Source organism: Coffea eugenioides, chromosome 6 (genome assembly GCF_003713205.1).
Source record: "Coffea eugenioides isolate CCC68of chromosome 6, Ceug_1.0, whole genome shotgun sequence".
NCBI classification, from domain to species: Eukaryota; Viridiplantae; Streptophyta; class Magnoliopsida; order Gentianales; family Rubiaceae; genus Coffea; species Coffea eugenioides.
The window spans coordinates 14,361,114-14,422,061 of record NC_040040.1 but is presented as its reverse complement, the minus strand read 5'-3'; the positions used below and the strand labels follow the sequence as shown (position 1 = coordinate 14,422,061).

Sequence of the window (60,948 nt, the reverse complement as noted above, 5' to 3'; positions counted from 1 at the left end):
ACATCACCACGCGGGCGCGTCATGACTGAAGGGCACCTATAAATCAGCAAAAACGAAAATTAACACCCAAAATCAGTCAAATTCAAGGAAAGCAGATTTAAACTATGACACGAAACCAATCAAGCAATTAAAAGAAACAATTGGGTTGCCTCCCAATGAGCGCCTTTCTTTAATGTCTTTGGCTAGACATGCTATGCTTGTTCACGGGGGATAAAATCTTGTGGCTCGTTTCAATGCTTCATCTTCAATATGATCCTGGTAACCCTCATAGATGGAGTAATCTTTGAGCACACGAGTTACGGGCTTCCATGGACTAGTAAATGGCGCTAAACAAGTCAACAATGATCTGCATTCTCCACTCACTCCTCCACCACACGCATTCATCGGTTCAAGATATTTTTCCATTGCCACTCTTAACTTATTCCTGTCATGAAATTTCAAATTTTCTGGTATAATAAAATCAATTTCAGTAACAGGAATTGAAGAAAATGAATTAGGAAAATATTGATTAAGGAGTGGAGAAGATGTCACCGCATTTGGAAATTGTTCACTGGATTCATTCACTTGAATAATTTGATGTTGGAGTCTCATGTCTTCCGCTTCAACTTCCTTTTCAACTGTATCTTTGGATCCTCCTTCTTGAGACTCTTGCAGTTCCATATCACTTGTCAGGATAATTGCACTCTCACCTTTCTTAGAGTCATTGATGGTCTGTGAGGGCAAGTCTGACATGAATGACGATTGTTGAGACTCTTGCAGCTGAAAACTCATTGGCCCCGTTGAATAATTATAATTGGAGTTTTCCCACCATCCTTGATCATACCCGTATGGATTAGGGTCATACCACGTTTGAGACCAGGGTGAAAAATCTCCGTAATTATTGAATGGGACACTCTGATTATCTTGATATTCGGGGCACATACCTGTTGAATGATCCCTGGCATAACAAATTTTACAAGTTGCAGCAGCCATTCTTTTTCTAATAGAGTTTACTGCCTCTGCATATGCAGACTCAGCAATAAAACTAGTCACATCGCATTTTCCGGAAAGAAAATCCAGTATTTCACCAAAATACGAAGTGTTAGAAGCCATAAAAAAAATAAGAGAAAAAAAAATGAATTAAAAATGAAAACAAGGTGAACTCAAAAAGAAACAAATTAATCTGACACCAGTCCCCGGCAACGGCGCCAAAAATTGACAGGTTGTCGAAGCCTGTGCAATAATAAATACCTGCTCAAACTAAAAGTGATTTCTGTAGATAGCGGTGAGCAGGATCGAATCCACAGGGACTGGGAGTAATTGTTTCTTTTCAAGTTCACAGTGACAAGGGGGGTGTTTTTATGCAGAAAGTGACAATCAAATAAATGCAAATAAAATCTAAGAAGCTACTAAAAATTAAATAACAAATTACCAAAATCAAATGAATGATAATTAAGGATCTAGCCAAGGAATAACTTCAGCAATGGTTCACCCAATTGATCATCGATAAGCAAAGGCAATTCCAATTATTTACTAATAAATAGGTTATAACTGCCAAACAAGCGATGACAGTCAACCCCTCCTTACTGTGTCGATGATTAAGGTACGCCCGTTAATCACTGCTCTAATTGAGAAATAATCCTAGGTACGCCCGTAGAATTTAATTCTCCAATTGCCTTACGTATGAGAGGAGCCCTATTCTAATCAAATAACGCACTACCAGGGTTATTTTAGATTAGCCCGCGTATTCCCCTGACACAAGTCTAATTATGCCAGTTGCCACTATTTTAGAGCAATTAAACAATTACGGATTTAATGCCCTAATTGACAATAGATTATCCAATCAACTAATTATCTGGATCCAAGACAATCAATTAATTAAATAACCATAAACATAGCAACCAAGAAATATGCGGATACCAATAAATGAAAGAAAAAGATAAAATTAAATCGATCTCACAAATTTTAGGCGACCCAGAGCCTTCGTTGTTCCTTGACTAGAGTGAGGGAATTAGTTCATAATTGATGAACAAAATCCACACAAAATTGAAACAAGAGTCGCGGCCATCAACTCCGAAATTGGGAAATGCAATTCACTCGAAGGAATAAAGCAAAGTAAAGTAACAATGGATGATTTAGTCTTCAGTGCTCCTGACTCACGTAGGAGGTAGCCACAAAAGATTCCAAGGAAAAGTCAAAAGCTCTCCACTACAAGACGAAGGAGACCAAACGGTCAAAGGAAAAGCTAAACTATAAAAATGGAAAAACTAAGAGGGAAGCCAGCTCCCTGCTGTGCGGCGGCTCTGTGCGGCGCCCTCCCTTGCGGAGAGGACTCCGGAGGAATAAGAAGCTCCCTTTCGGTTAGCCCTTCCAAAATAAAGGGCAGGAGATCTTTTTTTTCTTTGCCAACACTGCCCTTGGGCTAAGCTCTGTGACTTGGGCCCCTTTTCCCCACAAATTGGCACTTGTTATCGTATTTTCGTTCTACTCCCTGAAATACATGTAAACTACGAAAAGTGAGTAGAATCTAATAATTAATCCATATCAGGTCAGGTAATAGGAAAAATTAATAATAAAATAAATGACAAAATCGCACCCTATCAAGAGGATTTATTCAAATAAGAGAAACTAAAAACTATAAAGAGTACTTCCTCCCATGGAGAAAGATCAGATTTGGTCTCTCTCCCATAGGAAAGATGAAGAAGATCTTGACTGAAAGACTTCTACAGAAAAGGGTGAGAAAAGAGATGTCTCTATTGTTAACTACGTTGAGTCTTGAAAACAATCCATGTTATTCAATTTGTCGAGCCAGTTAAATTTCATTCCTCGGCTTTGAATTTAATTGCGGCAAAATATCATGAATGATGAAGTTTAGATGATTAGAGAAACTGAGTTAAAATACGCGCTTATAACATCAAAGGAAGCACATTATATATGCATTCGACTTGGTTCCACCGTTCTTCAATTAGGTACTGTGATACAAGATTTTGTTGTGCCAGGAATAAAAATTACATTCCACTCTCGAAAAATTCTATCTGCCTTTGAGAAAGCTTTGGCAGATTTTTTCCCAGTACTTCGTATCTGGATCCGCCATCAATAACTGTGTCTTCACATCTTCACCAAACCCTTTCTGTATAAATTTTGATAAGAAGAATTTTCATAAGAATGCTAAATACTTGTGTAACAAAATACAAAAAATGATGTTACACTGACTGAAAAATAAAAAACTTTGGGTGATCGATTTCTACCTCTATACAGTCATTAGACAGCAGACGATCGATTAAATTGTTGAGAATATCTTTGGTATACTCTGGATGCCCTTGGATTCCCAGAATGTGGTTCCCAAATGCAAACATCTCCACTCGAGTTTTATCGGAATATGCAATTACTTCAGCCCCAACAGGGACATCCCACACCTGTCAATTTCATGAAATGTGACAAAAAAACACGCACAAATCCACACACAGAGGCACCTACGGATAGAGAGAGAGAGAGAGAGAGAGAGAGAGAGAGAGAGAGACCTCATCTTGATGGCACTCAATGATTGAAAGGGTTGGTGGGATTTCATCTAACTCAAGGAAGTTACAAGGCAAGAATTCATTTAGGATTCTAATTTTTCGAACTCCAATATCCCATCCAGTGTAGGCTTTCCCAACTTTTCCTCCCAGTGCTCTGCACAAGACCTATAACACGAACGACAGAATGAGTTAAATCATACTCCAAACTCCAAAGCATGATACATGATACATATACACGAAGAATGATCTTGAAGTAATGAAAACATAACCATGAACGATTTTAGAATTACTTACTTGGTGGCCAAAGCATATACCAAGAACTTTCTTCTGCATGGCAGAAAGAGTTTGCAAGAGTAAGCAAAGCTTGAGAATCCAATGCTCATCGCCATAAGCATCATAAGGGCTTCCACTGACAACAAATGCTTCATAATTTTCAAGCTCATCCATTTCTGGAAAATGCCCCTCGACGACGCGAAATAAGTCCCATCTCTCCCCTTCATCCCCTAATGCATCAACAAAAACATTGAAATATCCTCCGTAAAGTTTCTTCACATAGTCTGAGTCCGTTGCTGCAAGTAGTAAAGCATACCTTTTTTCTCCCTCCATCTGCATTCTCATAACACTTTCAGTATAAAACTCAGAACTCTTCTGTTTGTGTATGTGTGCCTTTTTATGGCTTTGGTGTGAACTATGGGAAATCTGAAGCGGACAGTGATCCATTTAAAGGAAGGAGCAAGAATAAAGCATCGGGTTCCGACTAGTGTGCTACGTGAATTTTCACACAGTAAAATGATATGAAAAAAACATATAACAACGTTTTTGTAACAGTATATAACATGTGAAAGATGAGCAATAAGAAGAGTGCAGGTGTGGTGATGGGTGACACGGTTTCTTCTGAATCTATCTACTTATATTTTAAGCACGAGTTGGAGTCAAATATATGGGCAAAGTAAAATATTATGGATGATAAAAATGGTAACTGTTATGTTAATATTCTATCAATTTTGTTCGTTTCAAAAGTTAAGACAATTTTGTCAACATTTAATATGCAATCCTAGATAGCCAGCTGCCATACAATAACAAGAATATGCATACAACTTAGCCAACTTAATTTTTTTATTTATGTGGGATCTACAAGATTTTAATTAAAGATCTACAGTAGAGAGTATAGAGGCGAATCCTTGCTTAGTCAAAAGTTTTGTACTCTATTTCTAGATTACAAAAAGAAAAAAATAAAAGAAAGACAGAAAGATAGTAACATGAGAAGGTAAGTGCCCTTTCCATTATTCCTCTAAGGGCGAATATGGAATGGACAATGCACATATACTATAGCCACGTAGGAGGGTCACGTAGGCGGTGTTGTGCTAATTTTCTGAAAGAACTTTTTTGAAATAATATTCTCTAGAAATTGTTTTTTCAAGTGGATTTACCAAGAAAAATGTCTTGTACTCTAACTCTAGGCCGTCAATTTAATAAAAGCAGATACCAAAATTCACCATTAAAAAGTGGGATGAGTTTTTCAACGATTCTTCTAGACAACCGTAGGGGACAATTCAATGCCAACATCTCTCCATTTCAATTTTGTGCGGTGGAGAGTCAAGTTTGAGACAAAATTTGATAAAATGTTGAAATTGTGCTAGATTTTGCAGGTAAGTAGTACACGTTGGTTTATAGAGTAAATCTTATATACACTGAAAGTGTATACACTATCACCACTTGATTCATGACATGTGTGCAAAAGTTGAATTTCAAATTTAAATTTTACATAGTTATTATTCATCCAATGCTGATAGTGTATACACTGTCAGTGTATGAAAGATTAATCCTAGTTTTATATAGTATTTGTTATGTTAGCGGTTTATTTATATTTGTTTTTATTAATTATTACACTGTCTTGTATAACTCTACACAGGATAATTAATATTGAGACATCGGAAGGGAGCGCATAAAATTTGGGGCTAGCACCCTCACTGGATGGTGTTGCCAATTTTGTGGGTTTTTTTGGTGTTTTGGGTGGTGGGGGGGGGGGGATAAAAAAAAAAAAAAAGGACGAGATGAAACAGTTGTAGGGTTAGGTGGCTGATGTCTAGATCAAAGAATTTGGCCAACCTTTGGATAACAACCTTTGGCTGTTGTCTAGATCATTAGATGACAGTTCCAGGGAAAAAAAAGAAGAAGCATTTTTTCCATTTCGATTGAGCAATTGGCACCTTATGTAACATCAAATAAGAAACAAAAATGAATGTTTGATTCTGTGGTGATATTTTATTCTGATACGAGCCTTCGTGTTATCGGATCTCCCCTTATGCTTTGTGGGATTGAAGATGCAACTGATTCTAGCTCGTGGAAGGAGATCTTTCTCCAATTTTATTGGATACTATTGTTACTACTTACCAGGACAAATAACTCAGAGCGTCATTAATTCTTATTCAGTAATTATTTGTAGCAAATACACATGCGATCACGATTATCAATGATTTTCTGTTTGTATAATCGCATTTACTTATACGCAGAAACTTGGATATACCAAAGACCAGCTCCTTGAATTGTCACAATCCAATAATATGTGGTAGGGTGTTATTCACGGGACTGCAATCTCCAGTACAAGCAATAATTAATGGGGTGAAAAAGAAGAGTAAAATATGCAATATCAAATATATTTCTTGCCTGCAGCAATAATAGATGAAGTGAAACATGCATGATGCTCGGATTATGCATTAGTTTTTATAACTACAGAGTTCCATATGAATCACGTGAATATATGAAGAAAAATGTTCACCTTATACGTATGCAACAAATTATTTGTTTCATTTCGAGTAATTTAATTGAAAAAGACTGAACACTATTATATATATATATATATATATTTTGTAGTTTTCTCATAATTGTTGCCAAAAAAGAAGAAGTGGGGGTCCAAATAAATTAGTGATCAAGATTTGATAGCAACCGTTGCAAATAGACAGCAAATTTCTTTCCCCTCGGTATTTCCACATTCGGCTGAAACATTGGTCATTCACATGTCTCTGTCAAATAACCTTTTTAAGCAAACCCGTTTTGCTATTCACTATTGACCTTCTCAAGCTTTTGGTAAAATCATATATTTTTTTACTGCAAATTATGTGCCGTGACTCGTGACTGAATAAATTCTTGAATTGAACCCACATATTCTCTCTTTTTTTTTTGTTTAAGAACAACGTTATCCCTTGTAATTTTTTAGCAGTTATATACCTCAATGAGTTCATGTAAGTGGTTTGCACCATGTTTTGTGAGAAAAAGAAAGGCGCTAAATTACAACTATGAGGGTCAAAATGTTTTCAAATTCGTGATTCCGATATAGTTTTTTTTTTTTTTTTTTTTAGAGGAGAAGAGGGATGAGATTTAAGAAACAAGAGATGACAGAGTGATTTAAATTTAGAACCTCTAATTTATGAGGTCTACGGCCCTCCCACCTTATTCATTTAGACCAATGTCTCTTTGGCTTGTGATTCCTATATAGTTATCTATCAATAATATAGGAAATTAGCTTTTATGATAATCAATTCAAAAGTATTATCATTTTTATAGCTGGAGTGGCAAAATCATTTAAAGATATTAAAAATAATTAAGAAATAAGGAAAGAGGGTTAAGTTCTTGCACACATGTTTCACCTAGAAAAGAAACTTATTCTTTCACCACGCTAGTGCTTTTTTTGTAATTCTTTTTCTTTGCTTAATTATCGGCCTTTCATGGCCCTGAACTCATTGTAACTATTGATATCTTCTTTTCACAAACATGGAAAAAAAAAAAAAGTAAATAAGTGTTAGCACAAATGGTATGGGGTTACAATCTACTGTATATTCGACAACCATTACGGTTCAAGAATCAGCAGCAATGCTCGAATTATATAAACATTCCTTCTGTACATTTCTTTTTCATTGTGATGTAAAGATTCCATTGAAGCAGCTAGGCTTAATTGAGAACCATGAAATGTGTATACAGATAAGAACTAAGGGCACAGCTTCCCTCGAGCTGGTGGTGAGGCCGGTTATGTAGACTTTATCCCAAAATGGATAGATAATATAATGAGATCCTTGACAACAAAAGAGAATTTTATGACATAGCTATATTCTTTATCAGATTCTAAAAACAAGTATATTCTTAGGAGAATTATTCTCTAACTCAGATGTACTTGCCCGCATTCATTAGACAGGTTCAACAAGCAGCTCTGCGTCCGAATTCTTCATTTGGAATATATGATCATCTCGAAGAGTAGTGAGATTCATGAACCTCAAATGTCCAACCAGCATAAAATTTTAAGTGTTCAATTCCGTGATCTAAAAAGAGTTTCGAATCTAGATGAAAATTTTCTTGAAAGAATTAAAGTAGCTTATCGCATTGTTTTCTAGATGATGGCCGAGGGATTGCCTTCCACCAAAAAAAAAATTTTTTTTGGGGGATCAAAGTCAGACCATTTTGAAGGTCTATTCTAAGCTTATTATGTGAATTTTGGTGGGAAGGTAATCGCAGTGAGGGCCGACACCAAGATCTGCTGAAGGAGTATGCGAATAAAACATGATTTGACTCGTGTTAAATTGAAGGGTGGGTTGGAATTTATCATTGCAAATTAGAACACTAAATCCAGTTCCTGTCATCATTTTCATTCCTTGAATTGATTCATGTAAAGAGAGTTTGTAATGAATGTTGGCAGCTCTTCATTGGCACTTTGTCAATTGAGATACCATATGAAACTCTACGTTTCTTCAGCTGTTTTTGTTTGATGCCAAGTAGTGCATATTTGGCTGGCCTAGATTTACAAAGGACAGAAAATAGGATGATCAATAGGCAATTTTAAGGCCAGATAGCAAAAAAAAATTTTTTTGCCACCAAAATCCTATCCTATGCAGTTCACAAAGTCATGCTGATCTCTGCCAATTCCAATTTCATTGCGATTTTATTCAATTAATTGTAGGTTAATTTAGAATGTGCATACAGCAATTTTATATACATTTTGCTTTCATCTATCTTATGGTACATGTAAAGTGAACTCTAGCGCATTAATCAAATGGTTACATGTGTTAAAATTTCCACAAGCTTGGGTAAACGAGTTAATTTTATTTACTTTTATGAAATTGACATTGGTATCGTTTCTATTGGTGCACAAAGACAAATTACAAAAAAGATAAGACATTACTCATAAGAATTAGCTATGCTTCAAGAGGTCTTCTAACTTTGAAAATGACTACGTAAAATCAATAGAATTTATTTGTGAAGAATGGATAAACATAAAGTAAATAATATAGTAACCAAGTAACAAGAAAAGAGCAATCAACTAAAGTCCATTGAAGATTGACATGATATACTTTACATTAGCTATCAACTATCAATTTGGAGCAAAACTATGAAAATGATGGTAGAGAGACAATGCTCATTGCCACCTCATTGAGACCTCCGGCTGTATTTAATTGTCCGAGATGTTCAATTGGAACGGGACGTTCAATGTAGACCAAGGGCACAAACGGTCGTAAGTAACAACCGTTATAAATGATGTAATATTTTTTAAATAAAATGTAACTTTACGTGAATTATTTGTAAAATTTAATAACAGTAATACAATTATTACATATGAGACTCATATAAACAGTAGCAAAATATCACACCTCTGTTGTAAGGATGTACAGGGAGTTTACATAGAACTACAAAATGTTTAAAAAATGTTAGACTGTTTAGGAACGGTTGATCTGCCCCGCTCCGTTCAATGCACTTACGCAAATAATTAATCATAATTGTTGTTGAGAAATTCTATGGCGTCTGATTTTCGCTTCAATCTCCATGCTTTAACTGCGACTTCAAAATAACCCAAAGATATGTCAAGGTGACAAATCCAAAATTGGCTTCCACAAAAAAGGCTTCGATGGGCCTCCCCAGGATTTGAACCCTGATCCCTTTGGATAGGTTCACCAGAGGCCTCCACAGCTGCAAAGTTTGGTACGTCGCTTTGTTGCTTCCTCTTCAGTCAATCATAGCAAAAATCAAAATTAAGATGATCAACCAAAGGAAGCCACGTGGCTTTGCTGCATTCCTGATTAAATTAAGATGATCGTTGGACGTATGTTAGACATATATTATAAAAAAAATGATAAATGCAATTTTCAAACTGACATTGAGTAGAGTAATATGTTTAGCAAAATCTTTTAACCTTATTTCCGCAACCAAATATATATTTTCTTGAACTCAATTTTGATGTTGCAATATCCACAACAGCTTTTTTTTCTTTATTTTTTGTGTAAGTGGAAGGTCTCGAATCTGAGATTTCTTACTTACACTCCCTTTTTCCATATCATTCAACTCATTGCTCATCCCATACCCACAACACTTAACAAGTCATGAGGAGGATTATCAAAATTTTAAAATAGGTAGAATGCAGAAAGTACCAAAATAAAAGGGATTGTACAAAATTGACTATAATAGTCGGTTCATCACTCTCTAATTGAGATACTATCTAATTTAAGCTTACAGGTAATCGATCTTAAATAAAAGCTATTCCGAGGGGCTTGATAGGTCGAACTATATTGACAAACCATTGTCAAATTTTGGATCTTATAAAACATATTGGTATAATGTGCTTGAAAAAAATGACCACTTGATCATTAGCTGTTATGCATATGAACCTTAGAAACCATATTACATGATAGATTTTTACTAACGTGCTTCCATTAAAATTTGGTACAATAAGATAAATTGATGATGATTTGAAGAATATAGTATGAATCATGAAAGAAGTATTTGACCGTCTATGAACTATCAGCATAAAGAGAGTGATTTAACAATAAAATGTAGGAGAGAATACTGTCTAACCAAATGCTGATGAACCCAGAAACGCAACGAAAAATGTATGCATTTCTTCATTTAAATGGAAAAAGTTGAGGAATGTAGAGATATATGATCACCGTCAGCAATTAATGCCAACAATAAACTTTGAAGCAATTAAGTCAATTAATTAGTTTGAATTACTAGAAGCCGAACTTAGGAACATAAGGATCTAGCATTCCTTATCTTCCCAAAAGAAAAGCCTGCTCATTATGGTTGACAATTGTCACACAGTATTAAATGAATCATACTTTTTACAAATTATAAAATTTGAGTAAGAATAATGACATATTTTACGAATTATGTATAAAATTCTAATGTTGCAGTACCATTTATAGTTATCTAGACACCAAATCGTAGACCAGCCAGAATGCAGCAAGTGCAACATAAAACTGATAGCACAAACTGACAATAAGGATTGGTGCATTATTTTCTAATTGAGGTGCTGGCTAATTTTAAGTAAACTTGTGGGTAATCAATCTTTCCCAGAAGCAAGTCTAAGAGGTTTGAAAGATTACGATCATATTGACAAGCCTTCGTCAAGCTTGAGATCTTGTAAAACATATCGGTATAATGTGGTTGAAACAAGGACCTCTTGATCATTAGCCATTGTTTGCGTACTTAATTAATTGTTTAAACCTAAGAAATAAAATTATTTGATAGGTCAAATTTTGGTGCAATAAGATAAATTGACAATGATTTGAAGAATATGGTATGAACCACTAAAGTATTTCAAAATAATCTTAACATGCTAAATAATTACAGAGTCATTCATACAAGATCACCATATGCAAAGGAGTAATTTAAGAGTAAAAGGGCAAAAGATTTTGATCTCATATTGGCTCAAAGATGTAATACTTTTAGTTATTTATCGATTGGTAGATTAAAGAGAGAAATTCATCATGACAATTTTTAAGAGAAACCTGTCTAAGTCTAACAAAAAAATAGTGACCCTATAATTGTAACGAAAAATATATGCATATCTTCATTTCAATAGAAAACATTGAGGATCTAGAGAAATGTCATCACTGTCAAGAATTAATTGCAACAATAAATTTTGGAGCAATTAAGTCAATTAGTTAGTTTGAATTACGAAAGTTCAAAACTGGGAACTTAATTGCCTTCTCTAGCAGTCCTTATCTTCCCCAGAGAAAAGCCTGTTCATTGTGTCTGACAATGGCGTCATTTCTCATAGTGCACAAAGATAAATGAAAAAAGACAAGGTATTACTCGTCAAAATTATCTATGCTTGAAAAGGATGGCTGACTATGAAATTAACTTCATAACATCGAAATCAATATATAATTTATTCTGTGAAGCATGGATAAACATAGAGTGAATAAAAATGGTAACCAAGTATTAAGAAAAATACCCATCAACTGAAGTCCATGAAGATTAAGATGATATATTTTACATTAGCTATCCAATATTTGGATCAAAACTATGATCATGGTAGAGAGACAATTTCAATTGACACCTCATTGAAATCTTTGGCAGTATTTAATTGTACGACATACTCAATTGGAACGGGTATGAAGACGTGTTCAACGCACTTGAAGTAATAATCCAAACCGCTGTGAAGAAATGCTAAGGTGTCTGGCTTTCGCTTCAATTTCCATGCTTTAAGTGCGGCTTTACAGTAACCCAAAGTTATGTCAAATTGATCCACGCACAATTTGGCCACCTCCCGAAAGCGGCCAATAGAATTTAACGAAAAATCGAAAGCTGATTTTCGGAGGATAACATATGCATCAGTAGCGCAGATTATGGATTTGGCACCAAAATCTGGTTCTTGTGGGTTGCTCTTTAGGCAGTCATAGCACATATCATAATAAATGCCAATCTTTTTGCATACACCAACGATCGCCGAGTCATCGCCTTGGACTCCTAAGTTTCCCCACAAAAGCCAGGCAAACAAGCAAAATCGACCAAAGAAAGCCATTCCTGCTTAATATTTAGATAATCGTTAGACAAATGTTAGACATATATACAAAAGATGTATAAAAGAGAGTAATTTACCAGTACAAGGTAGAAGATAAAATTGTCGAACCAAACGGTGATGAACCAAGAATGCAATGAAAAGTGTATGGACTTCTTCATTTAAATAGAAAAAGTTGAGGATTCTAAAGAAATGTGATCACCGTCAGCAATTAATTTCAACAATAAATTTTGGACCAATTAATTCAATTAGTTAGTTTGAATTATGAGAATCCAAACTTGGGAACTTACGCGCGCCTTTTTTTTAAAATAAAAATCATAATTACATTTATGATATGGTTAAAAACAAAAAAGTTCCCGGTGGTATATCTAATACACAGAAAAGTCCCTCATGATTTCAAAACATATAAAACGACACCTCATGTTTTGAACTAAATTGTAAATTAGCAGAGTTCGTTAAATTTAGCGGAAAACTTAACGGAATCTGGTAAACTTAAAGGGAATCCGATAAGTTTAACAGTCAAGACCTCTTGTTTTCCGTTAAGTTTACCAGTTTCTGTTAAATTTTCTGTTAAATTTATCGGATTCAGTTAAGTTTAACGAATTCTGTTAGTTTACAATTTAGTTCAAAATATGAGATGTCGTTTTGTATATTTTGAAATCACAGAAAATTTTTTTGTGTATTAGGTATATTACAAGGATTTTTTTTAACCCTTATAAGATTTGCACTAATAACAAAAAATAAATCATTAGACATGTCATGTGAACAATAGTTCTAAAGGATTTGAAAGATGTATGGATATACCCTATATGAAGAAATAAGAAATATTACATTATGAATCTCCAATCTATTTGATAGGTTGCATTTTTGTTGTTAAATGCACGATTGTTTTCCCTTTGATTTTGACCAAATGTTGCATTAATTTGTAGATTCTACTCATATTTGGTAATTGGTGTAGGTTGTAGGAATTCGAACAAAAAGGAATTGAAGATGTGATTTTTAATTGAATTTTTGTGTGATTTAGCATGGGTGCGTCAAGGTTTAAACCTTGCATGTTCAAGAAGTTCGAGATTTGACACGTGATCTCCAATTTTAAATTAAAGTCATGAAGTCAAATTCTTTACCGAATAGATAGTCTTCTACTTTTATTAGAATACTAGTCTAGGCTATTTTTTAGGACTCTTTAAAACAGTTTGTTGGATTATTAGGATTAGGACTTTGTTTTTAAAGAGTAGTTTAGTTGAAATAGGAGACCAAGCAAAAGAGGATTGCCATATATCTTTTCTTTTTTTTTTTCTCACGAATTGAGGAACATCGTGGGGGACATATTAACAATATTTGTTAGGCTCATGAATAAAGAATTATGTCCCACATTGGTTCGAAAGATGGAGGAAGGGCAGTTAATATGTAAGTAAACGTTCGAGACCTAATATCTTAAGATTTTGGATCAGAGTTGGATTCCTAATTTACATATTGGACTCTTTGATAGGCTCTCTCGAGACATTTTTCCCTAACAAGTGGCATTAGAGTTTCATACTACGAGATTAGGTTACTCATGACAAGTGGATTCTTCTCGAAATTGAATTGGTGAAAATGCTCTTCTTGGTGGTAGACCGAAATTCTAAAGTGTTAAGGAGTTTGGCTAATGTTGGATCAAGTGTGTCATGAGTTTGGTACGAGATCCGGTTAGTGTTAGACCAAGATCCAAAAATTTAGTTTGGATTTTGAAGAATAGTGGGTCCATGATTGAGAGAAGAGGTGACCTTAAGTGTTATGGTGGACTTGCACTGAGTATTAAAGTGGGGTTGAAAAAGAGCTTATAAACTTGAATTTAATGTGAAGGGCTACTCATGAAGGGAGAGATTTTTTGTTAGATTCATTAGTAAAGGATTATGTCCCACATTGATTTGAGAGATGGAGAAAGAGCACTTAATATATAAGTAAAGGTTCAAAATCTAATAGTTTAATTTTTTAAATCAGAGTTGGATTCCTAATTTACATATTGGGTTCTTTAATGGATTTTTCGAAGCACTTTTTCCTAACAAGTTGTATCAGAATTTTAGGTTGTGACACTGAGTTACCCATAAATAAAGTGAATTTTTCTTGAAATTGGATCGGTGAAATTCTTTTCTTAGTGGTGGACCAAACTACCAAAGTGCTAAACAGTTTGATTAGTATTGTACCAGATGCACCATGGATTTGATAAGGGATCCAGTTAATGTTAGACCAATGAGTTAAGGGTTGACAAGTATCCAAAAATTCAGTTTGGATCTTAAAAAAGAGTGAGTCCATGATTAGAAGAAGAGATGACCTAAGGATAAAAATAGAAGGATAAAAAAAGTTAGGTTTTTTAGGTGTACTAGATGAAATTTGAGCGTGGTATTTTTGTTGACTATATGAATGTATGGTAAGTACTTACTTTTTTTCGTACTTTCTTAATTGCTTTATTTATTGGATCTTTCTTTTGATGTAGGTTTAATTTTGTACCAAAAGGATTGCATTTGAACATCTAACCTTTAAATCGATTTTCCAATTTCTATTAGTTCAGTTAATTACTTCATTCTTTGCTAGGCCTTCTTGATTCATCCATTTATTTTAAATTCTGTGTTAGTTAATCGATTATGGCATGGCGATGGAATCAAGATGGACTTGCATAGTAAGCAAGATATGTAAGTTTTTTTTTTGTTTTTTAGAGAGAAGCAAATTTTAAGAAATTAGCTCGCTCCTATATACACACACATATACATATACATATATATAATATTGTTACCAAATCGAGTTTTTACCCAATTCATATTTCTCTACTTTTCCTTCTTTAAATTAGAATACAACGCACTGACGATAAATGAAAATGGCATCATTTCTCATAGTGCACAAAGATAAATGAAAAAAGACAAAGGTATTACTCGTAAAAATTATCTATGCTTCAAAAGGATGGCTGACTATGAAATTAACTTCATAACATCAAAATCAATATATAATTTATTTTGTGAACTATGGATAAACATTTAGTGAATAAAAATGGTAACCAAGTATTAAGAAAAATACCCATCAACTGAAGTCCATGAAGATTAAGATGATATATTTTACATTAGCTATCCAATATTTGGATCAAAACTATGATCCTGCTAGAAAGGCGACTTTAATTGACACCTCATTGAAATCTTTTGCAGTATTTAATTGTACGACATATTCAATTGGAACGGGTTCGAAGAGGTGATCAACGCACTTGAAGTAATAATCCAAACCGCTGTGAAGAAATGCTAAGGTGGCTGGTTTTCGCTTCAATTTCCATGCTTTAAGTGCGGCTTTACAGTAACCCAAAGTTATGTCAAATTGATCCACGCACAATTTGGCCACCTCCCGAAAGCGGCCAGTAGAATTTAACGAAAAATCGAAAGCTGATTTTCGGAGGATAACATATGCATCAGTAGCGCAGATTATGGATTTGGCAGCAAAGTCTGGTTCTTGTGGGTTGCTCTTTAGGCAGTCATAGCACATATCATAATAAATGCCAATCTTTTTCCATACACCAACGATCGCCGAGTCATCGCCTTGGACTCCTAAGTTTCCCCACAAAAGCCAGGAAAACAAGCAAAATCGACCAAAGGAAGCCATTCCTGCTTAATATTTAGATAATCGTTAGACAAACGTTGGACATATATACAAAAGATGTATACAAGAGAGTACTTTACCAGTACAAGGTAGAAGAGAAAATTTTCCAACCAAACGCTGATGAACCAAGAATGCAGTGAAAAGTGTATGGACTTCTTCATTTAAATAGAAAAAGTTGAGGATTCTACAGAAATGTGATCACCGTCAGCAATTAATTTCAACAATAAATTTTGGACCAATTAAGTCAACTAGTTGGTTTGAATTACGAGAATCCAAACTTGGGAAGTAAAGCACACTTTTTTTTTTAATAAAAATCATAATTACATTTATGAGATGGGTTAAAATTAAAAAAACCCCATATGGTATATCTTATACAGCGAAAAGCCCCCGTGGTTTCAAAACATACAAAATGACGCCTCATGTTTTGAACTAACTTGTAAACTAATAAAATTCGTTAAATTTAATGGAATCCAGTAAATTTAACGGAATTTAACGAAATCCATTAAGTTTAACATCCGAGACCTCATGTTTTTGTTAAATTTTCATTAAATTTACTGGATTTCGTTAAGTTTAACGAATTCTGTTAGTTTACAATTTAGTTAAAAATATGAGGTGTCATTTTGTATGTTTTGAAACCACGGGAGAATTTTTTGCACCATAGGGAGCTTTTTTGTATATTAGGTATATTACAGAGAACTTTTTTGGTTTCAACTCTTATGAGATCTGCACTAATAGCAAAAAATAAATCACTAGATATGTCATGTGAACAATAGTTCTAAAGGATTTGAAAGGTCTATGGCTATACCTTATATGAAAAAATAAGAAATATTACATTATGAATCTCCAATGTATTTGATAGGTTGCATTTTTGTTATTAAATGTACGATTGTTTTCCCCTTGATTTTGACAAAATATTGCATTAATTTGTAGATTCTACTCATATTTTATAATTGGTGTTGGTTGTAGGAATTCGAACAAAAAGGAATTAAAGATGTGATTTTTAATTGGATTTTTGTGTGATTTAGTGTGGGCGCGTCAAGGTTTAAACCTTGCATATTCGGGAAGTTCAAAATTTGGCACGTGACCTCCAATCTTAAATTAAAGTCATGAAAGTCAAATTTTTCACCGAATGAATAGTTTCTTACTTTTGTTAGAATACTAGTCTAGACTATCTTTTAGGATTCTTTGAAAACAGTTTGTTGGATTATAAGGATTAGGACTTTGTTTTTAAAGAGTAGTTTAGTCGGAATAGGAGACCAAGCAAAAGAAGATTGTCGTATATCTTTTCTTTTTTTCTCACAAAGTGAGGAACATCATGGGGGACATCTTTTCTTTCTCGTTGGAAACAAGAACAACATTTGTTAGATTCATGAATAAAGAATTATGTCCCACATTGATTCGGAAGATGGAGGAAGAGTAATTAATATTAAAATAAGGATTCAAGACCTAATATCTTAAGATTTTGGATCACAGTTAGGTTCCTAACTTACATATTAAACTTTTTAATAGGCTCTTTCGAGGCGTTTTTTCCCTAACAAGTGGTATTAGAATTTCATATTACGAGATTGGGTTACTCGTGACAAGTGGATTCTTCTTGAAATTGAATTGGTGAAAATTCTCTTCTTGGTAGTAGATCGAAATTCTAAAGTGTTAAAAAATTTGGCTAGTGTTGGACCAGGTGTGTCATGAGTTTGGCACTGGATCCGGATAGTATTAGACCAAGATCCAAAAATTTAGTTTGAATTTTGAAGAATAGTGGGTCCATGATTGGGAGAAGATGCGACATTAGGTGTTAAGGTAGACTTGTATTGAATATTAAAGTAGGGTTAAAAAAGAGTTTATAAACTTGAATATAATATGAAGGGCTACTCATGTAATGAGAGATTTGTTAGATTAATAAGTAAAGGATTATGTCCCAAATTGGTTTGAGAGATAGAAAAAGAACACTTAATATATAAGTAAGGGTTCGAAATCTAATAGTTTAATTTTTTTGAATTAGAGTTGGTTCCTAACTTACATATTGAGTTTTTTGATAGGCGCTCTCGAGGTATTTTTTTTTTAACAAGAGGTATCAGAATTTCATGTTGCAAGATTGAGTTACTCATGAACAAAGCAAATTTTTCCCGCAATTGGATTGGTAAAATTCTCTTCTTATTGGTGGATCGAAATGTCAAAGTGCTAAAGAATTTGATTAGTATTGTACCAGATGCACCATGGGTTTGACAAGGGATCCGATTAATGTTAGACCAAGAAGTTAAGGGTTTGCAAGTATCCAAAAATTCAGTTTGGATCTTGAAGAAGAGTGAGTCCATGATTGGAAGAAAAGATGACCTTAAGTGTTAAATTGGATTTGCGTTGAGTATTAAAGTAGATTTGAGGAAAAGCATGTAAACTTGGATTTAATATAAGGGGTTATTCATAAAGGGGGATACTCATGGGCAAGTATATTCTTTTCAAAATTGGATCGGTGAAAATTTTCTTCTTGATGGTGGATCAAAGTGTCCAAGTGTTAAAGAGTTTAACTAGTGTTGGATCAGGTGCGCCATGGATTCGGTAGGAGGTCCAGTTAGTGTTAAACCAAGGAGTTAAGAATTGGCAAGGGTCCAAAAATTCAGTTTGGATCTTGAAAAAAAATGGATCCATGATTGGAAGAAGAGGTGATCTTACGTGTTAATGTGGGATTGTGTTGAATATTAAAATAGGCTTGAAGAAGAGTTTGTAAATTTGAATTTAATGTGAGGAGATACTTATGAAGGGAGAAATTTATTAGATTCATGAGTAAAGAATTATGTCCTACATTGGTTCGAGAAATGAAAACATTAATATATATATAAATAAGGGTTCAAGATCCAATAGTTTAAGTTTTTGGGTCAGAATTAGATTCTTAACTTATATATTAGATTTTTTGATGGGCTCTCTCAAGGTATTTCTTCCTAATAACGTTTTCTTTTTCTTTTTTCCTCTTGACTCCTCATCTAATAATGGAAGTATGTTCTTGGCAATTGCTTCAACTATTTTGCTTGCAATTTCTTCAAGCGAGATGAACTCAGCTCTTCGTTCTAGTCAAGGAACAACGGAGAATTTGATTTAGTTAAAATTGTGATATCAAATTGATTATATTTATTTCTTTTATTTAATGACATTTTTATGTTCCTTGATTTAATTTCTTTTGGTTATTATATTATTTGAATATCTAGGGTCTAGTGTTTAAATTAATCTAATAATCTAAAATTAATTAGAGTAGTTAAATCCGTAATTATTTAATTACTTTAAACTAGTGGTAACTGGCATGGTTGAATGTGTCAGGGAGACATATGAACTAATTTAAAATAACCCTCATAACATGTTATTTGGTTAGAATAAGTTTTTCTAATTTTCAAGACAACTAGGAAATTGAACTATAAAATCGTACCTAGAGTTATTTCTTGATTAGGACAGTGATCAACGGTCATACCTTAATCACCAATACATAAGGAAAATTGACCGTCATTACTTGTTTGGCAATTATAACTTATTTATCAGTTAATAAACGAAATTATTATTGTATCAATGATCAATTGAGTGAATCATTTTCAAATTTATTCCTTGGTTAGAGTTTATTTATTATTACTTCAATTTTAATAAATTATCATTTAATTTTTATTTATTTATTTATCTGAATTATTTAATTATTCTCAATTTTATAAAAAATTCCCGTATTCTAAATTCTAGAAAAAAACGAATTTTCTTTAGTTCTCGTAGATTTGACTCTACTCACCGCTATATACAAAAATTTATATTGTATTTAAATAGACATTTATTATTGTTTAGGTTATTGTAAATGATGATATCGATCTCTTTGAACCCCACAAACATCTGTGCAAGTCTCCTCCCACAGATTTTTTTGTTTAGTTACTTCTAACCCAAGTATCAAGTTAGGATTCTTGGGAACTTAAGGATCTAGTATTCCTCGTCTTTCCAAAACAAAAGCTTGCCCAGTTAAATAAAAGGAAAAGTCTATACTAAACAATATTGGACTTAAGCCAAAAACAACAAACATTAATAAATAACTCACCTTCTTGATTTTAGAGATTCCTATATTTATATCTATGGCTTATGTTGTGATTTATAATTTTTTTTTGTAGGTGGACTTTAAACAAAATTAGATGGACTCTAAACAAAATTAGATTTTTCCTAATTATGTCAAATCTTGACCCTACACAACCAAATGTTAGTAGTTTCAAGTTACCATTTTTTTTCCCTGTACATGGTTTTGAATTTTGTTCTTTTTTTATCCTTGTGGATTTGAAACATTGGTTTTTAATTCCAATATTGCATCTTCATTAGTCAATGAACATTCTGGTTCTTCCTGTTTTTTCTTGATAAATTAACCTATTGTTTAATAATAAATTATATAAATCATTGCCATATAACAAAATGAACAGCTCAATAACAACCCAGAATGGAGATGCAGTTGTTGATGAATATTGATGTTTTGTGTTATATTGATTACCAGACGCATGATTCGGCATATGAGAAATAATATTAAAGAGTTGCTGAGGTTCAGTCGGAATTCTTTTTAGTACAAAAAGTTGTAGTCCCTCCTCCTCATTTTGTATGTTCCAGTCAAAGTTAGATAGGTTTACACATTAGTTACCAAAGCACCTATTTCCCTTATTGCCCTTAAATTAAATTTCAATAATTGGTTAGTTGTTTAGTATTCTAAAAAGAGGCACAACTATCAAAACGAAAAAAATGAAAATTCTAACATTATTTATTGGGCAACTATGACTTAAGTGCTTTTTTTATGAAAATTGTCGGAAGGGTACAATAGAATTGTTAGGGCTAATTCATTTCCATTTTGCCAAAACAAATATTTTTGGACAAATTGAAATAGAAACTAGGATGCATAAAATGGGACGGAGTGAGCAGTTAACACCATATTTTCTCAAAACAGAAGGATAAAAAAAAGTTAGGTTTTTTAGGTGTACAAGATGAAATTTGAGCGTGGTATTTTTCGTTGACTATATGAATGTATGGTAAGTAGTTACTTTTTTTCGTGCTTTATTTAATTGCTTCATTTATTGGATCTTTCTTTTAATGTAGGTTTAATTTTGCACCAAAAGGATTGCATTTGAACATCTAACTTTAAAACGATTTTCCAATTTATATTAGTTTAGTTAATTAGTTCATTCCTTGCTATACCTTCTTTATTCCTCCATTTATTTTAAATTCTGTGCTAGTTAATCGATTATGACACGGCGATGGAAGCAAGATGGACTTGCACAGTAAGCAAGATGTAAGGTTTTTTTTTTTTTTTTTTTTTTTTTTTTTTGGAAAGAAGCAAGATGCAAGTTTTTAGAAATTAGCTCGCTCCGATACATACACACACATACATATACATATATATAATATTGTTCCCAAATCGAGTTTTTACCCAATTCATATTTCTCTACTTTTCCTTCTTTAAATTAGAATATAACGTAATGAAGATAAATGAAAATGGCATCATTTCTCATAGTGCACAAAGATAAATGAAAAAAGAAAAGGTATTACTGGTAAAAATTATCTATGCTTCAAAAGGATGGCTGACTATGAAATTAACTTCATAACATCAAAATCAATATATAATTTATTTTGTGAAGCATGGATAAACATAAAGTGAATAAAAATGGTAACCAAGTACTAACTGAAGTCCATGAAGATTAAGATGATATATTTTACATTAGCTATCCAATATTTGGATCAAAACTACGATCATGGTAGAGAGACAATTTCAATTGACACCTCATTGAAAGCTTTAGCAGTATTTAGTTGTACGACATATTCAATTGGAACGCGGATTGAGAGTAGATCAACGCACTTGAAGTAATAATCATAACCGCTGTTAAGAAATGCCAAGGTGGCTAGTTTTCGCTTCAATTTCCATGCTTTAAACGCGGCTTTACAGTAACCCAAAGTTATGTCAAATTGATCCACACACAATTTGGCCACCTCCCGAAAGCGGCCAGTAGAATTCAACAAAAAATCGAAAGTTGATTTTCGGAGGATAACATATGCATTAGTAGTGCAGATCATGGATTTGGCAGCAAAGTCTGGTTCTCGTGGGTTGCTCTTTAGGCAGGCATAGCACATATCATAATAAATGCCAATCTTTTTGCATACACCAACGATCGCCGAGTCATCGCCTTGGACTCCTAAGTTTCCCCACAAAAGCCAGGCGAACAAGCAAAATCGACCGAAGGAAGCCATTCCTGATTAATATTTAGATAATCGTTAGACAAACGTTAGACATATATACAAAAGATGTATACAAGAGAGACCTTTACCAGTACAAGGTAGAAGAGAAAATTGTCCAACCAAACGCTGATGAACCAAGAATGCAATGAGAAGTGTATGGACTTCTTCATTTAAATAGAAAAAGTTGAGGATTCTAAAGAGATGTGATCACCGTCAGCAATTAATTTCAACAATAAATTTTGGAACAATTAAGTCAATTAGTTAGTTTGAATTACGAGAATCCAAACTTGGGAACTTACGCACGCCTTCTTCTTCTTTTTTTCTTTTTAATGAAAATCATAATTACATTTATGAAATCTGCACTAATAACAAAAAATAAATCAGTAGACATGTCACGTGAATAGTAGATCTAAAGGATTTGGAAGGTCTACGGCTATGTTTTCAAAACCGGACTGGGTATCTACTCGGTCGAGCTCAGGGGTCAGCGGTCAATGGGTTCAACCGAGTTCTATCGGGGTTGAACCGGATGATGTCATAAATAAAAATTATTTAAAAATTAAAATATTATATGTAAAATATCTAATAACATGTTAATATTAATAAAGGTATATTCATATATATTTGATGTTTCAAATATATTTAACAAGAAAATACAAAGAAATTAGAACAATCAAGTAGCAATTTATATTGTTTAATGAGCATTAGCAAGTTTAGAATTAAAATTATAGATTTAATTGAAAAATAACACCAAACTTTAAAACAACATTTATAAAGTATGAAATATTTGAGGTATATTAATAATTTTTAACAACTTAGGGGTCAAAACATAATATTAAAAATATTTTGACCTTTCAAAAAAAAAATAAAAAAAAAAGAAACCCGGTACTTTTTCGGTCAAACCGGGTCAAACCCGGTTTTTGACCTGGTTTGATCGAGTTTTTAATTTTCCGGTTTTTAGAGTTAACTTGGACCGGACAATTGGCCAGTTCCCGATTCAACCGGTCCGAGTTTAAAAACAGAGGTCTACGACTACGGATATACCCTGTAAGAGAAAATAAGAAATATTACATTATGAATCTCCAATCTATTGTAAATGATGATATCAATCTCTTTAAACTCCACAAACATCTGTGCAAGTCTTCTCCCACAGATTTTTTGTTTAGCTACTTCAAACCCATATATCAAGTTGGGATTCTTGGGAACTCATATATCTAGCATTCCTCATCTTTCCAAAACAAAAGCCCACTCGTCGTTGATGACAAGTGTTACACGCGGATAAATAGAAGGGAAATTCTATACTAAATAATATACGACTTAAGCGACGGAATGAAATATTAATGGATAACTCACCTTCTCGATTTTATAGATTTTTATATGTGCATCTGTTGCTTAGAAATGTGTGATTTATAGTTATTTTTTGTAGGTGGACTGTAAATAAAATTAGATTTTTTTCTAATTATGTCAAATCTTGACCCTGCATAACCAAATATTAGTAGTTTCAAGTAACAATTTTTTCCTATCCATGATTTTCAATTTTTGTTCTTTTTTTTATCCTAGTAGATTTTGAAAAATTGGTTTTTATTTCCTATATTTCATCTTCATTAGTTAATGAACATTCTGCTTCTTCCTGTTTTTTCTTGATAAACCTATCGTTTAATAACAAATTATTCACATCGTCGCTGTATAACAAAATGAACAGCTCCATAACAACCCAGAATAGGGATGCAGTTGTTGATGAATGTTGATGTTTTATGTTATAGTGATTGCATGACGCATGATTAGGCATATGAGAAAAAATACTAAAAAGTTGCTCGGGTTCAGTCTGACAAAATACTGCAACTTAGACTGCCCAAGAGGAAAAGCTTCCTTAACAACTAAAATAAAGCGGTTTAATATTCTACACATTATTTCACCACTCGTCCCTTTCTATGTCGTCCCAGCCCTTCCAAAATATGACCACCTGGAAAATCACAACAAAAAGCGCAGCAACGGCAAAAACTATCAAAGCTTGTTCTACTGTGCCCCCATGAGGTTTGATTCCACTGTAAATAGCAGACTTGCACTCTTTACAGGAGTAGCACGAGGTTCGACTTTTTAAACGCCATTTTGAGCAGTCTTCTTCCTGGGTTAATTTCTGACCTTTGCAATTTGAAGGCCTCTGACAGCAGCCGTCAACTTTCGGGAAATAACGGCAAAAATTCCGTTGTTCCAAACACGTCTGGATCGGAAGCCATATCTGATGATCTTCATTGACATACTTGGCTTTCCACGTTTCCTCAGTCGGAACGACCATAATGAGAAATAAAATAAGTGCGACAAAAAAGGCTAATCCCAGAGCTACATTAAATAAAAATGTAGCGACGAATCTCCTTCTGTGGTTCATTCTGATGTACAACAACGCGAGGTTGCTGGATAGCAGAAGGGCCAGCGGACAGCCAGCTAGAAAACCTATGATGACCAGATCTTTGCTGGAAAGTTTCCAGCAATGGTCGTGAACTGACTGGACTATCAGACTAGCTGTGGAACTGATGCCGAGCCATATCATAATGGCGAATTTAATAGAAAATGCCAGAAAGTTTCTCAATTCGACCATGGTAATCAAATATGCAGAAGAATGACAGAGGTGAAATGGCTATGAGGGAAAGTGATTAAGAGGGAAAAAACAATGGATGTTCTGAAGTATAGCAGTGCGACTTGTGAGCTTCAGCAGTCACCGCATAAAAAAGCTTCCTCCAGGAATCTTGTTGATCCAATCATTCCTAATGGACAAGCAAAAGAAATATTGAAGAATTGAACAAGAGCTGATCAGTTTATTAGCAAAGGATGAACAGAAAAATACCTGCAGAAAATGGACGAAGAGAATGAGCTTAGTTCATATTGCCATCAATTGCAAGTACAAAAGCGCATTTATATACAAAATGTTAGTAGTTTATCACTAATTTACGTATTTTAGAGATCTTACTGCTATGGATTTTAATTTAATAAGGTAGTTACTTAAAATTTATAGGTTGTTCCTATTATTGTATCATATTTGTGACTCTTATTGAAAGAGATATGTGGGTTTTCTTTGTTAACAAACTTTTCTCTTCATCGGTCTATAAAACTCAATCAACACGTAATTTACAGATACTTTTTCATATACTTGGCTGAGGGAGTTTTGTTAAGGTTTTGTTGTATCCTAGGCTTTGTTATTACTCTTAAGTTAAGGAGTTTCTTTGTTTTTATGTGCTTATAAGCACTAGAAACTTCCATTCCAAAATTGCTATAGTCTAGTATTGACAATTACGTGCAAGAAGGATGAGTGCAAACTCCTAATGGAGCATATTGGTTTAAACGTCTCAAGTAACTTGGGCATTAATTATAAGAAACTACATTTATATGAGTTTAGAAGTGGTGCCACTTCAGAGAGAGAGAGTCGGATGGTCCCTGGTAAAAATTCATGAACAAACAGGATTAGCACTTGGCCATTAACTTATTGAGGTAATTTAAACCTCGTGAAAAATAAGATTACTGTAATGTTTGTTTTGTACTATACAAAGAGGAGAAATTTTCAATGTTAAAAACATTCTATAATAAGGGCCTTTCTAGTGTTTTTTTCCGCTAAGGGGTCTTCGCATTTTATGAATGCAAACTGCCCAGACATCGCATTTAGCAAATGTGTTGTCAACTTAAATTCTTATCTCACAAAATAATAGAACGAACTCCATTCATTTAGAACTCTTAGTAATAGAAAGAGCTCCATTCATTTAGGACTCTTATTTTATGTAATTGACAATACTCCTTTTACAGAGTCGGGACAACCACTATAATCTCAACTCTGCCTTGAATACACCAAGACCTTCACTTATTTTTTACTTCTTGTACAGATGTTTTAGTTTTGTTTTGGCAGAATCAAATTGGCAAGTGTCAGGTGATAGATTTAAGTTTTTAGAAACAAAATGCGAACACCCTCTTGGTGAGAATACCTAACTACAATTACTCTGTTTGTGGAATATATTTTAATTTTTATAAGAAATTTAGAATTCTCTCATACAAATAGGGGTGTCAACGGGTCGGGTTTGGACCCGAACTCGATCGAATCCAATAAATTTTTCCAAATTTGGGTTGAAAAATAATTCCAATATTCGGATCGGGACCCAAACTTGTTTACTCTAACAAAAAAAAGGATCAGATACGGAATATAGAAATTTGACCCAGACCCGAACAATATATTAAGAATTATAAAATATAAATATTTCTAAAAACATGCTTTTACGAAATTAACAATTTAGTAAAGACTTTGTAGGTTGATTTGTGGTTAGTTTTAAATTGACTATTGCGAGTTGTTTGTGATTTTGCTTTGTAATTTGATTTGTTTAAGTTTGGAAATTAAATTTGTGATTGATTTGGATTTAATTTTGGAATGTTTAATTTTGGACCTTTTCTTTTCTAGTAGATCCGGATTCAACCCGAGACCCATCGGACCGGGTTTCGGGACTTTAAAGTCAAGACTCGTCGAGTATATGGTTCGAGTCCGAGTCTACTACATAAAAATGGGTTTATGTCCGAAATTTTCAATTCTGACCAAAATTCGACCCATTAACACCCCATGTACAAAGAGATAGAGTTCAATTTTCAAATACTATCAACTTTATGGTTTTGTGTGCTAGAGAATGGTTCAGCTTGAGAGACACCTTCTTTAAGCATAATACTTGTCATGTGAAAAGGAAATCCAAACTACTTACAAATCAGTGGGGGATTGTTATTAATTTTTCACTAATTTGCGTATTTTAGATGTTTTTCTACCATGAATTTTATTTAGATTAATAAGGATAGTTACTTAAAATCTATAAGTTACTTCTATTAGTATATTTCTTCATAAAAGAGAAGTTATCAAATTTGTAACTCTTATCAAAACAGATATGTCGGTTTTCTTTGTTAATTAACAGGCTTTTCTATTTATTAATGTCTAAACAAAGTTTATAAAATCTCAATCAATACGTAATTGACATTTTCTATACTTCTCTGAGTGAATTTTATTAAAGCTTGTTGTATCCTAGGCTTGTTGAAGTAATGCAGTTTTTAGTAGTCACAAATTTTATAGGTGGTTGTCATTACAATTTTTACAGCTGCCTACATTGACAAAATATGCTCAGATAAATCAGGGTGAAAATTGGTGGTTACATCGATAAAACATGCTTTGTAGTTACAATTTTTATAAGTGGTTATATCGATAAGACACGCTTAGATAAGTCGGGACAAAAATTGATTAGTGGTCATTTTGGCAACACATAATAAGGTAACTCAGACAAAAGCTAGTTTTTGTTAGGGTAAAAATGAAAGTCTAAAATATGAAAAAAAAATTTGTTTATATCAAAACCAAGACTCCTACTTCTGCACACTACTAGCCATTCAAGCACACTCAAAGGACATTAATTAGAACAATACGTTAATGGGTCGGTTTAGTTTACTTTACTTATTGATGAATTTCATACAATTGCTTGAGCAAGGAAAGCTCGAAGCCTCGAACCAGCAGAACCAACCCCATCACAACAATTCAACAATACTCTTCTGGTGTTGGAAAATGCAAATTCCGCTTCCAACATGCCTTCCGTCCGTGGTTTTGTTCCTCTAGTACGTGTTTCTTTTCAATTTTTAGCCTCTTTTCACAAATGGATATTGCTTGAAGAGGAATTTTCTTGTCATCTATTGTAATCCTTATTTTGAGGGATACTTCCAATTGAGTATACTTAGCTTCAACGGAAGGAGAACTTAAAAAAACAAAAATTTTTTTGGGTTTAAAGTAATGGGAATTTTGAAATGAAAATCTATGTCTGTGGAGTAACGAATAAGAGAATGTTAGCATCAAATTGTATGCAATAGAACAAACATGCAAAGTAGAGGGGGAATTGCAATCTCTTATATATGTCCCAACTAATTAAATCGTTTACATCAAAATACTAAAAGAGCAATTTGATTTGAAACTAAGTGACATTTCATTTTTGTTCTTCTTGGGTCAAATTCTCTTTCTTAAAGAGATATTTTCCACTCTAATTTATCTTGCATCACAAATAAGGAATTCGAGACGAAAGTTGCAAGAAATTGCGAATCCACTCAACGTCATAGATAGTTTCGATAAAAACTTGGCAACTACGGATATGGCATAAGCAAAACGAAACAATTTAAAACAAAATACTATCCTAACATTCATTACACACAAAGGTGTTACTTCGGATACATATTCAACTTAATCGAGCACAAAATAACATAGGACGTAGAATATTTAGACCCCAAAAAAATACTACTACCGAAAAAAGAAAAAGAAAGCCAATATATTTTTGTAATTCTTTATTTACTCCAGAATATTAGTATGAAAAATAGATAATATTGGCATTTAATAAAAAAAAAACTACTAATTAAATTGGAACAAAATAAAAACCTAAGTAGTTTCATATTTAGTGTCTTGCTCCTAGGTTTACAAGGCGTTTGATAAAACTAAAAACTAAAGTCTGAAATTTGAAAATTGAAACTTAATTGTTGATGTCCTAATTTGCTATATCCATAAAGTAAAATTCGTATGATAAATAGCTTAATGCGAGAATTAAAATATGTTATTTCATGTGTACGTATTATATAGCTGAATAGTAATATCATGTTTTATTTTTATATTGTATTAATTTTATAAACCACATGCTAATATGAAAAGTGTGCATTGTGCTTGTGTGTGTGTGTGTGAGAGAGAGAGAGAGGGAGGGAGTGTGTGTGTATGTGTGTTTTAATGTGAACAGATGTGTATTTGAGAGAAGAAAAATATATAAGAGTGAGTACAATGTATAAGAGAGGCTGTACAGTTGTGCTTGGGCGAGAGTGAGAAAATATATGAAATGGTGTGGGTTGTAAGTGCGTGCGCGTGTGTGTAAGGCCCTATTTGATATTCCGGTTCAAAATTTTAATGAGTTCAGATCTTAAGATATTTAAATATGTTTGATAGTTAAAAATAGAACATTTGAATTAATTAAGTAACATTAAATTTTCTATACAAAACTTATTCTAAAAAAATAAGTGATAATCTATTTACTAATTACGTTATATAATATACATTCAAATGTATCACATTTAGTAGTTAACAAATTAGTAACTTAATAATTTCAAATTTCAAATTTTAGATTTCAAATTTCAATTTTTAGACTTAAATTTTTATCAAACACACTTTAAAAAAGACAGTGAGAATGTGTATACACCTATGTTGTAGAGTGTGTGTTAATGAGAGTATATATGCATGAAAGTTCGTGTGAAACAATGTTTTTAGGTGAATATATTTTACTAGTTCGATAATTCAGCCAATTAAATTCAACAACTTTCATTTAAAATTTTCTATACGAATTAAGTGTGTTTTAATGTATTAAGATACAATCAAAATATGTTATCAAACAACCTTAATAGCAAATAGTCTATAATCTTCTGTACTTACTTGGACTTTTTTTCGGCTTCAATGACTGAACAAGACTCTGGCTTAAGGCATGTAGAGCTCCGATCCATAGCATCACAAAGGCCCATCAACGCCGGCCCAACTTCATTATAAAAGGAAAGTGCGTTTAAGTTCTATTCCCTTGTAGAATTCTATGCTTAGAGAGTTCATCCCTTTAGATTTTATTATTCTATAAAAATACTTAGGCCATATTTGGATTGCTACTTCCTACTGAAAAATTGTAATGTTTAGATTTTTCAATTACCATTTTACCTCACATCAATTAAATCACTATAATACATTTTTCTACCAAAACTCCAAAAAATAGCAATCCAAATAAGACCTTAAGTATCCGAACTTCTCATCGGAGATAATGGCCACCCCTTTATACAAATTAACATTGGAGTTTCATCAAATATTAACTTCTGTGGACGTTGAGCCATTTTTGGCATTTTCAAGAAATATTTTCGTCTCGCTTTTGTAGGGATTCAATCTTCATTTGTCTATTTTTGGAAATTTATATTGTTTTTATTGAATTTTGAAGCCACCAACCCCTAATAGTGACAATTATTACCCTCTCATAAAGTGTGTGGTAGTGGTGATGCAACTTGAATTTCCTAGCAGCCCCATCCATCCTTGAAGGACCAAATTGTCCCAAAAATATTTCTTTGATAGCTATCTTGTTTTATTCTTTCAAAAATTATCTAGATTAGGGGTGTTCATGAGTCTAGTTCAATTAAATAGTTCACATATTTACTCGGTCAAAGTTCGATATCGAACTTGCATTAACTGATTTCGAGCTAAAATTCGAGTAGCTCGAGTTCAAAACTAATATGTGAAACTTGAATCCTTGTTGAAATTAATTGAGCTATATATATATATATATACACACACATTCTTATTAGTATAAAATATCTATCTTGTCCTTTGATTAACATTATACAAAATAAATATAAACTTGTATTTTCTTAAACTGGATTCCGTTGACCATGAAAAAATATATTAGAATCTGGACATTGTCAAATTTAGAATTCGAATTTACTGCACTGACGGCCACCCCACCCCTTAATTGGGTCATTTGCTCGTGTGGTACTTGGCATTGCAGCATCAAAATAATCATAGTGCGCGTAAGACTTGTGCACCATACCATTTTGTCATAGCTGTAGACTTGTAGCCCCGTTCAAATTCAGCAGCCCGTCGTATAAGTTACTTAAATCTTCTCCTAAAATTCCCCATCTCCGCAACACTCCTGACAATGGCAGCTTCTCTCCGCAAGCTAATTCCTTTCCTGCACTGTACTCAGGTATACTACTTCCCCTCTATAAACGGATAGCAATACCATGTTTCTGTATAGATATACGTATAAAGCTTGAATGCTAATCAGAACAAATTGAATGCTCTGTAGTATGGTATTTAATCAGCATGCTTAACGGAAAATGGATTTTAATTCGCAGAGTTGCAGGATTTTCGATTCCGGACTTCGAGAATGTCAGCTCATCTTACCTAGTCTTTTTGTACACTTTATTTTTCGCAGCATATTTCTTTTCAGTATTTCTTTTGTCCTTGTATATGTGTGTAGTGTTGTATTGTCGGATTTCTGTGGAACAGTGTATATGATTAAAGACGCTGTTATTGGATTTATTAGGTGTCAGAGGAAGCAATTTTTGTAGGTATTATGTGACGAATGTAATGTCGTCAAAGGAGAGATTGTTGAAATTAGAAGAGGTAGAAAATCAAGTGAAAACTGCAAATGATCAGATTTCCGAGGACGAAATAGAGAAAATTAGGCGCGAATTCAATGGTGCCAAACAGAGGTTTCTCAAAGTTCCTGATGCAGTGAAGCAAATGCCCAAAATGAATCCTGAAGGTCTTGTTTTTGTTTCCTTCTTTATTTATCATTTGTTGTATTTTCCCCGTGCTCTTTTTTTTTGGGTGATGAGATTGTTGTAGCTTTTGGTTTTTGGTATATGTAATGATGTTAAAGTAGTGATTTTTGTGCTGAAATTTTAGGTATATATGTAAATAAGAATCTGAGACTGGACAATATACAAGTTTATGGATTTGATTACGACTATACTTTGGCGCATTACTCTGGTAATGTGCAGAGTTTGATATACAACCTTGCCAAAGAACACTTAGTCAATGAGGTCTGCTTTTGAACTGAACTAAGTTCTTGTTCTTGTTTTGCCATTACAAATTATTTCTATTATAAATGAGAAGACTCAAAAATTGTGTTAATATTCTTCTTTGTTGGTTTTTTCAGTTCAAGTATCCAGAGAGTTGCTTGGACTTTAAATATGATCATTCATTTCCGATTAGAGGCTTATACTATGACAAGTCGAAGGGGTGTCTAATGAAGTTGGATTTTTTTGGGTCAATTGAGCCTGATGGATGCTACTATGGCAGGCGCAAGGTAGCATCTTTTAACTTCCTTCTCTTTCAATATTTTCTTTGTGGTTTAACTTTTTGGAAAACTAAATGTGTTTGGACACAGAGGTTTCCTTTTCTGTAATCCGGCCGCTAGTTAAATTTTTTTTTTGTGAGTACTACTTGTAAAGCTGAAAAGAAGGGTGAGTGGAAAGATCTATCTATGGTTTGTTCTGCTGTTTGTTACATTGATATTCTTTACTTTCATTAAGAATTGTCTGTATCAAACAAGATGACGTGTGTTTATACTCGAATTTTCCTGAAGTTACCTCAGAAGATAATTTGAACATTTTGAAGCTATATTCTATTGCTTCTCTTTTGAAAGAACAATTAACTAGCATCTGAAATAGAATACTGTGGCTTGTACTTTGAGTTTCTCCTGCATGAACTGCTGAATGCTGAATTGCATATTTGAACAAATAATGTTATGACTAATGACTAGATAAAGCTCCACGTTGCATCACCTGACAACTCAAAAAATACCTTCAATTTAGATGTTAGCATTGCTGATACAAGAAAATCAGTCTTTAACATGATCAATTCGACCAAATTTGTGTGAATGAGAGAGAATTATTGTCTTAATAGAATATCTGTGTTGAAGACAGTTTTATCTCTTAAACAAAGGATATATGTCTGTAATGTTGAGTTAAAAAAAATGTGCAATTAATATTATGACCAATTTTAATAATCTTTTCAGGGGAACTATAGTGTCTTAAGATCTAATTAGTGCTTGTTTCTTTTTAATATTTACATTTGCCATGACAGGACTTAGGTTTTTGAAGATTTAGGAAAAAGTTTGGTTTGGGATTGCCAAATCGGATAAATAAGAAGTGTAGCACTTCCACTTAATTATCCTTCTGATAAGAATGTGGAGTGGTTCTATTTTGAACTATAGAAAGAGATTCTTCAAGCCCTGAACAAATCTAAGTTTGGAAATTGGTTAACATTACCAAGAACCAAAAAAAGGCAGGGAAAAGCAAGATATATCCTAGTTTTTAACATCAATGGCTTAGATTATTCCCCTATGTATTAACTGAAGGTTAAGTTTTCTGGGATGTAAGAAATTATAGCAATCTCTACACTTTAGTTACTTAACAGCCTAACAGAGATATGAAAGACTTCATACAATTTATTGTTGTAGTCACCTCAAAGTCATGCTTCCTATGTAACGTACAGCAAGATTTAAAAGAGAGAGCAATAATTTAGTCAAGCACAATCTTCCAATTAAGCAAGGTTAAAGCCCTTCAAGCAGCCACCAAGTATCTATTTTTTTCCTCAATTGCTTCAGTATTAATCACTATGGTACTGAAACTGAAGTGCAACACAGAATCTGATTATTGCAGTTTTAATGCGGTGGTTCTTCTTCATGGCAAAGACATGTAGCTCTTATCTTTTGATTTCTAGAATATAACATATCTTGTCAAGACTTATTCTGCTTTAGAGTCTGGCTTTGAAAGGAAAGAATTAGAACAATGGCATTTCATTGAACTGTGTTTCTACAGATGGCGTAGACAAGTAGAATGTGTTCCGGAGATACCATATAGAGAGAGATACACATAGCAATTCTTGATGTTCAAGGAATTTTCATTGATTGTTTATGCAAACCAGACAAGTACCTTCTACGATAGCCTGTTGTGTCCTAGTATCTGAAAGAAAGTGCTAATGCTGGAAGTTGTGAGTTTGATGATAAAAGACAAGTCCTATTCATGTTGAAAGATATTTATATTAATGACATCTTGGTGTAAAATCTTCCAGCTCTTAGGAATCAAAAGGATGTTAACTTAATACACTGTGGTCTTGCAACTTGGTGATAAATTGAATACTGTTTCATTTTTGTCTAAACTACATTCATGAGCTGCAGTATCACCAGGTCATCATGGATTTTTGCTTCTTTTATGTTGGGTGCTTCGTCATGTTTCGTCAACAAAAATTTTCAAAGATTACTTCATTAATGATACTGGGAATAGGTTGACTTTCAATTAGCTCAAGACTGGTGACATGTTAGTTGAATTACTGAAGTTAATCTAGATAAAATGGGAGTGTATCCTTAAATGTATTTCCCGTTATTTTGTTTTCAAAAATACAGCTGAGCCAACAGGAAATAGAACAAATTTATGGTACCAAATATATTGGCCGTGATCAAGCACAAAGACTCGTCTGCTTGATGGATTTCTTCTGCTTTAGTGAGGTATGTTTTATACCTGCCTGAATAGATATATCCGTATTGTTTCAGTGAGATGATTCTTATTCCTTTGTTTGTCCTATCTTTAATAAGCTTGTTGATGTGGACTTTCCGCAGGCATGAATAAGATGATAATCTGGTGGATCTAAGTAGCTTTAATGATTTTAATTGTCTTTGTATTGCCAATTTGCCACTATATGTAATCCAGACAATTTTTTTGATGTGGACTTTGTGCAGGCATGAATTAGATGATAATCTGCTGGATCTAAGTATCTTCAATGATTTTAATGTCTTTGTACTACCACTATATGCAAAGAATCTAATGTATATATGTGTCCCATTTGCATAGAAAACATTTGGGCTTCAGCACATGATATTGGGATACTTTTAATTGGCTACGGACAGCATAATTTCTTTAAAAGAGACGTATTTTTGCACATGTTGGGTAAATGTGAGAAAAAAACATTAATCTGTATATTATGTACCATCTTAAAGAATGATAATTTATAAATGTAGGTTAGTAACCGGAGGAACTTACATATTCTCGGTCATGAGTCAATGCAAAAAGTCATATATACATATTTAGGCCGGACTCCTATCACATTGTTCATCATCAATGCAGATGACATTGCTAAATAGCTTTCTCTCTAATTGAGCAATTTTTCCCAATTATAGCTTCAATAACTTTATTGGTTTCAGATGAATTTGTGGTTGCAGTTGTCCTTATCATACTTTTTGTTCACTGATGAGAAAGTTGCATTCTGATTTTTTTCCCTTTATAACTACTGTTTCCAGTATAATGTCCTTTTACATAAGATTTTGTTTCCTTCGGTATCTCTTGAAACATGTTTACTGCAGAAGCACAGAAATGATGTATTAGGGTTATGCTGTCTGCTCTACCACTCTTTTGTGTAATATTACCGAACCAACAAATAATGAAATAACCAAAACCAAAGCAAATCCAAAAGCTGCATCAGGAAAAACTTAAAAGGTTAACAAATTTCTTACATACAAAAAGATATAAGAATTTCCTACCCTATATGTGTGTATAGGGCACACTTTTAGCATTTGATCTGACTGCTTAGGTGCATTTGAACTTCTAGCAACCATTTATTGGTTTAGTTCCAAATAACCAAATTGTTTTTGCAATATATAAGGTTCCTCTTTTATAATCTGTAGGCATGCCTTATTGCTGATATTGTGCAACACTTTGTTGACGCAAAACTGGAATTTGATGCTTGTTATGTCTATGAAGATGTAAATCGGGCCATTCAGCATGTTCACCTCAGTGGCTTGGTTCATAGGAGAATCCTTTCTGATCCCCATCGGTACCTTGTCAAGAACGTAAGTTCATCTAATTCTTTTCAATTTCATTTTGTACAGATTTGGTTTGATTGTTGGCTCATGTTTTCATGTCATTTATGATTGAGATCCTTACTCTACCGAATTTGTTACCTGTTCTTCCTTGGGTTATAGGGTCAGTTATTGTGCTTTCTAAGGATGCTTAGGGAGAAAGGGAAGAAACTTTTCTTGTTGACAAACTCCCCTTATTTCTTTGTTGATGGTGGAATGCGGTTTTTGTTGCAGGTATCAAACAAATTAGCATCTGAAGTTTTAGCTTCCTTGAATTTTTATATGTAGATTATTGTGTTCTACCTTCAAGTAGTAGGTATTTTTCTGTTCATCTTTGGTTAACAAGCTTATATGGTCTTCTTCAGTTCTTAAATATTTCTTTTATTTGTCCATTAGGAGTCACTGGGCCAACAAGATTCCTGGAGGGAGCTTTTTGATGTCGTGATTGCTAAAGCTAACAAGCCAGAGTTCTATACTTCAGAACATCCATTTCGGTTTGTCTCCTAAAGCCTAGCTTGATAGTTTTAAGAGGATAAATCAGTGTGGAATCCTCGCACACTGGCAAGTTTTGGACGAGAGAGCAAAAGCATGCTTGACCATTGAACTTTTCTCATTGTTGTAAAGTTTACAACATTATACTGTTTGGTGGTTCAAATAGCCAATTAATTCTTGAAACACTAAAATTTTACCCAAAAAATCCGTTTGTTGTATTATTTTCATCTGAATTAGTAGGCAGCATTAATGGAATAATTTGAACTTTAAATTTTGGAAGCTTATTTATCTTAAGCTGGCAGAACTTTATGGTGGGAAAAGTTTAATGGTCTCGTAGGTCTCTTGTCCTCTCAGAAGGCTAGGTTTATGTATTCTTGGGCAAACCAGGCAATTTGGCTATCTTTGCTTAATGAGGCAATATCCTCCTAAGTTAGAGGGGAACAATTTCGCTTCTGCAACTAGACCTTCCTTCGTTCACCTTAGGAACAAGGAAAATGCTGGTGATTGATTCATCAATAGGATTCATGTTTCAATGATTAGATAATTTAACACCACTCTATTCAATAACTGCTTTGCTATGTCTCTGTGTGCATGCGTATGTGTTGTCTGTTATCTGGCATCCATTTCTGATGTGTGATGTGGGACTCTTTTGTAGCTGTTATGATGTTGAGAAGGACACCGTGGCTTTTTCGAAGGTGGATGCTTTTCTTCCTAATAAAATATATTACCATGGATGCCTCAAATCATTCTTGCAAATTACACAATGGAAAGGTCCAGAGGTATGCAGTATGTTCTGCTGAAGCTTTATTTTGGTCTGAAATATAGTTTTTGACTGAGAATTTTGTGCAAATAAATCAGTGAAACAAGAATACCTAGAGGATTAAGTCTTTGAATAGGGTCAACAAGAGTAGGTTTCTGGCCAAATACTATATCAGAATTTTATAAACCTTTTAATACTTGCAAAATCTATGTAGGTGATTGTTTATGAATTCTGTGAACCTTCACTTTTGTCTCTTTCATGAACGTCTCTGACTATATGTTTATTCTGTACTCAACACTTACGAGAAATTCATCGGAGATTTGTTATTTCATTGCTACTGAAACTAAACAGTTGCAGATAAATCATATTCTGCAAACACACTAGAAATTTCTCCCTGTTACAGGGTATTGGACTCATCTTTACCTGTCTCTAAGGGGATGAAGTCCTAAAGATTTGAGCATTAACATAATCCAACACCCAAGTCCAAATGTTCCAAGAATAAATAAAGGCTAAGAGACATAATGAATTATCTGATTTGCTCTCTGCGTATCCTGCAGCTGGTTTACAATAAACCACCATACTTCTATATTATCTGGCTTCTTTGTAAGTGTACTTTCTCTTGGTTATTAATTTCTAATACCCTCTTCTCTAACACATTTTAAGGTTATATACTATGGGGACCATCTATTCAGTGACCTAAGAGGGCCGTCAAAGGCTGGATGGCATACTGCTGCAATTATCCATGAATTGGGGGTATTGCTTCCATTTCTAATTTTGACATCTTCAGGTCATTTGCTGGATTTAGGTTATGAATATTGTCACTTGAATGGCAACATTTTTGAAAAATATAGATGAATTGGTAAATGAATGCTATTGTGTTTATGGAATATTTTCCTGTGAAAAGTCTCATAAATCCTTTATGGGTTTGTAGCTTTTTATGAGAAATTTTGTGATTCTCATGATTGGAAATTTAATTTGGATGATTTTGAATCGCTTTTTCCAGAATGAGATACGGATACAGAATGATGACAACTACCGTTTTGAACAGGTAACTGAATGAAAGCTCTTCAACTTCAACGTGGAAATATGTATTAGATGTTCTGTTGCTTCATTTGCTTCCGTTACAACTTACAATCTTGCCTGGGCTGATGCCATGTTAGATGAAAGCCTAAGTTAGATGAGGCAGTAACTGTTCTATTCTTGTTCAATTGGCTTGTTTACTGGTTTCGCCAATATTAAAGAAAAAGTTAGAAGTTCTCTCTGTCTTGGTCCCATCATCCATCAGGTAGTGCAGGCTCAGGCAGTTAGTCCTTACTGTCTGAGAGGGCATCTCTAGACTTCCCTGGGTCTTGTCTCATGAAAATTTGTTGAATTACTCTTTTTTTTTTGTTCATTGTATAGGCCAAATTTCATATAATACAAGAACTTCTTGGTAAGTTGCACGCTACTGTTGCCAACAATCAGAGAAGTGAAGCATACAGATCACTGCTGGTAGAGCTAAATGAAGAGAGACAGAAGGCACGCTATACAATGAAAAGCATGTTTAATAGTTCGTTTGGTGCCACTTTCCTTAATGACTCTGGTCAAGAATCTTCTTTTGCTTACAACATCCATCAGTATGCAGATGTGTATACCAGTAAACCTGAGAACTTTTTATTCTATCCACCTGACGCGTGGCTTCATGTACCTTATGATATTAAGATCATGCCACACCATGTGAAGGTAATTTTCCTTTTGTGTTATACTGCTCTATTTACTTCTCTTGCATCTTTGGATATGGAATAGCATGTAATATTAGCTATGTATGTATAACCTGTTGTTTGAGATGAAAAATGTGTTGTATTTTCAAAGTTAAGTCTACAATCTTTTCCTCCTCCTTGCCATCCCCAGGCCCCCTTCTCTTTAGATGTCACTTTGTCTTCTCTAATATATTTATCTCCATCACTCAATCTGACTGTTGTCTCCTTTGCACTGTTGTGTTTCATTTGAGGATTCTGCTTGTCTTTTAAATAGCAAGAAGTGGGAGTTTGGTACATATGGAAGTGTGCAGGAGAGTATTTGTGTGTGTTAGCATGTGTATAGATGGATGTGCTGTCTTTGTGAGGATGAAGAAGAAGGAAAAGATGGAGGTTGATTTGTTCACCAAAACTTATCATACCTCATTGAATTTTTGTGGTTCTGTCTCATCAGTTTCAGTTTTTGTCAGCTATGAGCTGTCACTTTTTGGTCAATGGGTGATATCTGTGGCTACAACGTTAATGGTGCTTGATGTAGCTTGTTAAATCTAACGGGGGTTGTGGTAGATTGGTCAAATTTCCGGAGATTCAAATGTGGTTGACGTGCATGTAATTCAGGTGTAGACATGAATTGATAGCCAGATTTAGCTGGAACTGATTGTTAATAAGCTGCCCTAATGTTATTGCTTACCTTGCCAACTACATCGATAATTCAATGATGTTTTGCTTTGAGGTCTTGATCTAGTGAATATTTCTTTCTGATTATGCTTGAATTTGCAGTGAATTGTCTTTTTTTCCATCTCCTTAGTATTTTCCTTTTTTTTGGGTAGGTTTCCTTAGTATTTTCTACTTGCTCATCTGGATTATAATGTACTCGCTTTTCAGGTCGCATCAAGCTTGTTCAAGACTTAATTCATAGTTCCCTGCTGGTGGATGAAATACAAGCAAAATGAGCCACAGATATCTACCACATGGTTTAACCATGGCCTTTGGCAACTTGCTGCAAGTATCAATAGTCAATTTTTGTTTACTCATCAATTTTGCATGCATTGTTTCCTGAGAGGGGTTAAGTAACAGCAGCATTTGACAACCACACGTAAGTAATAATGTAACCTTATTCTTACACCTATTTCATACTCTTCTCGCGCTAGTAATGAATATGTTTTCTCATCTTGTGAAGTGTATCAAGTAAATCTGCAAGTGCAATCAGCATTTGTCATCACTATCTTTATATGATATAGCTCTTGAGATATTGATATGATTGGAATTAAGTTGTTCTCCAGCATCTAGATAGCATCTTTAGAGAAAATGAGGCAGAGAGTTCCTGTTTTGTATAGGTAATGACAGGATCTTATTAACCTCTCTTCCTTGACCAGAAAAGAAAAAAGAGTTTCGAGATATACATCCTTTAAGTGGTTCTAATAGTAAATAACAAATTTTGAAAGTTTTGTCAACAAAGTCGAATGCACTCATCCATGCCTTTTATTGAACAAGTCCTCTAATGTAAAATTTAAGGTGTCCCAAGTATGATTGCAGGTAACATAAGGTAAAATGTCCTGGTTTCAGTAAACACATAACAGTCCGTTGTTGAAACTGACAACGAGGGATTATGATTTTCATTCGGCATTGAACTTGGCCCTTTTTTTGCTTCCTAGGTATACATTCTATGGAACAATACACTAATTCTATGGTCTGTCTGTTCCTTTCTAGCACTCTTCGAATCAGGCAGAAGACCAAAGAGACGGCTCTTGATTTTGTTTCAGAACTGAAGAGATACTTTCGGACAATGGTCCTAGTTGATATGAAAGTTTCTGTGATGCTTATTTCTTTCTTTTTATGGATAAACTACGAGGTCTCAATGTTTAAGTTCCGTTGGTCAAACCTATATGACAAACTCAGACTAAGCAAATATCAGTCTTCGTAGTTGACATGTTTCTGTGATGTTTCTGTATTTAACCCTTTTATGGATAACCTATTGTTTTAAGTTCCGTTAGCATACTCTTGTGATATGCTAAAAATATATTGTTTGCAAAATTTCGTGTTCAGGTTGGCTAGAAGGCGCTCATAATAAGGATATTGGTATCCAAGGCTTTGAGTTCGCTGTGGCTGAGTTGCAGTTCTTGGAAGCCACAGTGATGCATCTCTTTTATAAGCTCTCTTATTGTTTTTGTGTACAGTTCCAGTTTTTCTTCTTATTGAAAATATAGAACTTCTTGTTATAGGATAGAAACATAGTTGTAGCTCCAAAAAATTCAGCTTAATTGAAACGTTGTTGCTTTATCTACAAAAAATTTTATATCCTAAATCAGGATTCATGTTGTTGTGGAATTAATTCCTGTTCTTTCTTTCTCTATCTGAATGAGAGAGATCTCAAACTCAAAACAAGACTTCCAAAATCTTGAAAAGGTTAATCAACAAGACTTTTGGCACCCAAAACACCAATTTAGCAGGAGGTTTTTTTATTTTTTGTCGGCGGAATTTTCTTATTGTCTTTAGAATTTTGTTGTCATTCGGAATCTGTTTGGGCCTTTGGGCAGGTTTTAATTGGCATAGGAGGTAAAATTTGGCGTCAAAATTGAAAAGTAAGTTTGTTTGGAATGCATTTTTCTGGACTTTTTGTAGAAAAATTACTGTAGTAATTTGATATATGTGAGGTAAAAAGTGATTGAAAAATATATTCACAGAAAATGTAGTAATTTTTCTAATCCAAACACGATATACTACTTTTATTTGACGTGTGAGTGTATATTCATTGTGGATGGATAATAGCAATTCCTATTGCATTATTGTGGGTGACGTTTTTAGTTTTCCGTGTCAAATGTAAAGACTTTATTTTAGAGAGCTTTCAAGGACTATAACATTTGACTTAGACAATCTGTAAAGCTACTAAGACAAGTACATTTTAATTGGTTTAGTTAATGCTGTTTTCTGAATTATTAAGATGCCAGTTTTGTAGGTGGTTTCAGATTTTGGAATTGTTATCGGTCGGGTCGGGTTGATTTTTTAAGGTGCGGAGGTTGAGTGGAATTTTTTTTTTTTTTTTATCTGCAACGATAGATGTCCTATAATCTAAACTAACCTAATCTAGGGGAAAGGGGTAAGGGGAGATGGTCAACTAAAACCAGTCACATATTGTGACAAATTTGAAGGAGGCAGGAGTTGAACCGTGACCTCCAGCACCACCAAAGAGGGTGATGATCACTGGACCAAATGGCCAGTGGCACTGAGAGGAATTCTTTTGGTTTGGAACTTTTTGAGGTCTGATGGAACTTTTGGTGGTTGAGCTGCCAATATGGGTTGATAATTGAAGGGTTGATAATTTTTTTTTAAACGTGGAATCTCATTATTAAGTGGAGTATCTTTTTCTGTTTGTCGTTTAGAGGAAAAGGTAATTTGATGCTTTTGACCCAAACCGTTGCCCCTTGAGTACAGTACTTGTCCGTCAAAGCCTAGATTGGGTTGCAAACCCAAGAAACACAGTAATTTCAGTGAATAATAAATAAATTAAACAAGACACAGAGAAAATCCACGCCTATTTTTCACGTGCTCATGCTCTCGACAATTCTGGACAAGTAACCGATTCGATGCATTGCCAAGTGTTATTGTCTGCCGCAAAAGAAACCCCATTCAAAATTGTCCCTTCCCTACCTAATTAGTGAAGCAAATGGAACCATGTCAACTACACTGTAATTCCCATCTTTTGCGCAAGTTATTACTATTGGGTGGAAGCCATGGTGTTTGCGTGCACAAAGTTTAGAAGTTATACTAGTCACCACATTGTAAATAAATGATACTAGTAAAAACTAGAGGATGGAGGTTGAAGGATACTCGAGTGAGCATCCAAATTTGATAGGTAGATAGGAACGTGGTGGCTTGTATAGTTCACCAACTCATCTTCAAATTGGCCTCCCTATCTACCCTTTGCGTTCTTATTAACTTTCTTGCATGTTCGCTAAGTATATAGATATGGTATGAGAAAGTAGAGTAAGAACTACAAGAACAAGAGGAAGTAGGGAAGAGGAAAAAAAGAAGAAGAGGGAAGCAGAAGTTATGGCATCAAAAGATCATGAGAAAGCAGTTTGTGTTCTTGATGCATCCACCTATGTGGGCTTTTGGGTAGTCAAGAAACTGTTGCTTAAAGGTTATACGGTTCATGCAGCTCTTCAGAACAGTGGTATTAATCTCTACTTCTTTTTTTATTTTTTTTCCCACCTCTTGCACACACAGAGGCCTAGCTCAGCCACAGAGATGCGATGAAAAATCTGAGCCTTGATAGGATCTGAACATGGCTTCCAGGAGATGAAGTCGTGATGAAGAAAATAATGGAATTGGAAAAGATAGAGGAGAGATTAACTGCTTTTACTGTGGATGTGTTGGATTACCATAGCGTGCTTGAAGCTTTGAAGGGCTGTTGTGCTATGTTTTGTTGTCTAGATATTGCAGATGGTTACGATGTAAGTTCATTCCATTTTCGTTTCGCCCCTTAATTATTCTTTTCAAGTTTTGCATGATGACTTTTCCTACTAAATATCACTGCTAAATCTTTGCATTTATAGGAGAAAGACGTTGATTATGAGGTAAGAGGTGCTATTAATGTGGTGGAGGCATGTGCACAGACAGACACCATAGAGAAGATTGTGTTTAGTTCATCTTTAACTGCAGCAATATGGAGAGAGAACATATGCTCTCAAAAGGATGTAGATGAAAGGACATGGAGTGATCAAGAGTTTTGCAGGGAAAAGAAGGTACTATTACTTTTCTTCTTTAAACTGTTTTTTAAGTACTAATTAACCATTGGTCGGAAAAGATCTAAAAATCATCAGCCAATCGTCCAAATCCCGATGATGAAACAGAGGAGATCGCCCTCCTTTTTTGATCTCACTGTACTATAGAAACATTTTACTTGAGACAGATCAATTTTGACTCTGCTGATAAACTTGCAAACTGCTATAGCCTCTCAATTTGGATTGCCCAACTGTTTTGTCAATCTTTTCATAAACTTTTTCTTTATCAAGTACGCCACCTAGGTACATACATAGTCCAAAGAGGGCACGCAAAGGAAGGTAACTCCAAAAGTTTCTTGATTGTACATGGGTTAATTACTTGCTGTAAAAAAGGTGATTTCGGTCAATTCCTTTCTGTCTCCTCCAAAACCTCCTTAGAGTGAAAAGAAAGGGGAAAATAAATATAACAAACAACAAAAGCAGCGTTCGCTTATTCCCGGTAACGAAAATAGTTAGTCTTTACACAATGGATGATAATTTCATTTTGGTAAACTTCTCAGTTGTGGTATGCCTTGGCTAAGACTCTCTCTGAGAAAGCTGCCTGGGCTTTGGCTATGGACCGAATGCTTAACATGGTATCCGTCAATGCGGGACTAGTTCTTGGTCCTGGAGTTGTGCAACTGAATCCTCGTGTGACAATGGCATATCTTCAAGGTACACGTTAGCTGAAATTAGGAACAAAGTTGCAGACCTTTTTATGCAGAGTTAATCATCATTAGTTTCTCATCATGATATCATTGTACAGGAACTGCACAAATGTATGAGAATGGAGTCCTAGCTTTTGTGGATGTTAATTTTCTTGCAGATGTTCACATAAGAGCTTTTGAAGATAAATCCACAACTGGCCGATACCTTTGCTTCAATCAAATTGTGAATACTGAGGAGGAAGCTGTCAAACTTGCAGAAAGCTTGAGCCCTTTAATATCCTTACCTCCTAGGTACTGAAATATCAGAGGACTCATTCGACGAGTAAATTTCTGAATTGACTGGGAATAAATGATGACTTCCAGTATAAATAATAGGTTTATTATGCTCCTGGGAACGACAGTATCAGCCCAAGTAGAACATCCGAACAATAAACTTCAGCAAATATCAACAACATCCACAGTATCTGTTATCCTTCAAAATCAAAAGCTACAAATTAATGATTCCTATTTACCAAACAAAGTTATGAACCCTGTTACTGACTTGCCCTTCTCGGGAATAAGAAAGAATAGAGAACCAATGACAATTGTTGCATATGATGTTGCTCATATCAGTTTCTCCTCTTTGTTTGATAATTACTGGCAGATGATTCACTTTTTGTTCATCTGCCTTTGTTATATACGCATTCTTATCTGTTCTGAAGCTGAAGCTTTGAGCTTTTTGACTGGATGGATTGGATGGCAGGTACAAATTTCAGGAGGGTGAAGTTGAAGAATATGCAGAGAGGCTGAGAAATAACAAATTAAACAAACTAGTTGAGGGAACTGCTGCTTGCTGCTGAAATCTATAGTCATCCAACACATGTTTCTTCTTGTCATGTATATATCTTATTTTAAATAAAAATGTGACAGAAGATTGAGAGAATCAGATTTTGGACAGGCTTCTTTTCCTTTTCGTTGGTTATTGCCATAAATTGGAAGCATATCATTATTTTTATGTAAACCATGTTAAAGTTTGTAGTGTATTTCACTCATTCCCTGTCAAGGACAAGGATCTTGCTGCTTTGGATAGACTTTTTTTCAATATTAAAGTTTTACTTCTAAGAAATTAATCTTCATTATTGGAAGTATAAAAATCAAGGAGATGAGTTAAAAATGAAGCTTATGATTTCGGATTTCCCTTAGAATTGAAGCTTTACAGCATTACAAGCATATCGCGTCTGCAGTGCCCCAGAAGTCTGCTTTCCAGAAATGGGACGAAGTCTTGCATTTGGAAATAAAATTTGTCAATTTATGAAAGCAAAATTCTTGGAAGCAAGTTTTGCTAAGATTTTAAAGACAGAAAAGGTGCAAATGAAGAGGAAAAATTCAGGGTTAATTACACTTTACCCTCCTAAACTTGGGGATGAGTAACACTTGGCCCCCCAATACTAAGGAAATATACACTTCACCCCCCATGTTAACAATTTCAAGATTCTGGTTGACATCACCAATTTCTATTCAAAAACTAATCCCAACTGAAATAGGCATTAAATAAACATTCTAAGTAATTAGAAAGACATTGGCTACCATGATTGCAAATAGTTATGTACTTCAAACTTGTCCAGGAATGGATAATGAAATATTAGTTTCCATGTTCCAACATATTACATCCTTATACTATACAAGAATGCGTTGAGGTCAAAGGCGGGTTTGAATTTCAACCGCATGAATAGGAGCTTTTTGGAAATATGGATTGTTGTATAGTTTTTTTAAATCTTTTGGTACAATTGAGAGCAGCATATGTTTAGATATATTTAATGAAATGCCCTCATTTTAGTACATTTAAAATTTCGATTTATGGAGACATCTAGGTATTTCTGGAATATGAAATTATTTTACAACCATTTTTGCATCGAGTACAGCTCATATAAGCTTATGTGTTGGTGTAATTACGGAAATGGTGTTATAGATACATTTAATTGAAGTGTGGCTTTTGTTGTGCAATTAACACAAAAACAAATTAACACGTTGTTATAACTAGCCGTTGGAGGATATTCTTTTGTCTGAAACAACTTATGTCTCCTCTTGAGTAATTTTCAACTGACATTTGTAGGGATCTTTTGGGAATGATAAAATTGTAAAAATATTGATAAAGTAAAGTGTACAAGTGTATGCTGCAATCAGAATGTACTATTATTAGTTTTGTTATATTTAATAACTATTTTTTTCCAGAATATATTTATTATTTATTCAATGAAAAATCTTTTTAATTACAGGCACCAAACACCGGCATGATATGCGGGCACTCCTCCAAGTATACCATAGATATTCATCAATATAACCAAAATAATATTATTGTGACTACGGCTTTTAAAGCATTCCAAAAGAGGGAATATTATCCCACTTGATTGGCAACTGAATTAACAAAAACAAGTTTCATACTAAATTGTACAAAAGATATTGTTTAAGAACAAATTTCAGCAATTCAAAAGTCAGCGGCATCATTTTTCAGGTTGTTTCTCTATTCTTTTCTCGACAAATAGGATGGTTCATCCGTTAATCTCCCTGTTCTTTTTTTTTTTTTTTTAAATCACATGAGTTTCTATTATTAAGGTGCTAAAATTTCCATCAAATGGACTTGGTAGTCTATATAGATAATATGTATGGGCATTAATGCCAGTTCACCAAATTTTTTTTATGGAGTTCTAAAATCTGATGTCATTAGGGGGTAAACTGTATATATTCTGAGTTTAGGGTGGTAAAGTGTTACTTACCCCAAGTTCAAGGGGGTAAAGTGTAATTAACCAAAAAATTTAATTATCTTGAGCACTCAATTTCCATTAGTCATCCCAAAGTCCTCTAACTGAGCATCAATTCAATTGAGCCTTAAAACACAGACAGTGCATCCAGTCAAATCTTGAAAACTAAAATGACCATAATTTTGAGAAAATAGTTATGATAGCCTGAATTGGTTTTTCCTTTATTTTTTTCATTTTTCTAATTTATGTGCAAATGATTTATTTTATAATCCCTAAAATAGCCTCAGGAAAGGCGGTTTGTTTTCATGCTCTGTCCTCGAAACGGAATAGTCTATTTCTTTCTCACACATACTCACACACGTGACATTTCATTTCACATGCAGAATTTTCCCAAGAAGCTCTCGATTCACAGAAATGGCGGAACAGGAATTGCAAGAAATTGAGGACAGCCCACTTGAAGAAAACTGGGAAGAGAGAACTCTGAGCCTCCTTCATGACTCCAAGATTGACAATGGTTCCGAAACTTACATGCTTTTCCGTGCACTTAATTGATCATGTTTTGCTCTCACTAAATTTCATTTGCTTAACACCTTTCTTGAATACTACACAGATTTTTCAACTGCTAAAGTGGGAAAGAGAAGAAGTCGGAAGCAATCTGTCAAATGGATGATGAAAAGACCAATGGCTCTCCCAAGAGTCATTCTTGAGCTGCAAGATGAACATTTAAGAGAATCTGCTCTGCGTTGCATTAGCAACTTCCTTCTTGAGGTGACATTCTGCAGTTCTGGTCTTAATATGTAATCAATTATGATCTTTTCTGTCTTCAATTTCAAGGACGCAAAGATGCACACAAGAATGTAGTTTATCTCCGTTTCGTCAATACATTTCCGTGAATTTTAAATTTGAAGATGACTTACTTCGTATCTTTTAAGAACGATCCTGGGATTGGGTATTTGTTACTTAGATTCTTCAACTTTTTTTTATTAATTTGGCCAGTTTGGTGTGGGATTTATGTAAATTTAGTTCTTAATTTTGGTATCGGTGTTTTCTTTCTGAATTTTGTTTTGGTTGGTGGTATTATTTCACAGAAAAGAGATGTTGATCCGGAAAACTACCTCAGGACTGGCCACATGTTGTACTTTTCTTGCAGCACTATGACTCTGTTGCTACAGGTGTAGTCTCCCTTCTAACTCCATGCTACAGTTATTATGCTTCAGTTTTCCCATATGATCATCTCAAAAAGAAGGAAAAGAAATGGTTTTAAATCCATGCTGGCTGGAAAAAAAATTACAAAAGAATAACAAAGAAGCTAAGGTAATAGTTGTTTGTGTTTATTACCCTTTGGTTCAACATAGTACAGGAAATCTGGAGTTCTAAGTGTAGGTTCAGGAGAGTATTCTGAGATTGGAAAACATTTCTTGATTGCAGTGGAATGCAGTGTTTAACATATCGTTGATTGTACCCTTAACTCATAATTTTTTTTTGAAGCAGGAAGTGCAGACATTTCTTAGACTGATGGCTGATGACTTTCTTACCATAAGGTCATGCAAGCGTCTCATCAATGTACTAACTCTTTTCCAGGTTGTAATATTACTGCACATTCATTTTGTGACTTCATCATTTATTTCAATTATCGAGTACTAGCTTTGGAAATCTTACACTTCAACTGCAGTGCATTGCAGCTAACGATGAAACAAGACTGAAATTTGTTGAGTGTAAGAAACTTATTGCTGCATGTGTGATTTGCTTCTGAATATCATCTATAAACAAATTTGCTTACAATTTATAGTTATGCATGACTGAAAATTTGTTGCATGTTTCTTGCAGCTAGTATTCCCAACTTTCTGATGCCTTTAATCCTGTTTAAGACGTCAGTTGAATTGTTTGAGAATGTAAGAGCAGTTGCCTTGTCAGTTCTTGGCATTTTGTGCCAGGTACATCTATCAGATAGACTCTCTGGTTCTTTAAGTGTAATTGCTTTTAACTTGATGCGGTCTGAAAACTAGCTCCTTCTCTTTCGTTTGGATTTTGAAGGCCGGAGAATCCGAAATCGTCCACTGGGCTCTAAGAAACAATGTGGTTGAAATGTCTCAGGCGGTCCTAGAAATTGGAAATGAACTCTCCAAAGTGGTGAGCCATTAAGTACCAATCATTTATTGCGTTTACATATTTTCATTCTCCTTTGGTCTTGGCTTATTGTGGGACTGGGTAAATGGGAAACTGGGAAGAGGGTTCTGGTTGCTTCCACTTCGTCAGATACTCCACTGTTTAATAAACAGAGTTACGCTGGACAGCTTGTTTGGTCATCCACTTTTAAATGCAACAGCATGAAATTGTTACTTTTGATGTTTTTCGCATCCAAATTCTAAGTGGAAGTTCTGAACAGTTGGTTGTACAGTAATGTGTCTTTGTAGTAAATTTCTGAATGCTATTGAAGAAATGATTCTGTCAATGCAATACAAATGAATCCAGATTCCCGTTATCTTATCCTATGAACTTAAAGTGAGTTCATTAAGTATCATGTATCGGTGCAGTAAGTCCAAGATGCTGAATAGTTAAGATAACTAGTTTATGACACTTATCTAGGTTCAGTATAGAAGAAAAAACACCGTGATAGATTTCAAGGAACTCTTTACAATTCAAGTTTAGCTGCAGAAATCATGGCCAACAATTGACCAGAATGTCTTGCTCATAAAAGCTATCAGGAAATTACACATCTGAACTTTTGGGAAATTGGCCACCAGGGAGAACTTTGTGTTTATACTCTCTGAAATTTTGGCATCTGCCCATATCATTTATTATATTTTCTTCAATGCAGCGAATCGTGATGCACTCGGTTAATATTTCTCTATTGCAGGTTGGAATGCACATCATTGAATCAATACTAAAAGACAGTACAGGAATATCCTGCATCTGCAGTTCATCTAACACTTGTCTACTGTACAGATTAACTAGGACTTTGGACCATTTGGTAATGCCTAGACCTATCCTATTTGGCAAATGATGGTTAATTTAAATTCATAGTTATCTCATCTTTACTGTCCTTTACTCGAATTTTCTGTGAAGATCTCTCTCTTGGCATTCGACCCAGAATTTTCTCCTCGGCTCCTATTTCACGCTGTTCGATGCTACGTCCTTCTCTGCAGTCGTGCAAGGTGAGTTGCTGTCAAGAGCAATTGAAGCGTTAGAGAAGTGTTTGCATATCATTTCAAGTGATAAGTCAAATTATTGCATCATATCTTCTTTTTTTTTTTTGAAGACTTACTGCATCTATATGAGACCTGGACAGTTCTTAAACACTTCCAGCTTATATAGATCCTAAGTTGATCATTTCTCAGTGAATTTTCCCGCTGGCTTTTCATTCTACAATTAACAGAGGACTAAATGCTGTAAGAAAGAACCTGTCGAGGCACCTCCTTTGTGGAACTTTTGAAAATGAAACCGAGGTATGTGATTCCAACTCATTTCACCATCGCTCTGTTATCAGTTTTCCTGTCTTAACCTCTTGCTAGGACTGATAAGACTCTATGAACTGTTACCAACTGCGATTAAATCCCGTCTCAGTTGCGAATTTAATTTGCTTTAAAATTTGATGAATATCAGGAATTCCCGATCATCAAAAGTTTGGTTGAGCAACTGCTTCTCTTCGTTGGAGGAACTGAAGATCACCGCTTGCTTTCTCTGCCTGATGATACAGTGTTTCATCAGCCGTAGTTGTGATCAAGAACTTATGATTCTCATTAAGATGAAGAGCAAAGCAATAGCTCCTTACTTTTTTTCACTGGTGTAAATTGTCATGGCGTTCACGTCTATCAATTCCATATTCCTTTCTTGTCATTAAAGAAGGGATTCATGATTCAAGAGTATCCATTCGTGAACAGGAAATTCATGAAGAAAAACTGCTTTTGGATGCTAATATTGATCTCTTCATAGCTTTGACAGTACATTCTTGTCCTCCCTCTTTATCTTCTCTTTAAAATTTCTCAACACGACTGCCTACACTGTTGATTTTTTACCCAGTGCAGATTTTGCATTCCACCCAAAAATTCTTTTAACTTTTTACATGAAGCAAACCAGGAGAGCATTAGGGAACTGAAAGAGGACAAAGTAGACTTCATCAACATGCACTTTATAAAACTATTCCAGGATGCAGCTAATTCCATCTAAATGACTTCATTAAACATACTTGTAAAGCCAGTATCATCCAAGAACTTCTTAGCATTAGATTGACACTTAATACTAAGAAAATTACATTTTATTCAATACTAAGAGATTGACACTTAATACTAAGAAAATTACATTTTGTTCAATACTAAGTTGAAACGTTAGAATATAGGGCACATTACACTTTACCCCCCTGTGGTTTAGTGTTGTTGTACATGATCCTCCTATGGTTTCAAAAGTTATACATAACTCCCTCATGGTTTGAATTAAAGTGTCAAAGTAACGAAATTTGCAATTCATAACGAAGTCACTTAAAATATTAAAAATACCCCTATGTAAAGTTAAAAATTATTTATTAACTACAGGGAGTTATGTGTATATTTTGAAAATCATAATAAGGTTATATGGTAAAACATTAAATCATAAGGGGGTTATATGATAAAATATAAAATCATACGAGATTAATGCGTCATGTATATTATGTTTATATATTTTGGTTACTTCAACCATTTTAATTTTTAAACAAGGGTAATTTCAACATTTTAAAAGGTTCTGTTACTAATGATCATTTCCGTCACTTTAATATTTTAATACAAAATATGATGAGGTTATGTATAGCTTTTGAAACCATATGAGAATTGTGTACAAAAATACTAAATTATAGGGGGGTAAAATATAATTTGCCCTTAGAATATATTGTTTCCAAGACTCTGAGACCAACCTTCGGATGATCGGCCTCTTTTATTTTTCTTAAGCAACATTAATTATATAAATATAAAGTTGATCTTTATTCAAGTTGAAAAGTTCCAAATCAAATATGTATGTGTGTGTGTAAGAAAATAACAATAAGTTCCGACTTAAGACCTTAACTAATATAACTTATTTTCATCTAATAACAACATGCAACATTTTTTTTGGTTTACAAAACAAAAAAAAAAAATCTGCAATTTTTATTGTGTGAAATCCCGGAACTAGCCTTGGTAGCAGTTGGTTTGTTTGAGTGGGAGAATAACGAAATAACTAACTAACGATCCCACTCTGATTAACTCACTCTTTAAATAAAGAAATCCTGTACTTCTCTCTTCACCTCTTTCTCTTCATCTCTCCAAAGCTTTCAGAGAAGTGTTTAATCAAGAGAAATGACGGACCAAGAAAATCAAGAAATTCTGAAGAACCTGCATCAAGCTTTGCAACCCATGATTCTTAAGCTTCGACATCGAAAAACAAGAGCATCTGCTCTTTCTTCCCTTGCTAATCACCTTCAACAGGTTCCAATATTCTTCTCTTAACTGTCAAATATTGAGTGAAATGTTTGTGTGTGGATTCAGAATATGGGGTAGTAGCTCAAGGAAACTCGTTTTTGTTGTCTTTTATGGAATTTCATCAGTTGGGAATTGTCTCATTTGTTGGGCATTCAGAATATAGTGTTCATCAGAACTTTATATTTTGAACCATTAATTAGTAACATGTTCTCGGTTGATTTTGTACAGCGTCTTTTCTCGTTGAATTTAGTGGGATCGTTTTGGTAATCAATCTCGTTTTGACTGGAATTTTGATTTTTGCAGCTTGTTACTAATGAAGAAGCAGAAATCTTCAATGCTACTTGTATTTTTTTGTTCTATTCTGACCAGAAAATGGGTATCTTGGAAGAGGTATAACTGTTTATTCCTAGTATTCAATGCATGCGTCACTTACTTTGTGATCATGTAGATTTTTCTGTGTAAATTGAAAAGAATGGTTTAGTTATGACAATGAGATTTGAAGGTTTTACTAATGAAGATTACAGAGTATATTAGTTAAGCACCAAGATGCAAGAAATTGAGATATGTTTATTAGATTTCTTGTTCAGCTTTCTTATATTCTGAAGATTGGAATTGTCAGAACCTTGAAACAATTAATCTGCACGTCCCCCATTGTTAGTTTGTATTTTCTATCCAAATGAATAAGGGATATAACCACGTTTGCAGAATTGAAGCCATTATTAATATCAACTGAGAATCTGCAAAAACATTATCTGTCTTTTATCCAGTGGCGAAGATTTCCAGTTTTGAGCAACTATACTAATATTATTAACCTGGTTGCATTTCAGTGCATGGCAGCTGCTGCTACATATCCAGATCTTGTATTGAGTGAGATAACATTTTGATTCTGCTGTACCTCAATCCCCAGCTTCCCATCTGTAAACTAATTTTGCCATCGAAATGTCTATTACCAACAATTTGTTCCATGTTTAATGCAGATGGCTATTGCAACCACCTGCCTCGTATGATAGCATTTTTTGATGAAAAAGTGTCAGAAGCAATACGCGAGGATATTCGAGAAAGGGCCCTACTTGTTATTGAACTCTTGTGCAAGTATCATATCAGTACATGAGACATGTATTCATCTGCTGATTCCAACTGCAAATTATTTCTTTCAATTTGAAAGGCTAAAGATGCCAAAATTGACTGGTGGATGCTCAAGAATGTATTGACATTGGCATGAGACATGGAAGTGAGTTGGCCAAACTGGTGAGCCTTTGATTTCTAAGTTCTAACCACATATGCATGAACTGTACCATTAACGGGCAATTCCAATCTTTATGTCATGTGCTGAGCAGTTCGTTCGCTTTCAGAACATCGCAAGAGAGTAGAAGCCATTGATTGAGTTTTGAGTTTATGTAGTCTGTAATGCATGAACTGTATCTTCTATATCACAGACTGGAATGCGGATTCTTGAAGTATTACTGGAAGAGCTTTTAGCAATAGCCTACGTCGGTAGTCCACATAACAAGTCTCTACTTTACTCACTAGTTAGTACTTGGGACCAAATGGTAACAGATTTTAGTCCAGTTTTATGTTCCTTCCATAAATGGCTTTAGATTACGTGGTTCAAACTCTAAAAGTTAACTCATCTTCATCTTCCACTGCCGTGAAGACATTTTTGGCATTCACCGGAATCCTACTTCACATATTCCGGTGCTACGATCTTCTCTGCACAATTCGAAAGTAAGGCACTGCCCTGAGCGATTCAAACTTTGAGCCTCTGCTTTTGGTGTCATTTTCTTTATTTTATTCATTTATTTTTTACCTCTCCTGTTTCCCCACACAAATTACAGCGGACTTGCTGCTTTGAAAGACCGGAGCGCGTCTCTTAACTTCATGCGCGCAGCTGCTCACACAATGCTACAGGTATGTTTCATTTTCTCCGCCTGTCTTCATTTTAACCTGATGTGATTGTGGATGTGTTAGCAATTTGTAATCTTCTCTGCTTTGACAATTTACAGGACCACCCAGAGATCAGAACTTTGATCGGGCAAGTGCTCCATTCCCTGTCGGACGAGGATTGTAGATCTCTGCAATATTGTCACCCCGAAAGTGGGAATCAGATTGGATTTCATTAGGAAGAGGAAAATAGCATTGGCTGGCGAATTTGTGCATCCTGAGTTTAAACTCTTGACACTAGCACTTTGTCTTGAATGTGTCAATATTCAGCTTTATTTTCGAGATGAGAGCTCATCACTTAGGAACATATATTTGCTTACCAATTGACATTTCTTTTATCAAGCTATACTTTCTTTGCTAGATGATGATATGCCAATTGTTCATGCTTTTCAATGACAATGATATTGTTTTCCTTTTTATTTTTTCTTTTTTTTTTTGGGATTAATGTTCTTTCTCTCGAGCAAGGCTAAATGTGGCTGGCTTGAGAATTCAATATTCAATGCTAGAAAGGCGAAAGTAATTTTGCCAAATGGATCCATAAGTAGCTAGATTTATTGTCAAGTACTAGTATTGGACGTCAAAATTGACGCGAACCACAGGCAGCGGAAGGCGTGCCCACGTCAAAATTGATGCGAATCACCAAGCCTTCTGATCACTATTCACAGTTCCTCTTGAATGGTAAGCTCTTCAATGTGAATGAGCATATTGAGGATCACATCAAAAATCCAAGCTCTTCCAGGTGGTTGTGGCTTGTGATTATAGGTAGATAAACAGATATGATATTTGTGCTCCAATCATTGATAATACCACGCTATTTCCTATGTAATTTATGCGTAAGAACATAAAAGAAATTGGAGTGCCATTAATCAAAAAAGTGCACAGCTAATAACATTTTATTCCAGCCCTTGCAGTTAGTCCGGCTGGTTACGTAGTCTAGTAGTTAATAGCAGGATTCGTGATCAATTTCGTGTGCTATTTTGCTGTGTATCATTGGATAAAACTCTATATAGTTTTAGGGAATTAGTCTGATCGAAAAACTGGTGTACCCTTGAGTGAAAAAAAAAAAGAAAAAGACATTTTAGTCTGATACAAATTGAAAGATTGTCCAAGGGATTAAACACTGATTCATGGCTTAAGAGTTAAGATCATTTGGATTTTGGACTTAGTATTCATCAACCCCTAAAGATATGAAAGCCCAATCATGTAGGCTCCGACTTTAATATAGCCCAACAAACCGCAGCAACTATTGGTGTATCTTTCATCACAAAAAAACACAAAGCGGAGAGAGCCCAAACCCAGCAGCCACGTAGATTTGATACGACGACGTATCAATTGCCCTTCACTGAAGAGATGTCTCGAAACCCCCCAAGGCGGCAAGTGCACATGCTTGTAGAAATCTGTGATTTCTTTCAATTCAGTAGAAAGATTTTTATGACAGATTTTTTTTTCTTTTAAGTTGAAAGATTTAAAGGAAAAAGCAGATAAAAATGGTGGTGATTGAACCAGTAGAATCGAATTCAATTGGGGAAAAAGTGGAAAATACGAATGAAAAAGTTCTTCCTAAGACAAAGCCGCCGGTAGTAAAAAGAGACGAATCGACGACGACGTCGTCGCTGGCGGCTTCTTCATCGTCATCATCGGCGGCGAGGATCGTGGAAGAGTCAACATCGCATGGTAATACTGCAGTTGGAGACGCCTCCGATGGGTTCGAAACTGCCAGCGAAGCTGACCTCAACGACGACGAAGACGATCTCGTGGGGGAGGAACAGCGAACGGAAGAAGCTGAAAAGGAAGAAGCTAAAGAGGGAAACAGGGAGGAGGGTCTAGTAGGCTCCAAGGAGAGGGACAATGCTAATGATCAGCATCAGGAGCAGCAAGTGGATTTGAATCAGGAGCAGATTATTGAGGTAATATGAGAACCTCCTTGAAATTCTTTTGTCATTTTATGTATTTTTGTGCTATTTTTTGTAGTTTTTTTTAAAGGAATTTTCATAGTCGGATTGAGCTATATGGAGAAATATTCCGTGGCGTAGAAAATCATTCGTGGATAAATTGATGATGATTTGAGTTGAAGCAGGAGAAATCTTTTTTTTTTCTCAAGGTAAAAAGGAAATTTTAATCATCAAGCTGTAACTGTAGGAAAGACAGTATTAGGAGTTTGTATTGATATGCAGCATGTATAAATGTAAACATGGAGAATTCAGTTTAAATATATGAATAAGGATTTACCTTGGCACTTTAGGCTTGCATTTGTAGTTTTTTTTTTTTTTGGTGGTGAGGAATTGTGACTACCCTTGAGCTATTTTGATCCTCAATTACAGTTGTAGTTTTTTGGGTTAGAGGGGGTCAAAATAAGAAAGAGTTACATTTTGCTTAGTTAATTTTAAGATGAGTTTCACTGTGGGACACCTCATAGCGCATGTCTGCTGGAACTTGTTATGAAAAGGCGGAGGACTAGCGAATCAATTTTTGTCCATGCTTAAGAGAGAGAGGCTAAAAGTCTGCACCACGTATTGTTTCATGGTTGTATTGCAAAGAACTTGGGACTGACTTCAGTCTCTTTGATGTTATCTTGGCTATGCGAAGGCAATCTTGTTATTTGGTTTCTTTGCTGGATAGGATGGTTGCTTGAGGGCAATCGATTTCTGAAAATGCCTAGTCTTATGTTGTCAGTTCCTCTGCTATATCTGGTCAACTGTGGTGGAGATTTAGATTGATCTGATTCTTTTCCAGTGGTTAAGGTTCTTTTGCTTTATAGTTTGGTTAGAATCTCACTTGTGATATTGTTATGCACTCTTGTTGATGATGAATAAGAGTTCACTTAATAAACAAAACAAGAATCTGCCTTGCTTATCCTCATTGTAACCTCAAAAGGTAAAAGAAGAAATATTTTCCCTTCTTGAGAACAAGTGGCCTTGTTTCAATGTTTCGTTGCTCTCATTCATTTTGACCTTTTCTTGTACAGAAGGTTTGTGTTTGGTGATGATTCATTTGGTAATGTTTTCTAACAGTAGAGAGATGTTAGAATATCTTAAATTTCCTCATTAGTGTCTTGGAATCCTATTGTTCTGTTATTGCCTTGGTTCTTTTGGTAAACTCCTCCAGATGTATTTTTTGGTAGATGTTCTTGTCATCTCTTAAGCTTTCTATTCTTTTTGGAGCAGAAAGCATTAGCAGAAGCAAATGATGCAAAACTTGAAGGCAATACATTGTTTAAGGATGGTCAGTATGAAGAGGCATTGTCTAAGTATGATATTGCTTTACAAGCTGTGTCTAGTATACCAGAATCTGTTGAACTACGCTCAGTATGCCATGCAAATCGTGCTGCGTGTTATTCCAAAATGGTAAGCTCTCATATTATTGAGTTGATATATGGTAAAATTGGCATTTTGCATGTCTTTCTTAAAAGTTGCTCTTTCGCTTTCTATTTCTTTATGATCTGGGCATGCATATTTGCTTGTTGTAATCAATAGATAGCGGTTGATCTGGGTTATCATTGGCCTGTGAGTGTAAAACATCAATATTTTGTTATAGAAGCTCTCTCTCGCTCTCTCTCTCTCTCTCTCTCTCTCTCTCACACACACACACACACACACACACAGAGCATTGGATGGAACTTGATGCGAATTCTAAATATATTATTGTTGTAAAACATGTATGTAGCTAATATCAGAAACAAAGGCTTTCATTTCTTTTAAGGAAAAATGTTGTTGTTGCTGCTATTATTGTGTCGCAGAAAAAGTTTAAACATTTAATTTCTCCTTTCGCATGATTAAAGGTTTTGTTGGATTTTCTTCACTGGTGGCCTTCTTGTCTAGGCTCTGGACACATGAAGTCTGAATTTGAATAATTTATTAGACAGAAGATTAATTGGCTCTGATATTGATATGCAGCTGTTTCTCTTACTTTTTCTACCCTTGTTCTTCTTCTTTCCGGAGCCAAGTGTAACTTTTGTGGTTAACGTTTGATTTAAACCGGACAGCAGATGGATTTAAATCTTGACAAAGTAGGCAAGTTGGCCATGGTAACCTGCTATGTCTTGTATGTAATCTCCTTAGCATGTCAATGGTGGATGTGGAAGAAAGTCTGTTAGCTATTCCAAGTAAGGTCCAAGATCTATTTTCATCAATCTGGCTCACTCCATCTGATTTGAATCATTAAAACTGGAAATGATTTTTTCAGCTCATATGGGTAGACAATATGTTATTAACCTTTATTGTTGAGATACACGGTACATATCTTATTATTGTTCACAATTTGTTGGAAGAGAATTTTGTCCGCATATTATAACTAGTTCTCCATCAAAACATTCTTTCTCCTCAGTTAGAGAGACTCTGTATGTTTAAGCTCCTCACCAAGTACCTTGTTGGTGGTTGATGCTACAGTAGCCTCCTTTATCTGTTGATACCTGTTATGTGATTCTCAAATAACTTCTAGTATGATAGCCTTATTTATGCAGTGCATGCTCTGCTTATCTCATGCATTGATAAGTTTCCAACTGAAGTTTGATGAAGTTATATTGTTGTTTTTTTTTTTAACAGAAAAAATTTGAGGATACAATTAAAGAATGCACAAAAGCATTGGAGCTAAACGCTAGCTACATAAAAGTTTTGCTTAGAAGAGCAGAGGCACATGAAATGTTGGAACATTTCGAAGAAGCCATTGCAGGTATGTGGGTGTGAGATTTTGAATATCTTATTGTCAATCTTGTGCTTATAAGAAGATTTATCCTGAATTTATGATGGCTTTGTGGATTTCAATGCCTCGATTCTTTCTTTCTCTCTCTCTTGCTCTTGAAACATTTGGTCAATGCCGTTCATTAATCTTCTCGTAGATTGCATATGGGTTCTCAAAATTTCTTGTTTCCTATGCTGATTGTTTATTACAATACACAGATATAACAAAAGTTTTGGAAGTTGACCCATCACATGACCAAGCTAGAAGACAGATTGTTCGCTTAAAGCCATTGGCAGATGAAAAGCGCGAAAAGATGAAGGAAGAAATGATTGGTGAGCATTGTTAACATTTGGTAGTATGAACTTATATGGATAGTTGCTATTAAATGGCGACATTTTTGCTCTTTTATGTGTCGATATAGAAATGTTTCATTTTGCCTGAAGAAAACATGTTTGAAGGGAGAAAATTGGGGAAGGAGAGGATCTGGAATTATCAGATAAAATACTGGGGCATCTAAGCTCTTTGGGGTGTACCTATGCTGCATTTAGTGATCTTGATTAAATACGATAACAGTATTGTAGTTTCACCGCTCAAATTGTAAATTTTGGACCTGATAGTATGATAATAGAACGACTCCAATCCTATTTCATACACTTTCTGAACTTCTGATCTTGGTTGCTCTGCGTATGCAAAAGGCGTTATTGTGTTGCACTTTCTCTGTTGCTTGTGACTTCATTCTTGCGTTTATGGGTCTTATCTGCTTTCGTATTCTATTTTCCCTGTTAAGCGCTTCAAGCAAGGATAGTTCATTTTTGTATGTTTAACAGTGAAAGTATTGTAGGATAACAAATGCTTTCCAGCTTTATATATATCTTGAATTGCGATTGCATCTCTCACTGTAGTTGAATCATTTACCTTTTGAGCAGGGAAGCTGAAGGAAATGGGAAATTCCCTTTTGGGTCGATTTGGAATGAGTGTTGACAATTTCAAAGCTGTCAAAGATCCAAACACTGGTTCATATTCTGTTTCATTTCAGCGCTAGTATGGATATCCTGTACAAACGTCAATATATACTCTCTTAGTTTCTGGCGCCATGGATCAGAGGGACAAAACCTTGATGAAGGGTATTGTGTCACAATGCTGCTTTCCGGCATATGATTATGTTTGTACATTTGACTCTATTTAAAAAAATGTTGGAAGATATTTTGGCATGATATGGATGTGTCAATGTTTGAGTTTACTGGAATTTGTTCATACTTGTTGCTTGTCATTAGTCCTTTTAGTTTCTCCTGGCGACTGGGTGGAGTTTTCATGTCTTTGATACTGTGTTGGAGAGCATCTTAAGATGCAATATAATTTATATTATCAATTCCTATCTTTGCCATGATCTGCTCAGCATAGAAAGAAATTGAAGAACCAGCGAGTATAGGGATTCAGTTTTCATATCTTTATTTTGCCCCACCTGATTATTGGTTAATTTTGACTAGATGTAACTCAAATATAAAGTCAATTGTTTTCTCGGCTGAAACGTAAGGCTTGATTTTTCTTACTGTGTCTTGTCGTTCTCACTTCTCCATTTTGAAAGATTTCTTTTAAACGTTGGATAGAATAAGTGCCTTTATTGTCTCACTCAGACGCAAGTGAATTGTCACTTGCGTGTGAGTAAGGCTAGAATCCTGAACGTTGTCTTCTTCATTGGGGTTTTTTCCAAACTATAGATAATTCCCCAAACCCTTCTCTCATAGGTTTTTTCCCCTGTAATCCCTGGCTCCATAGTTGGCCAGAGAGCACTAAGCTACTATGATAAATAAGTTTTCAGCTGGTGAAATGGCACATTGAGTTTTGAAAAACATAAGCGACTTTGAAAAAAACGATAATTGGGTTTTAATATGATAAATCATGACTTGCAGTTTTTACTTGTCAAGACTCAAGACCATAAAACACATGAATAAAATTTAAAAGAAATTTTTTATTATGTGCAGTGTCTAAATTCTTAAAGTTGTAAATATAATACAAAGAAAGTTCATCAACCTCTTGGCCCTTGAACTATATACCCCATTTGCAGAAATAATTCAACCTTTATGAACAAAATTAAAAACAAATGCAATATCCCCAATGTGAGAATAAAGAATACAATTTCTTTTCTTTTTTTTTATTTTAAGAACACAATTCTAAATCTCTTCATGAACCATATATATATATATATATATTGGTTTTGATTG

At 34.4% G+C, this 60,948-nt stretch overlaps 9 protein-coding genes across 9 annotated transcripts; 4 read left to right on the top strand and 5 right to left on the bottom strand.

Annotated features, from left to right (window-relative positions):
- Positions 1-3,010: 3,010 nt before the first annotated feature.
- On the bottom strand, positions 3,011-4,145 carry LOC113776488 (gamma-glutamyl peptidase 5-like). The gene is made up of 4 exons (XM_027321668.1): positions 3,792-4,145; positions 3,501-3,662; positions 3,228-3,395; positions 3,011-3,109 (listed from the first exon to the last, which is right to left on the bottom strand). Exons 1-4 carry the CDS (start codon positions 4,113-4,115, stop codon positions 3,011-3,013), a joined length of 753 nt encoding a protein of 250 aa, XP_027177469.1. The 5' UTR covers positions 4,116-4,145.
- Positions 4,146-11,790: 7,645 nt separating this feature from the next.
- Positions 11,791-12,285, bottom strand: LOC113773425. Its single transcript, XM_027318074.1, has one exon. The coding sequence runs from the start codon at positions 12,283-12,285 to the stop codon at positions 11,791-11,793; it is 495 nt and encodes a 164-aa protein (XP_027173875.1).
- A 3,114-nt stretch (positions 12,286-15,399) lies between these two features.
- Positions 15,400-15,900, bottom strand: LOC113773652. The gene has a single exon (XM_027318284.1). It carries the CDS (start codon positions 15,898-15,900, stop codon positions 15,400-15,402), a length of 501 nt encoding a protein of 166 aa, XP_027174085.1.
- Positions 15,901-21,633: 5,733 nt separating this feature from the next.
- On the bottom strand, positions 21,634-22,128 carry LOC113773426. Its single transcript, XM_027318075.1, has one exon. The coding sequence runs from the start codon at positions 22,126-22,128 to the stop codon at positions 21,634-21,636; it is 495 nt and encodes a 164-aa protein (XP_027173876.1).
- Positions 22,129-24,025: 1,897 nt separating this feature from the next.
- Positions 24,026-24,661, bottom strand: LOC113773651 (tetraspanin-3-like). Its single transcript, XM_027318282.1, has one exon. The coding sequence runs from the start codon at positions 24,659-24,661 to the stop codon at positions 24,026-24,028; it is 636 nt and encodes a 211-aa protein (XP_027174083.1).
- A 6,078-nt stretch (positions 24,662-30,739) lies between these two features.
- On the top strand, positions 30,740-40,808 carry LOC113773183 (5'-nucleotidase domain-containing protein DDB_G0275467). The gene is made up of 15 exons (XM_027317759.1): positions 30,740-30,866; positions 31,018-31,051; positions 31,209-31,430; positions 31,574-31,710; positions 31,827-31,976; positions 34,077-34,178; positions 35,352-35,516; positions 35,649-35,759; positions 35,922-36,019; positions 36,673-36,796; positions 37,441-37,530; positions 37,781-37,825; positions 38,179-38,499; positions 39,399-39,609; positions 40,560-40,808. The coding sequence occupies exons 1-14, from the start codon at positions 30,819-30,821 to the stop codon at positions 39,423-39,425; spliced, it is 1,674 nt and encodes a 557-aa protein (XP_027173560.1). The 5' UTR covers positions 30,740-30,818; the 3' UTR covers positions 39,426-39,609; positions 40,560-40,808.
- A 1,536-nt stretch (positions 40,809-42,344) lies between these two features.
- Positions 42,345-44,986, top strand: LOC113775389 (cinnamoyl-CoA reductase-like SNL6). The gene is made up of 6 exons (XM_027320241.1): positions 42,345-42,687; positions 42,810-42,967; positions 43,070-43,258; positions 43,798-43,951; positions 44,043-44,235; positions 44,687-44,986. The coding sequence occupies exons 1-6, from the start codon at positions 42,564-42,566 to the stop codon at positions 44,781-44,783; spliced, it is 915 nt and encodes a 304-aa protein (XP_027176042.1). The 5' UTR covers positions 42,345-42,563; the 3' UTR covers positions 44,784-44,986.
- A 2,110-nt stretch (positions 44,987-47,096) lies between these two features.
- Positions 47,097-50,396, top strand: LOC113773650. Its single transcript, XM_027318281.1, has 10 exons — positions 47,097-47,196; positions 47,293-47,450; positions 48,174-48,263; positions 48,355-48,418; positions 48,510-48,616; positions 48,717-48,812; positions 49,540-49,653; positions 49,749-49,837; positions 50,059-50,128; positions 50,286-50,396. Exons 1-10 carry the CDS (start codon positions 47,097-47,099, stop codon positions 50,394-50,396), a joined length of 999 nt encoding a protein of 332 aa, XP_027174082.1.
- Positions 50,397-55,457: 5,061 nt separating this feature from the next.
- Positions 55,458-60,169, top strand: LOC113775064 (tetratricopeptide repeat protein 1). The gene is made up of 5 exons (XM_027319796.1): positions 55,458-55,956; positions 57,214-57,393; positions 58,591-58,717; positions 58,945-59,058; positions 59,653-60,169. The coding sequence occupies exons 1-5, from the start codon at positions 55,537-55,539 to the stop codon at positions 59,766-59,768; spliced, it is 957 nt and encodes a 318-aa protein (XP_027175597.1). The 5' UTR covers positions 55,458-55,536; the 3' UTR covers positions 59,769-60,169.
- Positions 60,170-60,948: the final 779 nt, after the last annotated feature.

Excerpts from the sequence above, each read along its gene's own strand:
- LOC113776488 (XM_027321668.1), bottom strand. The coding sequence starts at position 4,115 with ATGAGAATGCAGATGGAGGGAGAAAAAAGGTATGCTTTACTACTTGCA. Across the intron at positions 3,663-3,791 it reads GTATATGCTTTGGCCACCAA|GTCTTGTGCAGAGCACTGGG; the intron begins GTAAGTAATTCT and ends TTCGTGTTATAG. Across the intron at positions 3,396-3,500 it reads TTGAGTGCCATCAAGATGAG|GTGTGGGATGTCCCTGTTGG; the intron begins GTCTCTCTCTCT and ends TGAAATTGACAG.
- LOC113773652 (XM_027318284.1), bottom strand. The coding sequence starts at position 15,900 with ATGGCTTCCTTTGGTCGATTTTGCTTGTTTTCCTGGCTTTTGTGGGGA.
- LOC113773426 (XM_027318075.1), bottom strand. The coding sequence starts at position 22,128 with ATGGCTTCCTTCGGTCGATTTTGCTTGTTCGCCTGGCTTTTGTGGGGA.
- LOC113775064 (XM_027319796.1), top strand. The coding sequence starts at position 55,537 with ATGGTGGTGATTGAACCAGTAGAATCGAATTCAATTGGGGAAAAAGTG. Across the intron at positions 58,718-58,944 it reads TTTCGAAGAAGCCATTGCAG|ATATAACAAAAGTTTTGGAA; the intron begins GTATGTGGGTGT and ends TACAATACACAG. Across the intron at positions 59,059-59,652 it reads GATGAAGGAAGAAATGATTG|GGAAGCTGAAGGAAATGGGA; the intron begins GTGAGCATTGTT and ends CCTTTTGAGCAG.
- LOC113775389 (XM_027320241.1), top strand. The coding sequence starts at position 42,564 with ATGGCATCAAAAGATCATGAGAAAGCAGTTTGTGTTCTTGATGCATCC. Across the intron at positions 42,968-43,069 it reads ATATTGCAGATGGTTACGAT|GAGAAAGACGTTGATTATGA; the intron begins GTAAGTTCATTC and ends TTGCATTTATAG. Across the intron at positions 43,952-44,042 it reads GACAATGGCATATCTTCAAG|GAACTGCACAAATGTATGAG; the intron begins GTACACGTTAGC and ends ATCATTGTACAG.
- LOC113773651 (XM_027318282.1), bottom strand. The coding sequence starts at position 24,661 with ATGATATGGCTCGGCATCAGTTCCACAGCTAGTCTGATAGTCCAGTCA.
- LOC113773425 (XM_027318074.1), bottom strand. The coding sequence starts at position 12,285 with ATGGCTTTCTTTGGTCGATTTTGCTTGTTTGCCTGGCTTTTGTGGGGA.
- LOC113773183 (XM_027317759.1), top strand. The coding sequence starts at position 30,819 with ATGGCAGCTTCTCTCCGCAAGCTAATTCCTTTCCTGCACTGTACTCAG. Across the intron at positions 31,977-34,076 it reads GCTACTATGGCAGGCGCAAG|CTGAGCCAACAGGAAATAGA; the intron begins GTAGCATCTTTT and ends TCAAAAATACAG. Across the intron at positions 34,179-35,351 it reads ATTTCTTCTGCTTTAGTGAG|GCATGCCTTATTGCTGATAT; the intron begins GTATGTTTTATA and ends TATAATCTGTAG.
- LOC113773650 (XM_027318281.1), top strand. The coding sequence starts at position 47,097 with ATGGCGGAACAGGAATTGCAAGAAATTGAGGACAGCCCACTTGAAGAA. Across the intron at positions 49,838-50,058 it reads CTTCTCTGCAGTCGTGCAAG|AGGACTAAATGCTGTAAGAA; the intron begins GTGAGTTGCTGT and ends TACAATTAACAG. Across the intron at positions 50,129-50,285 it reads CTTTTGAAAATGAAACCGAG|GAATTCCCGATCATCAAAAG; the intron begins GTATGTGATTCC and ends GATGAATATCAG.